The 72,089-nt window shown below is 44.2% G+C and overlaps 1 protein-coding gene across 1 annotated transcript; it reads right to left on the reverse strand.

The window, feature by feature from the left end:
• Positions 1 to 33,279: 33,279 nt before the first annotated feature.
• LOC144501962 (urotensin-2 receptor) lies at positions 33,280 to 34,305 on the reverse strand. Its single transcript, XM_078225990.1, has one exon. It carries the CDS (start codon positions 34,303 to 34,305, stop codon positions 33,280 to 33,282), a length of 1,026 nt encoding a protein of 341 aa, XP_078082116.1.
• Between the last annotated feature and the right edge of the window lie 37,784 nt (positions 34,306 to 72,089).

Below are 72,089 nucleotides of genomic sequence, written 5' to 3' on the forward strand. Positions count from 1 at the left end.
GGCCATAGAGAGAAAGTTTGACTTCTGGTCCCAGCTCAAGCTAACTGATCTCTCCAAGATACTCAGACATGTTGGCCGGAATTTTACCGCCCCACCCGCCATGGGAATCGGAGTGGGCAAAGGGCGGATAATGGAAAGGTCCGTTGACCTCGGGCGGGATTTTAAGGTTTTAGGACAAGCGAGGCCATAAAATCCCACTTGTTGACTTCGGTCCTTGGGATGTAGTGGAGGCACAAAGATCACAAAAAGTTTATACTTCTATTTTCTGCACACTGACACCTATTGTGTATCTAGACTTTGAATGACGGGCATTGAAGGGCTTGCATTGAATGCGGATTACAGGGTCAACGGCAGGGTTCTGAGGGATGTGGAGGAACAGCAAGATCTTGGGGTTCATATCCACAGATCTCTGAAGGTTGCCACTCAAGTGGATAGAGCCGTGAAGAAGGCCTATAGTGTGTTAGCGTTTATTAACAGGGGGTTTGAGTTTAAGAGCCGTGGGGTTATGCTGCAACTGTACAGAACCTTGGTGAGACCACATTTGGAATATTGTGTGCAGTTCTGGTCACCTCACTATAAGAAGGATGTGGAAGCATTGGAAAGAGTGCAAAGGAGATTTACCAGGATGCTGCCTGGTTTGGAGGGTAGGTCTCATGAGGAAAGGCTGAGGGAACTAGGGCTTTTCTCTTTAGAGCAGAGGAGGCTGAGAGGCGACTTAATAGAGGTTTATAAGATGATGAGGTGGATCGATAGAGTGGACGTTCAGAGACTATTTCCTCGGGTAGATATAGCTGTTACTAGGGGGCATAACTATAAGGTTCATGGTGGGAGATATAGGAGGGATGTCCGAGGTAGGTTCTTTACTCAGAGAGTGGTTGGGCTGTGGAATGGACTGCCTGCTGTGATAGTGGAGTCGGACACTTTAGGAACTTTCAAGCGGTTATTGGATAGGCACATGGAGCACATCAGAATGATAGGGAGTGGAATAGCTTGATCTTGGTTTCGGACAAAGCTTGGCACAACATCGAGGGCCGAAGGGCCTGTACTGTGCTGTACTGTTCTATGTTCTTTGCATGAACTCACTCTTCTAGGATCACACTTTGTCTCAATAGCCACTCTGGGTGAAGAATAAAAAGGCTGATGATTTGATTTGATTTATTACTGTCACATGTATTAGTTTAGAGTGAAAAGTATTGTTCTTGCGAGCTATATAGACGAGCATACTGTTCATAGAGAAAGAAAGGAGAAGGTGCAGAATGTGGTGTTACAGTCATAGCTAGAGTGGAAAGATCAACTTAATATAAGGTAGGTCCATTCAAAAGTGTGATGGCAGCAGGGAAGAAGCTGTTCTTTAGTCGGTTAGTCGGGACCTCTGCCTTTTGTATAATTTTCATAGAATCGTAGAATCCTACAGTGCAGAAGGAGGCCATTCGGCCCAATAGATTTCCCCCATCACAATCCCACCCAGGCCCTATCCCCATAACCCAATGCATTTACCTTAGCTAGTCCCACTGACATTAAGGGGACTTTAGCATGGCCAGTCCACCTAACCCGCACATCTTTGGACTGGGGGAAGAAACCGGAGCACCAGGAGGAAACCCACGCAGACACAGGGAGAACGTGTAGACTCCACACAGTGACCGAAGCTGGGAATCGAACCCGGGTCCCTGGCACTGTGAGGCAGCAGTGCTAAACACTGTGCCACCGTGCCGCCCCTTCTTTCCCGGCGGAAGAAGGTGGAAGAGAGTATGTTCGGGGTGCACGGTGTCCTTGATTATGCTGGCTGTTTTTCTGAGGTAGTGAGAAGGGTAGATTGAGATGCTCCAATGAAAATGAACTCAGCACCGGGAGAGAGGAATAAGTATTTGCTGAGAAATTAATCCTGCTTCTACATCATGCAATTCTTTCCCCGTGTCTTTCATTTTTAGGCGTGGGTTTGTGTATGGAGGGGGGCTGGCTGGGTGTGGTGTCGGTGAAATGGTGGGTCATGGATCCACTTCCATGAAAGAGAGAAGAAAAAGAAATGAAGTAAATTCCAAACAACGTGATCACACAAAAAAAATCAATTGAGAAATGAAAGGTTTTCTTTGGAATTGAGAAAGTGAATACAAATTTCTGAAGTAACTGATGATCTAATTTGTGAATTTAAGAATTCTGTACATTATAAAGAAAAGTGCAGGAAAAATCCTTTCAATGCAACATATCAGGCGCGATTTTTCCAGCTCGCTCGCTGCTCGAGTAGCACAGTGGGCCAGGAAATATAAGTGGGGTGGTAGGGGGTGGGTTGGGGTTGGGGGGGGGCGTCTGTAGCATGAATCGCGACCAGCGACCAGCCAATCGCGACTTTTCCAGTCCATTGTTTTACACCATTATCAGCTCCCCACTGGAAATCAACGAGAGGCTGATTACCATACGCAAATCTGAATTTCCATATCGTTCGCGAGGCCGGGACGCCATCAATGGGAATCGGGCATGATCACCTTGCTGGTGGGGGCAGAGGTCATTTAGGCTCCCCCTCGGGAGGTTGGAGGCATAGGAGGTGCCCTCGACTTCCTGATTGGCGGGGGGGGGGGGGGGGGCGGGGGCGGCGGGGTCAAGGAGGCCAGCGATCGGGGGGTGGGGCTGGGGAAGCAGTCAGGGAAGCAAGAGATCGGGAAGCCGGCGATGTGAGGGGGGGGGGGGCAGTAAGCATGCGCTGATCTCCCTACTGACAGATCAGCCCGTGCGCAATGGCCTGCTCAGTGCGCTGGTGCCAGCCTCTCATGCGGGATTAGGCCCCGCCCCTCCCTTACAGGCACAATTGCCCCGGCGGACTCTGTAAAGTGGCGTTTGCTACCAAGTAAACCTGTTGGACTTTAACCTGGTGTTGTTAGACTCCTTACGGACTCTGTAAAGCACAAGAGTGTCGGAAATTCATCCCACTAAGTACTCCTAAAAAACGGGTGGGAAATTCTCCCATTGGGTCTGCTCTGCCATTCGATCATGGCTGATATGCTCCTCATTCCCATTTTCCTGCCTTCTCCCCATAACCCTTCAACCCATTACCAATTAAAAATCTGTCTAACTCCTTCTTAAATTTATTTACTGTTCCAGCATCCACCGCACTTTAGGATAGTGAATTCCACAGATTCACAACCCTTTGAGAGAAGTAGGTTCTGCTCAACTCTATTGTAATTTTCTACCCCTTATCCTAAGACTATGACCTCTTGTCCTAGAATGTCCCACAAAAGGAAGCATCCGCTCCACGTCCACTCCATCCATACCTGTTATCATCTTGGATACCTCAATTTGATCTCCCCTCAATCTTCTAAATTCCAGAGAGTATAGGCCTAAACTGTTCAATCTCTCTTACAGTTCAGAGGGTCCTTTTTCTCAAAGTACTGAAGCAGTTTTGGAGATATGAAGGTCGCTGATAACAGCTCTGAGATCTTCGAACTTGAGGGGCTGAATTTTTTGACTGTCAGGCGCGTGCACTCGACAGGCCCGGAAACGGGCCGGAAACGCATTCCCGGCCACAGTCAGCCCCGGAGCACAATGTCATGCTGGCATCGCCATTCAAAAATGAAGTGCACTCTGTGATAGACATGAGTGCTGCCAGAGAGGGCGGGCACGGAGAAAAGGGAGTGTGTGGGGCTGATAATTCCAAGGTGCTCCCTCAGGGAGACAGCCATTGCGGAGCTGTCTCAGTGAGCTGCTGACCCCATGTGAAAAATAAATATTGGGCGAAATCTTACCAACAAATGGCAGCGTTGTTCCCAGTGTGAAAACGAGCTGGTTTTCTTTCCAAATGTTACGACATTCTGCCAAAAAAAAAATCAAGAGGGCGTGTTTCATGCTTTCATACATTGGGGTGGGGCCTCAGACTGCCTCAATGCTGAGTCGTCGAACACCATTACTCAACTGCACTGTCAGAAGGTGGTGAGTTCTGGAGCTTGCTGAGAACTTTGTGAACTGATTGGAGACAATCAGCAGTCCATTGTCTGCAGTCATTTTGTAAACTAACTTGCCGAGAATGAAGTGGTGGCAATGGAATTTACTGTAATGATTTTCTGCCACTTGCTGTGGACAGCGTGGAGAACAAGCAAAATCGATTGCTTAGAACTGTTTGCTCTTCTTCAAAAATATCAGGTTGGATTTATTGCCATGGTTTTGTTGGCCATGGGTTTGTAGAGATGCAGGACAAGATTGTTAACAGATTTTTCACAACGAATAAGCTACACAGTTGCTAATGATCTCTACAATGGAACAATCAATTGTTGGCTTGTAAACCGCTGCATGGGATCTTGTTTCATCCTAACAACACTCAGATGTCCTTCATGGCCAAGATTCAATACACATTGCTGTAGCACATTCGGGAAACTGCTTGAATTCCATGTGTGATCCAGCTATCATCAAACAATGCGAGCTCATTGTGTAATCTGTAGTACCAGAGCAGTTTTTGCTCTACTTCAATCGGCACTTGGTTTTTAGATACTGGCTTACTTTCTGCAACACGCTGTCTATCATTGATTCTGCCCTCAACTCCCCTCACATAACAAGATTTGTGATGGAGTGAGGAATCACTGCGATCACATAGTCTTCAATGCTGCAAGCCATTTCACTGTAACTAATGCTGTCTGTGACAGCAGTACATCTAAGTATGTCAGCCATGTAGTTGTATGAACCAGCAAGATACTCGAAGTTGTACTGATGAAGATGATCTAACCATCTATGGGTCTGTAGAGTTCAGATCCCACAGTGGCTAACAATGTAGTCAGCGCTTATTAATTGGCACGGTGGATGAATTTTCTACCACCAAGATATGCCAATGTTCACAAGCGTGGATGCAGGCAATGCTTCCCACACTCTAGTAGATTATTTGCATTCAGTTTCCAAAATAGGCATTGTTGGGAGGGTGCTGGTTCTAGAATGGTGCTTTTTCAATTCATTCGTGGGATGTGAGCATCACTGGCTAGACCAGCATTTATTGCTCACCCCTAATTATCCTTAAGAAGGTGGTGGTGAGCTGCCTTCTTGAAACGCTGCAGTCTGTGTGGTGTGCATGCATCCACAATGCTGTTAGAGAGAGGGATCCCGGATTTTAACTCAACGACAGTGAGGTGATATATTTCCAAGTCAGGATGGTGAGTAGCTTGCGATGCCGGAGGGAATACATACCAGCATGAAACACATTCATACAACGTGGCCTGCAGGTGTCGGGATCCATTTGACCAATGCCTGGGGCTGTATCTGGAAGTAAGGATGGAGACCACCCACAACCCTGGAACAGTACAGCAGTGGGTCAGGGGAACATCTGCAGGTGAGCCTTCCAGATTCAGTGTCCTGGAGAGGGTCCATCTTCCGGTCTCGGAGTGCTCCCCGAGATCCGTCTTCATTTTCAGGAGGCCCATTTTCTTTCTTTAATAGCAGGTCAACGATGTTGGGCGCCTTTGCAATATGGTGCCCAGACACAACGGCAGTCAATGTGCCTTCCAGACCTGCCTGCCAGTCGACACAGTATGAAACACCCGCGTGCATAATTAATGAGGTTGGGGCTGGATGATTTGGTGTGTTCCAACACCAGTCTCCACAGCGGGAAACATTCTATGGTCCCGCCCCACCATGGCACTTAGTCTCAGAATGGGAAAATTCCAGCCATAATATTTTTTCCAAGATTCCTTCCAAATGTGCAACTATTTCCTTCAGTGATACATGCTCTTTCTTGTCACTCTCTGCTTCCTCCCAGAATAGAACCATAGAATATAGAATATTCCTGAGTCTTCTCTGCCAACTTGCTCCTCAATTCATTCAGAGTGCCATTAAATTGATTTTGTTTTACTTTATAATGTTCCACAGGAACAAACTCTGACCTGAGGGATCCTTGTGTAAAGTTCTCCATCAGGTTTTCCTTTTTGTTGTCAAACTCAATTACATTGATTTGAGTTTTCTTGCAATTTACCAGAGTCTTATTGAGTTTGTCCTGCTGCTTTGCCATTCTGCTGTTCAAGATAGTCTTTATTCTGTCATGTTACTGAAGGGTGATGTATTGTTTTTTTGAATAGGATCCCGAAGGACAATTAGCTGTTCTTTCAATTGTTTATTTTAATATTCAACTCTTGTCGCCTCACTGCATTTCAGTATATTGCTTTGTCACTGATGATAACTCCCACTCCACTATTTTCTTAAGTAGCATTCAAAGTCTTTGGGTGGGATTCTCCCAAAGAAATTCGAAGTGTCGAATTCACGTAAAAACTGAAGTAAATCCCGCTGCTTTTTTCAGCGGGATTTTCAAAATGAATCTCCCACACTCCGTGCGCTGCAGAGTGCACGAGCATAAATCACTCCAAAAATCAGCGGTGGGGCCTAGTCCCACTGGAGAGGCTGATAGCACAGCACTGAGTGGGCCATGCACATGCATCGACCTGACAGCGCCGAGACCAGCGCATGCGCAGTAGCCCGCTCTGCCAGCCTCTCAATCACTAGCCAGCTTCGATCCCCCCCCCCCGCACCGGCAGTTCCGATCTCCCCCTCCATCACCGGCCGATCCGATCCCTCTCCACCACCGGCAGCTCCAACCACCCCCCCAAGCCCCGACACTGCTCCCCCTCCCCCCCCTCCCCCCCCCTGCAGCCCTGACCACCCCGGTAGGCCGGACCCAACCCAATATCCAGCTCTGATCGTGGCCTGTCAATTGTTTTAGATTGTGGGTCACCGCTACCCGTGAACCATTCATACACGTCACGACCAAGTATGTCTTGAACCCCGAAATCCATCAATCCCTTGGCATGGGGTGATCTTCTGGCAAAGAAAGGAAAGTTGCTGGAGCTGGTAAGTCCATTCTTTATCTGAGTTGCCACATTGTGGGCAGAATTTTCTGGCCATTCCCATTGGCGGGATCTTCCAGTCCCACCGACAGCGACCCACCGCAGCAAGTTCCCTGAGGGCGGTGGGTGCGAACAACAAGAAACTCCGCTGGCTCACGGCAGGACCAGAAGATCCTGCTGCTGGCCCACAATGAGCTGCCTCTGCAAAACACGCCGACGAGAGTTGGGGGGGGGGGGGGGGTGGGTGGGGACAGTGGTTAGCCTCACAGCGCCAGGGACCCGGGTTCAATTCCCAGCTTGGGTCACTGTCTGTGTGGAGTTTGCACATTCTCCCCATGTCTGCGTGGGTTTCCTCCGGGTGCTTCGGTTTCCCCCCACAGTCCAAAGATGTGCAGGTTGGGTTGATTGGTCATGCTAAATTGTCCCTTAGTGTCCCAAGGTTTTATGCCTTGGAGATATGCAGAGATGATATTATCACCAGGTTCTATGTGTGAACAGGCGATTTGTTAGAACGCTTTTAAAATATCTCCAGTCTCAGCTTGCAGCTTAATTTCTGTTTCTCTAACAATAGCCACAGGCTTGACTTCCAACGTACAGAACAGTGAGCATCAATGGACACACACAGTCAAACACTGAATAATTGAACACCACAACTCATACAACAAGAAATAAAACTTTACAATCTCATTGTTCTGGGCTGGCTTTAAACATAAACATCTTAACTTATTGACAATAAGATCTGTTGAATATATGTGCTGGCAAGCTGGATAAACAATATCTGTGACATCCAATGCGGTATGGCAAAAACACTAAACAAAATAGGTGGAGTACAATTTATGAGTGGGGTGCTGAAGTCCTCTTCAATATCATTTCTGCAGAAGCAACTTGAAAGCTTCAACTCAATGTAATATTTCTCAAACACAAACACCAAATTCACAGGACTAAAATGTGAAGCAATTGCCTGGTATGGAGGGCATTAGCTATGAGGAGAGGTTGAAAAAACTGGGATTGTTTTCCCTGGAAAGACAGAGACTGGGGGGGCGACCTGGTAGAAGTTTATAAAATTATGAGGGGTATAGATAGGGTGAACAGTTGGAAGCTTTTTCCCAGGGCAGAAATGACAATTACCAGGGGGCGCAAGTTCAAGGTAAGGGGGGAAAAGGTTCAGTGGAGATGTGCGGAGGAAGTTTTTTTGACACAGAAAGTGGTGGGGGCCTGGAATGCACTGCCAAGTGAGGTGGTTGAGGCAGTTACGTTAGCCACATTTAAGACTTATCTGGATAGACACATGAACAAACGGGGAATAGAGGGATACAGGCGGTTGGTCTGGATAGGACCAAATGATCGGCACAGGCTTGGAGGGCCGAAGGGCCTGTTCCTGTGCTGTACTGTTCTTTGTTCTTTTGTTGTTCAATGGTTTATCCAAAATTACCATCTTAAGTATCTTTTCTACTTTTGGTATTAAGCTGTTAAAACCATTTTTTCCCTCAGTCTAGAATTAGCATACTCATGTCACTTCCATAAAACTACTTTACATCCAATGTCACGTCTCAACAGCTATAACAAACCAGAAAATTTGTCACATTTGGTTAAAATGTTCAATTCAAATGACTTAATTGTTCTATTATTTTTAGGAAATGTAAATGCTGTGTTGAATATGAGAATTGTTTTTGTAAAAACTACTTATTTTAGTGTACTTGAGGCGTAAATGACAATGCGTTCTCTCCGACAAAATGCAGTGTCAGTGCCTCTGGTCATAAAGCACTATTCCAAAGGCGGAGTTGTCTAAACATGGTTCCCTGTATGTTTCAATTATATCGATAGACAAATGCGACACAATGTGATTACAAGCAACCTGGTGAGTGACATTGCTAATATGCTGATGTAAGTTGGAAGACAATGGGAGATCTAAATCCAGGGATTGCTGTTGGAACACCTCCCACGCCGTAAGGAAGGATATTCCTTCCCCTGGGGTGAGAGGGGAGCTGTCCGGAAAATTAGTGGGGAGCAATATCAGACCAGCTCCACCATGCAGGCCCGCTATTGGGGATGTTTCCCAGGAATCGAACATAGCTGGGATGTCTGCCATAGGTGGACAGTTAAATTGAATTATCGAAGTACCGATTAACTGTTACTTTACCGTGGTGGATTGACCCCAAATAAACAAAGAACAAAGAAAATTACCGCACAGGAACAGGCTCTTTTGCCTTCCAAGCCTGCACTGACCATGCTGCCCGACTGAACTAAAGCCCCCGACCCCTCCGGGGACCATATCCCTCTATTCCCATCCTATTCATGTATTTGTCAAGCCGTTCCTTAAATGTCACTATCGTAACTGCCACCACTACCTCCCCCGACAGCGTGTTCCAGGCACCCACCATCCTCTGTGTAAAAAACTTGCCTCGTACATCTCCTTTAAGCCTTGCCCCTCGCACCTTAAACCTATGCCCCCTAGTAATTGACTCTTCCACCCTGGGAAAAAGCTTCTGATTATCCACTCTGTCCATGCCCCTCATAATCTTATAGACTTCTGTCAGGTCGCCCCTCAACCTCCGTCGTTCCAGTGAGAACAAACCAAGTTTCTCCAACCTCTTCTCATAGCCAATGCGCTCCATACCAGGCAACATCCTGGTAAATCTTTTCTGTACCCTCTCCAAAGCCTCCACATTCTTCTGGTAGTGTGGCGACCAGAATTGAACACTATATTCCAAGTGCAGCCTCACTAAGATTCTATAAAGCTGCAAAATGACTTGCCAATTTTTAAACTCAATGCCCCGGCCAATGAAGGCAAGCATGCCATATGCCTTCTTGACTATCTTCTCCACCTGCGTTGCCACTTGTGTACTTGTACACCCAGATCCCTTTGTCTATCAATACTCTTAAAGGTTCTGCCATTTACTGTATATTTCCGATCTGTATTACACCTTCCAGAATGCATTACCTTACATTTGTCCGGATTAAACTCCATCTGCCATCTCTCCACCCAAGTCTCCAACCGATCTATGTCCTGCTGCATCCACTGATGGTCCTCATCGCTATCCGCAAATCCACCAACCTTTGTGTCATCCGCAAACTTACTAATCAAACCAGTTACATTTTCCTCCAAATCGTTTATATATATTACAAACAGCAAAGGTCCCAGCACTGATCCCAGAGGAACGCCACTTATCACAGCCCTCCATTCAAAAATGCACCCTTCCACTGCTACCCTCCGTCTTCTATGATCGAGTCAGTTCTGTATCCTCCTTGCCAGCTCACCTCTGATCCCAAGTGACTTCACCTTCTGCACCAGTCTGCCATGAGGGACCTTGTCAAAGGCCTTACTGAAGTCCATGTAGGCAACATTCCTACCCTCAACAATCAAATGCGTGAAGCAACTGCCAGCCACATGGAAACAGCTCTGTGAGTGTCCACAGAGGCCACTGGAGCATGAGGCTCCATCCGCCAAAGAGGGGGTGGTGGACTGGGAAGGCCTCCCCCCACTAACTCTGCCCCACCATCACCCCTCAGCCCCAATGGGACACGTAGAGACCTACCCAATTGGCCCCTCTGATTTGAAATGTTTCAATTAGCTGTCGGACAGCGCCTCTGTTCTGAGACACCATCTTGATCTCTGACCTGCCTCAACAGTGCTCACCTCTCTGTGTGGGTTTTGCTGAGTTTTCAGAGTTGCTGGTCCCCTGAGTTGGCAGCATTTACACTCAGCCCGCCATCTTGAATTTGGTAATGAGCCTGAAGATGGTCAAATAAGGGGCTGAAACCAGGAAAATTGCTAAACCTTACCCAATGCTGGCAAGTACAGGCTTCGGACCTCCTACTGGTCTTGGTGTTGGGGTCCTGGCCATTGTGTTAAAATCCTGCCCATTCTGGTTAACAGGCTGAGCTGGAGTTATAACATGTCCTGGAGAGTCTTTATACTTAATAAGATATCGTTTTCACAATGAATGAAAAGCTTTACTCCTATGAGGTGGCATAATAGCACAGTGGCTAGCAGTGCTGCCTCACAGCGTTAGGGACCTGGGTTCAATTCCCGGCTGGGGTCACTGTCTGTGGATTCTGCACATTCTCCCCGTGTCTGCATGTGTTTCCTGCGGGTGCTCCGGTTTCCTCCCACAGTCTGAAAGACTTGCTGGTTAGATGTATTGGCCACGCTAAATTCTCCCTCGGTGTACCCGAACAGGTGCCAGAGTGTGGCAACTTGGGGATTTTCACAGTAACCTCATTGCAGTGTTAATGTAAGCCTACTTGTGACACTAATAAATAAACTTTAAACCTGCTTTCCAATATTAATGTAAATTAGTGGATGTGTGAGCAACTTTCAGCTGAGCTCCTGTGATCTGACAACTTGAGTCTGTAAGGTGCACATCATAATTCGCAGACACTAGTTCCAGTGGATCACTATTGGATTTAAATTATTTCACGAAAATGATGAATATTAACAGTTAACCTTCATTCAATGGCTAACTAGCACCATCCTTATGTTGACTGCCCACTGTGACAAATTAGTTTTTCAACAGCTGCTACAGTTTACATCTATTGAGACACATCCTGAAATGGGTTGTGAATTTGTTTTGCTCTGGTTTGTTTTCTTCCTCGAATGCTTACATTTTGTCCTCTGTGTGTTTTAACCGAGCCTGCTGGTCATTTCCCTCCTGTGCCAATTTAATCATAACAGAAAAATGTTAAAAAGAACACATCTCGGCTGGTGTTCCTACCAGACCAAGACTCCAACTAGCACAAAGTAAGGAGAGTCTGTGGGATGTTTTTTTTCTTCAAAGCTCTCCCCTGGGGCTGTGTCTAAAAGATGATTTACAGTCTTTATTTACTTCGTTGTTTCACTTTCATCGAGGTTGACCTGTCAAGTGCTTCTCACCCCCCTGCCAAAGAACGGCAACTGCTTGAACCTTTTGTCCTGAGGAGCTGCTCAAAAATGTGTCCAGTGACTCTCAAATCTGCTTCAATTTTACTTAATCCTCACTTCTACATAGAGCTGGTTACAAAGGAGGCAGAGTACACAAGTTTGATTTTGTGCTGGGTCCAATGTCACCTCTGGCACAGCTCTTGAGCAATCAGTGGCAATCATTAAGTAATCTTGGAATTTAAGACGTATATAATACGTCTTAATACCTTGTAAGAACTATTAATCTCGGTCACGGTGGCACAGTGGTTAGCACTGCTGCCTCACAGCCCCAGGGACCCGGGTTCGATTCCTGGCTTGGGTCACTATCTATGCGGAGTCTGCACGTCCTCCCCGTGTCTTCATGGGTTTTCCTCCGGGTGCTCCGGTTTCCTCCCACAGTCCAAAAGACGTGCTGGTTAGGTGCATTGACCATGCTAAATTCTCCCTCAGTGTACCCGAACAGGTGCCAGAGTGTGGCGGCCAGGGGATTTTCACAGTAACTTCTTTGCTGTGTTAATGTAAGCCTACTTGTGACACTAATCAATAAACTAAACTAAATTTGGCAACTTTTGGTTTATTTGCAAATTTGGAACACGAGAAAAATCAAACCTTGAAAGTGAGCCAAATGATTGGGACTACATAGAGAGCGAGCATAGACGTGACAGGCTGGATGGCTTTTGTGCCATGGTCATTCTATGCTACTCCTGTAAGGAAGATTCGACACTGTCGGAAAGCACAGCTTCTGATCGACTATAGCATTGAATGAATTGCCTGAGTAAGGTACCGGAGGCGTGACCTTGGCATCAATTAAAACCACATCAATACACATCAACCACATCTCCACATCAATTAAAACAGCAGAAAGAACACGAGGATGCCTCTGAATTGATAAATCAATCTGGGCTGAATGATTGCCTTCACCTGAAACAGCCGTGCTGAAATCCATGGCACCACAATGCAGCTTTTGGAGCCCAGGCCTGCCGCCCACAACATTTCTGGCTTTTCTCCATCTTGGACAAAGGATCTGCTAAACTCTGCACCTTAACATTTACTAGCTATTCATCTTGAGAAATTTTTTTTTTTCAGAGTCAATACCATTGAGTGGAAAGGTACTGGCGTTTCTCATCTCTTCAAAGGGGCATTAATAATACCTGATAATTGATCTGCGCAGTCAACTAAGCAGCTGGTAAATAGCCTTCAATCTGGACTGTGTAATTCAATAGCAAGATTTAGGTGTTTCATGAACAATTACCAACAGAACATTATAATTAGGATAAAATTGGATGGACCCATTAACTGTGAAAGTGGGGAGTTTTGTGACATTTTTAGAAATGTAACAATGACACAAAAAGATATCATGTTGAATAAAATTAATTTGTACGTGGGCAATTACAGAGCTAATCTCAAAAAATCAACTTTATGGTAATGTGACTTAATACTTCTCTGTGCAAATTGCTATTGCTAGATTGGAAAATGGCAGGTTAAAGATCAGGATGCAGCAATGTGACAGCCTATTAGAAATTTATAATGTGAAACCCGAACTTAATGTCCAACCCAACCATTCTACAATGCAGGGTGGTCCAATGGTTAATTACCTGTCTGATTAGTACATTTAAAGAAAGGAGCAGTGGTCATAGTCATTGGGCACATGATCATCATACTCATCTGAATGGCCTATGGATGTCTATGTCAGTACTTATGCGTTTGTTATTGAGCTGTTAAAAGGAAAAGCACAGTCTCAAAGTACAGCACGTGTAATTGTTTTTTTATTGAATGCTTTATTTCCTTGGTTACTGAATGTTGTAGGCAAGTAAATATACATAGGGAGTACTTCAATGGACTCTGTTTGTTGGTAAGACATTCGTAACTATTATTAGTTCCTCTGGCTAAATCAGCATTGCCAAAGCCAGACCCCAAAATTTGAGTAAGGCTTTCCTCATTGCTGTGAGTTTATCCAGAGTGTGAAAGCCACACAAATGAGGAAGGAACGTGTTTCAAGTTCTAGTCGCTGCTGAATTTTCTACTTGCAGTCAGGTGGCAGCTTCAATGTTTCAGAACTGGCTTCATTTGTCCATGGCTCAGGGAGGAAAAAAAAAATCACAGGAACGCAAGAACATGGGAAATAGGAGCAGGAGTACACCATGGGCGGGATTTTACTGCCTCGCTCGGGCGAGACCAGGAATTCCCGCCCGAGGTGAACGGAGATTTCCGTTGTCGGACCCTCGCCCACGCTGATTCCGTGGCAGGCGAGGTGGTAGAGTTCCGGCTCATATGTCCCATTGAGCTTGCTCCACCATTGATTAAGATCATATGGCTGATCTTGGGCTTCAACTCCAATTCCTTGTCCATTTCCCATATCCTTTGATTCCCCAAGGGAGCAAAAGTCTGTCTATCCCAGCCTTGAGTGCATTCATCAATGGAGTATCTATAACACTCAAGGATAGAGAATTCTAAAGATTCACAACCCTTTGAATAAAGTAATTTCCCCTCATCTTAGTCCAAAATGATTGGCCTCTTATCCCGAAACTATGCCCCAGCTTTTTTGATTCCCTGATCAGTGGAAATAACCTCTCAGTGTCCACCCTATCAAGCCCCTTCAGAATCTTGTACGTTTCAATAAAATCACCTCTCTTTCTTCTAAACTCCAGAGAAAATAAATCCAGATTTCCCAGCCTCTCATTGGAAAACCCCCTCATCCCAGATACCGATTCAGTGAACCTTCGCGGTACAACCTCCAAAGCAAATGTATCTTTTCTTAAATGTAGGGACCAAAACTGCAGACAAAGCTTCAGATGTGATCTCACCAAAATCCTCTGCAACCTGTGTACAAAATTATGAGGGATTTAGATGGAACAGATATGAAAGATTCTTTCCCCTTAGTAGAGGGGCCAATAACCAAAGGACACAGATTTAAGGTAAGCAGCAGGAGAATTAGGATGGAATTTTCCCATCCCGCCCACTACAGGAATCGTGGTGAGCGGGGGCAGACCATGCAAAGGTTGACCACGGCGTGGGAATTCCCGTCTTGGGGCGAACACGGCTGGAAATTCCCACCCTAAGAGGGGATTTGAGGAAAAACTTTTTCACCCAGATGGTGATGGGAATCACTGCTTGAAAGGTCGAGGCGGGAACCCTCACAACACTTAAGAAGCATTTAGATGAGCACACGAAACACCATAGAATACAAGGCTACAGACCAAGTGCTGGAAAATGGGATTAGAATAGATAGGTGCTTGATGGCCGGCGCAGACATGATGGGCCGAAGGGTCTCTTTTTGTGCTGTAACACTCTATGACTAACTCCAATAGGACTTCATTATTCCTGCATTGCCACCTCCTTTGTAATAAAGGCTAACATGCCATTTGCCTTATTGAAGAGAAAATTACTTTATTGGTTGCTAACGCATTGTTAACAAATAAAGCAGCAAGACAAAGAGAACCCAAGTGACCAAAATCCTATTTTGTTTTCAGCAATGCACAATGCAAAGTATTTTTCTCTCCCTCTGTACCGCAAGTCTTCTGAGAAAGCCCAATACCTTGGTGAAGTGCAAAGTCAGACAATTTCTGTGCTACCCCAAACTGAGTGAGAGTTTGGTGTTCTGAGGGAAGCATAAATATCTTTCTAAAATTCTAATTTGTTTGTTTTTGATTTGATTTGATTTATTATTGTCACATGTATTGGGATACAGTGAAAAGTATTGTTTCTTGCACGCTATATAGACAAAACATACCGTTCATAGAGTACGTAGGGGAGAAGGAAAGGGCGCAGAATATAGTGTTGCTGTTACAGATTGGGTGAAGAGAGAGATCAGCTTAATATACGATAGGACCATTCAAAAATCTGATGACAGCAGGGAAGAAGCTGTTTTTGAGTCAGTTGGTATGCAATCTCAGAGCTTTGTATCTTTTTCCTGATGGAAGAAGGTGGAAGAGAGTTTGTCCAGGGTGCATGGGGTCCTTGATAATGCTGGCTGCTTTCCCGAGGCAGCGATAAGTGTAGACAGAGTCAATGGATGGGAGGTTGATTTGCGTGATGGACTGGGCTACGTTCACAACCCTTTGTAGTTTGTTGCTGTCTTGGTCAGAGCAGCAGCCATACCAAACTGTGATACATCTGGAAAGGATGCTTTCTATGGTGCATCTGTAAAAATTGGTGAGAGGCAGAGTGGACATGCTGAATTTGCTTAGCCTTCTGAGAAAGTAAAGGCATTGATGGGCTTTCTTGGCTATAGCGTTAGCATGGAGGGTCCAGGGCAGATTGTTGGTGATCTAGAAACTTGAAGCTCTTGGCCATCTCTGCTTTACCACCATTGATATAGACAGGGGCATGTCCTTCATAGAAGAAATCATAGAAACCCTACAGTGCAGAAGGAGGCCATTCGGCCCATCGAGTCTGCACCGACCACAATCCCACCCAGGCCCTACCCCCACATATTTACCCACTAATCCCCCCAACCTACGCATTTTAGGATTCTAAGGGGCAATTTTTAACCTGGCCAATCAACCTAACCCGCACATCTTTGGACTTCACTGCGTTTCCTGAAGTTTGTATTTAACATGTAAAATTTTCCTGCGTGTAATGCTTAAATTATAAGTCTCATCCAGGGGCTTAAACAAGGAGATAGAAGCTGTCCACCAGTGGCAGCTGCAACAGTTAATTAAGGAAACTGGCTTGAACTGGTCTTTGCTGTAGTGGAGCTCAGTGAATCCCCTTGTTCAGAACATATAAATTCAGACATTCTCAATGTGACCATCACTGGAGTGTGACCTCGATGTGTGTGAGAGTTTGGTGAGCTGAGGAAGGTTGGTGGTACTCTTTTGCTTTTTCTGACTTGTTCGCTCTGTAGGATTTGTTTCCTGCTCTGCTAAAGGGGAAGTGATCTCTTTGGTGCGTATTTGGTGAGTACCCAGTAAGTGGTCAAAGTCTATTCTGTTCCTAGAGGTTTAAAATAATACAGAAATTTGTGCCACCCTCAATGATTTATGCACATATAAACCCAGGTCCTGCCATTCTTACACCCACTTTAGAGTTGTCCCCTTCATTTTATATCGACTCCCCATGTTCCTGGAACCAAAAAGAATCACTTCACGTTTCTCTGCATCGAATTTCATCTGCCGTTGTCATTTTTGCAGTATTAAGCTATCAATCATAAACAAATAACTTGAACAGAATCTAGCACTATGAAAAATAGCCTCAGTTACGAGTCGATTATAAACCAAATCATCACACCACCTATTCTTTCCCAGGATCTCAAAACTAAGATATCCTTATTTGAATCTTGCTTTCTCCCTTTCAGCTTCAGGTTTTGAAACCCATGTTTGATGTCACCCAATCACTGCTTCCTGATTTCATATCTTTTTTACTGATTTCATTGTGGTCAATGCAGACTCAATGGGCCAAGTGGCCTCCTTTTGCACTGTAGGGATTCCATAATACTGTGATTCGATGAAAACAGTTACTTTGTAGCTGTTAGCATTAATTACTGTGGACGTTGACATATAATTCGATCTCTGAAGTCTCAAAAAGTTTCTACAAAACTAGAGTCAACATATATGCCAGGCATAAGGAGTGGATGTGGGGTGGATACCATTCTGAAACATCATCAGCATCCAATGCAAAGAGTGTGCGTGTCTTAAATTCCCAAGCACAGCTCATGTCACCTGCTTGATCCCTTGTGCCCAGTTATAAGTTGTCAATTAGTAAAACATGCATTTGTGTAGTGAAAAATTGAGGTTTACCAATGCGAGTACAGCATGCCTTGGCTGAACAGAGTGGGTCCCAAATAAATGCTAAGTGTATGCAAAAACATGATTTTCTGGGTCAGAAAAATGGCCTTATATGCTAGATTGACTTACTTACCATGATTGATGGTACATAAAGGAGGAGGGTGTTGTCACACTGGGTTACGATATTCTTTGGCTCCTGACAGGGCCAACAAACACATTTGAAATTCATGCATAAATGGATAGTCACCTGGACAAGAGGGGCTAGGAATGGGTGTAGGACAATGCCCCAGCAGGGAGTTAATACTGTGAGGAAAAAAACTTTGGACAGAGAAGAGGATTCTCAAACTGATTTAGAGTCTGCTCTATTTCTTGACCGGGATGTCAGAATTTCTGGAAATCTTTCTCTCTTAACCTGTTCAATGTGCAGAGATTCGAAGAGAAAGCCTTTATTTCGTAATCTTGAACTGAGCAGCTTAATCAATCAACAAAAATTAGAGTTTATGCTCCTTTCGCCTCAAACCTTACTTTGCTTTTCTCAAAAGAGAACATCCCAAGATATTGTATTAGAATCATAGAGTCCCTACAGTGCAGAAGGAGGCCATTTGGCCCATCGAGCCTGCGCCGACAACAATCCCACCTCAGCCTTATCCCCGTAACTCCACATATTTACCCTCTTATCCCTCTAACCTACGTTTCCCGGGACACTAAGTGGCAATTTAGCTAGGCCAATGCACCTAACCTGCACATCTTTGGACTGTCGGAGGAAACCAGAGCACCCGGAGGAAACCCATGCAGACACGGGGAGAATGTGCAAACTCCACCCAGACAGTGACCCAAGCCAGGGATCAAACCTTGGTTCCTGGTGCTGTGAGGCAGCAGTGTTAACCACTGTGCCGCCTTGTTTCCAGTGATCTAGCAGTGACTTGACCAATTAATTACTTTTGCTTGATTCTAAAAGACATAATCATAAACAGATAGTGGGACATTTTAAACATCTTTAAAACAAAACTTTACTGCAGGAATGGTTGGATATCTGGAGCATAAAAATTTTCTCGAGCTCCCGTGAGGAGGAAATTGCAAACACTGTGGAAGGAAAAGACATAAAGAAACAACTTTGAGTATGGACTCTTTGAAACATGAATATGGTTTATGAGAAGTCAGTGATACCTCAAGTCTCCTACATAACTTTTACACCATGTTTTCAAAAGACACATATTAAAGAGAGCCAAAGTAAAAATCTCTTTGAAATCGATCAAGCTATAAGTTAATTGACCTGAGGATATGTTAGGAATAGTTGACCTTTAATGAACCTGATGAGACAGAGCAAATGCATCTTGCACCCCCTTGTAGTGGCAGAATAACAGTTGTGTCTAACATGGGGAATCTGACCTACGACGATAGGTTATAAGGAAGCTGCTAGTTGCAGGTTTGAAAAATTAACACTTAATATTTTGTCTTTAATTTTGTTTCTTTGATTAGACCACACTTACAGTATTGCATTCAATTCTGGTCGCCACATTACAAGAAGGATAAAGTCATAGCGGTTTACAGCTTGGAAACAGGCCCTTTGGCCTAACTTGTCTATGCCGCCCAGTTTTTAACCATTAAGCTAGTCCCAATTGCCCACATTTGGCCCATATCCTTCTATACCAATCTTACCCATGTAACTGTGAAAATGCTTTTTAAAAGACACAATTGTAGCCGCCTCTGCTACTACCTCTAGCAGCTCATTCCAGACACTCACCATCCTGTGTGTGATAAAATTGCCCCTCTGGACCCTTTTGTATCTCTCCCCTTTCACCTTAAACCTATGCCGTCTAGTTTTAGACTCCCCTACCTTTGAAAAAAAATGTTGACTATTTACCTTATCTATGCCCCTCATTATTTTATAGACCTCTATTAGATCACCCCTAAGTGGAGGCTTTGGAGAGAGTGCAGAAGAGGTTTACCCAGGGTGCTGCCTGGATTAGAGGGGATAAGCTATAAGGAGAGGTTGGACAAACTAGGGTTGTTTTCTCTAGAGCAGTGAAGGCAGAGGGTAGACACAATTGAAGTCTATAAAATTATGAGAGACATAGATAGGATTGACGGTCAGAATCTTTTTCCCAGAGTTGAAATGTCTGGGAGTAGGGGGTACGCACTTAGGTGAGAGGGGGAAAGTTTAAAGGAGATGTGAGGGGTAACTTTTTTACACAGTGAGTGGTGGGCATCTGGAACGCACTGCCAGGGATGGTGGTGGAGGCAGATATGATAGGGGTGTTTAAGGGGCTTTTAGATAAGCGCATGAATATGCAAGAAATAATGGCACTTGGACCAAGGGCAGGCAGAAGGGATTAGTTTAATTTGGCATCATGTTCGACACAATATTGCGGGCCGAAGGGCCTGTTCCTGTACTGTTATGTTCTATGTTCTATGTTTCAAACCAATAATAATAATCTGTTTATGGACATATGTCATTCAAATTGAGATTGAATATGATAGCCTTGATATCACAACAACATTTGACCAAGTGTGGCATCAAGGAGCCTTTGCAAAATCAAAGTCAATGGGAATCAAGGGGTAAAGCTCTCCACTAGTTAGGATCATACTTAGCACAAAGGAAGATTGTTGTGGTTGTTGGAGGTTAATCATCTCAGCCACAGGACATCATTGTAGGAGTTCCTCAGGGTAGTATCCTTGGCCCAAACCTCTTCAGCTGATTCATCAGATGTTCACTGATGATTTTAAAATATTCAGCACCATTCACAGCTCTGCAGATATTGAAGCAGTCCATGTCCACATGTCGCAAGATCTGGAGAGTTTTCAGGCTTGGACTGATTAATGGCAATTAACATTCACACTACACAAGTGCCAGGCAATGACCATCTCCAACAAAAGGTGACCATGCAGCCTCCCGGTCCCCTCACAACGAGAGGGCAATTACAGAAAGTGTGTTGTAAAGTAGGGTAAGATCAGAGCAATAGCAACACAGCAATAAATAAGAAATGACACAATCATCTTCTTTTAACATTTAACGGCATTGCCATTGATGAATCCCCCATGATCAGGAAGAAAATTAACTGGACCAGCTGATAAATACTGTGGCTGCAAGGGCAGGTCAGATGCTGGGAAGTCCGTGGTGAATAACTCACTTTCTGACTCCCCAAAAGCTGTCCACCATCTACAAGAGACAAATCAGGAGTGTGATGGAATGCAGATGACTGGGTGAGTGCAGTTCCAAAAAGATCAACTTCAACCAGGACAAAGCAACAGCTTGACTGGCACTCATCCACCACCGTAAACATTCACTCCCTCCCCCATCAATACAATGTGGCAACTGCCTGTCCCATCTATAAGCAGCAAATTGTCAAGTCTCCTTTGACAACACCTTCCAAACCTGTATAAGGACAAGGACATTAGATGAATGGAAACAGCATCATCTGCAAGCTGCCCTCCAAGTCACAAACCATCCTGACTTGGATCTATATCACTGTTTCTTCACTGTTGCCAAATCACAATCTGGACCTCCCTTCCTAACAGCATTGTGAGTGTGCCTACACTATGTGGAGAACAGGGATGCAAAAAGGCAGCTCACTGCTACCTTTTCAAGGGCAATTAGGGTTGTGTAACAATGCTGGGGTGATACTCAAATCTCATGAAAGAATAAACTTGAATTCATACAAAAATCTACTGCCCAGATCCTAAATCACCATGTCCCATTCACCCATATCCTAACTAACCACGTCCCATTCACCCATATCCTAACTAACCATGTCCCATTCACCCATATCCTAACTAACCATGTCCCATTCACCCATATCCTAACTAACCATGTCCCATTCACCCATATCCTAACTAACCATGTCCCATTCTCTCAGATCCTAACTAACCATGTCCCATTCACCCATTTTCTAACTAACCATGTCCCATTCTCCCATATCCTAACTAATCATGCTCCATTCTCCCATATCTTAACTAATCATGTTCCATTCTCCCAGATCCTAACTTACCATGTCCCATTCAGCCATCACCCTTGTACTGTATGACCTACATCGGCTCCTGGTCTGGAAATGACATGATATTAAAACTCATGTCTTGTACCTTCACACACACTTTCTTCCCTTTGGGGAATACGGCAGAAGTATTGGAAAGATTAGCAGGCTGGTTATAAATCTGTTTGAACTGCATCACAACAGTTGTTCCCTGGTCATCCAGTCCTGCAGTGGGACTTGAGTTTGAAGCATCTAGCTACACACAGCGGTGCATTGCTACTACCCACTGAGATCTCCTAAATTCTCATCCTAGTTTTCAAATCCCTGCATAATATTGCATCGTTATTTCTAATTTCCTCCAGCCCTACACCATTCAGAGAATTCAACCCATTAACTTTGGTTCTCTCTCTCCAGACGCTGCCAAATCTGCTGAGCATTTCCAGCATTTTGTTTCATTTTATATACAAATGCAAGTTGTTTTGCCTTTGCATGACTTTGCACTGTGCTCATTCCCTGAATACAATGCTGTTAGGAAGGGAGGTCCAGGTTGTGATCTGGCAACAGTGAAGAAACAGTGATATAGATCCAAGTCATGATGGTTTGTGACTTGGAGGGCAGATTGCAGATGATGCTGTTTCCATTCATCTAACGCCCTGTCAGCTTCCCACCAGAGGTATTAGATTCCATGGTCAGGCAGGTTCAGGCTGTGTAAAGCCCTGAATCACATAGCACCATAGAAAGCATTCTTTCTGGTTGTATCACAGGTTGGTATGGCTCCTGCTCTATCCAAGACCACAAGAAACTGCAAAGGATCGTGAACGAAGTCCAATCCATCACATAAACCAGTTTCCCATCCATTGACACTGTCTACACTTCCCGCTGCTTCGGAAAAGCGGCCAGCATAATTAAAGACCCCACGCACCCCGGACATTCTCCCACTTCTTCTATCAGGAAAAAGATACAAATGTCTGAGGACACGTACCGACCGACTCAAGAACAGCTTCTTCCCTGCTGCCATCAGACTTTTGAACGGACCTACCTCACATTAAGTTGATCTTTCTCTACACCCCAGCTAGGACTGTAACACTACATTCTGCACTCGCTCCTTTCCTTCTCTATGAACGGTATGCTTTGTCTGTATAGTGTGCAAGAAACAGTACTTTTCACTGTATGCTAACACGTGACAATAATAAATCAAATCAAAGCAAAGAGTATGCAACACACTGAATTACATCCTCACATACAAGATACTACAAATATGACACTATAAAAATAGGAACATTATCATACACAAGCACTCAGAACCCTTCATGTAAATAGTCTAACGCTCCGTACCTGAATTAGGTAAACATTTGCGTAATTGAAATATTGTGCTGAATGGCAGGAGAGTTATTTGGACATATCTTAATTGCTTTGGATCAGGTTACCTTACGAACGCAAAATTACATTAAATTAATCTGACTATTCAAATCAGTTTCACAGGGATTCAAAGTGCACAATTGTGAAATGCTGCACTCTTTCTCAAGCTATGTTTAAGATTTTTTGAATTATATAAACAGAGTCAAATGTAATTGTTTTGAGTATATATTTTTGTATAAAATCAAATGGCCATGAACAAACTGCCTATGGTCCCCTTGGCTTCTGAGGGTTCATGTACACATGGAGCCTTTAAAAGTGTGTTTTGCTCCATAGAAATCATAGAAACCCTACAGTACAGAAAGAGGCCATTCGGCCCATCGAGTCTGCACCGACCACAATCCCACCCAGGCCCTAGCCCCATATCCCTACATATTTACCCACTAATCCCTCTAACCTACACATCTCAGGACACTAAGGGCAATTTAGAATGGCCAATCAACCTAACCCGCACATCAGTGGCCCACTCTATAGCTTTGGCATTCTAAGTTCAAGTGAGTGACTGTCCTTCACATTAGAAACCCTGGAACCACTGGTGGCCATTGGGTTGTAATGCCTATGCTGGCTCTGAAAGCACAGTCATGCTTAGTCCCAAACTCCGCTTTCTGTTTGTACGTTTCTCAGCCTCAACTCTCTTTGAAACGTATTTATAGAATTGGCTTCCACCATGTTTTCTGGTGCAGCGTCCCAGATCCTGACATCTTTGAAATAATTTCTCCTTATCTCCTCTCTAAATCTTATGGCAATTGTTGCCAATTATTAAGGGGCCTTGGGACATTTTATTGCATTAAAGACACTTTATAAATGCAAGTGTTATTTTAATTCAATGACATATGGTTATTCATTCAGTCAACAGAAGGAACTGTTTTTCCATCTAGCTTGTTAAAGCCTCTCAGTACTCCCTCCTCATTACAAAACTCCTCATCCTTGTTAATGTAGACCTATAACTCTATGGGAAGCATTTAAGTCAGAAGATTTTGGGATCAAGGACTCCACAGAACATAGAAATCTAGGCTGACACCCCAGTGTGGTGCTGAGGGGGTGCCGCACTGTGAGGTCATAGAGGTCATAGTCATAGAGGTTTACAGCATGGAAACAAGCCTTTCCGCCCAACTTGTCCATGCCGCCCTTTTTTTTAAAACCCCTAAGCTAATCCCAATTGCCCGCATTTGGCCCATATCCCTGGTGCTATCTTTCGTAAGGTATGCTAAACTGAGGCCCCATTTAATTAAAAGATCCCACGACACTATTTTGAAGAAGGGCAGGGGAGTTACCCTGGCTAATAGTTATCCATCCGTTAACATCACAGAAAAGGATTATCGGGCCAATTGTACTTTGCTGTTTGTCTGAGCTCGCTAAGTACAAGATAACAGCTGTCTTTCCTACATTGCTTCAATGAATGCACTTCAAGTGCTGTGAAGCACTTTAAGCTGTCCTGAAGTCACGGTGCTTTATAAATAACGGCAAGTCTTTTCTTTTTAAACCACCTCCATACCCTTTCTCAGGCTAGTACATCTTTCCGGAAATGTGGTGCCAGAATTGTCACCAAGGCTCTAGACGAGGCTAGCGAGATATAATCAATAATTTATGGAGTTCTTTATTATGGGAGCATCATGGCAAGGATAGCATTTGCTGCCCATCCTTAATTGTCTTGGAGAGTAATTAAGAGTCAAATACATTTCAGTGGGTCTGGAGTCATGTGTAAGCTAGGCCAGGTGAGGATGGCAGATTTCCTTTCCTGAAGGACATTGTTGAACCAGGTGGGGTTCATGGTCACCATGCATCACTTTCTACCACCATGTCAAAGGATATAGCTAGGTTAACTGGGCGGATAAAACTTTGGCAGATGGAATATGATGTCAGAAAATGTGAACCTGTCCACTTCAAAGAACAAAGAACAATACAGCACAGGAACAGGCCCTTTGGCCCTCCAAGTCCGTGCCGCTCCCTGGTCCAAACTAGACCATTCTTTTGTATCCCTCCATTCCCACTCCGTTCATATGGCTATCTAGATAAGTCTTAAACGTTCCCAGTGTGTCCTCCTCCACCACCGTGCCTGGCAGCGCATCCCAGGCCCCCACCACCCTCTGTGTAAAATATGCCCTTCTGATATCTGTGTTAAACCTCCCCCCCTTCACCTTGAACCTATGACCCCTCGTGAAGTCACCACCGACCTGGGGAAAAGCTTCCCACCGTTCACCCTATCTATGCCTTTCATAATTTTATACACCTCTATTAAGTCTCCCCTCATCCTCCGTCTTTCCAGGGAGAACAACCCCAGTTTACCCAATCTCTCCTCATAACTAAGCCCCTCCATATCAGGCAACATCCTGGTAAACCTCCTCTGTACTCTCTCCAAAACCTCCATGTCCTTCTGGTAGTGTGGCGACCAGAACTGGATGCAGATTCCAGATGCGGCCGAACCAACGTTCTATACATCTGCAACATCAGACCCCAACTTTTATACTCTATGCCCCGTCCTATAAAGGCAAGCATGCCATATGCCTTCTCCACCTGTGATGCCACCTTCAAGGATCTGTGGACTTGCACACCCAGGTCCCTCTGCGTCTCTACACCCTTTATGGTTCTGCCATTTATCGTATAGCTCCTCCCTACATTATTTCTACCAAAATGCATCACTTCACATTTATCAGGATTGGACTCCATCTGCCATTTCTTTGCCCAAATTTCCAGCCTATCTATATCCTTCTGTAGCTTCTGACAATGCTCCTCACTATCTGCAAGTCCTGCCAATTTTGTGTCGTCCGCAAACTTACTGACCACCCCAGTTACACCTTCTTCCAGATCGTTTATATAAATCACAAACAGCAGAGGTCCCAATACAGAGCCCTGCGGAACACCACTAGTCACAGGCCTCCAGCCGGAAAAAGACCCTTCCACTACCACCCTCTGTATTCTGTGACCAAGCCAGTTCTCCACCCATCTAGCCACCTCCCCCTTTATCCCATGAGATCCAACCTTTTTCACCATGAGAGACTTTGTCAAACGCTTTACTAAAGTCCATATAGACGACATCCATGGCCCTTCCCTCGTCAACCATTCTGGTCACTTCAAAAAACTCCACCAGGTTAGTGAGGCATGACCTCCCTCTCACAAAACCATGCTGACTATCGTTGATGAGTTTATTCCTTTCTAAATGCGCATACATCCTATCTCTAAGAATCTTCTCCAACAACTTCCCCACCACGGACGTCAAGCTCACCGGCCTATAATTACCCGGGTTATCCTTCCTACCCTTCTTAAATAACAGGACCACATTAGCTATCCTCCAATCCTCTGGGACCTCACCTGCGTCCAGTGACGAGACAAAGATTTGCATCAGAGGCCCAGCGATTTCATCTCTCGTCTCCCTGAGCAGCCTTGGATAGATTCCATCAGGCCCTGGGGCTTTGTCAGTCTTTATATTCTCTAACAAACCTAACACTTCCTCCCTTGTAATAGAGATTTTCTCCAACAGTTCAACACTCCCCTCCGAGACACTCCCAGTCAACACATCCCTCTCCTGAGGTCCCCAGCATCACTGATGCCAGTCTTCAGCCAATTTGATTCACTCCATGTTGTTACTCACAATTAGAGGCGATGGTGGAAGAATCAATCAAGTCAGGTCTCTAGATTCAAGCAGGTTTATTGAATAACATTTCCTCAGTGCTACGAACCTACAGGAAACTCTCCACCCAAAGTGTTCCAGCTGTCTCTATTTGTATATCACCATGTTTAATTATCAATTATCTTAACAAGGTAATTTCCACACACTGTGATTCGTAGTATATCGACATATGTGATAAGCCAAGAATTGGCTTAAGGCACTGGCTATAAACCCTGACAATATTCTGGCAATAGTACTGAGTACTTGTGCTCCAGAACTTGCTATGCCCCTAGCCAAGCTGTTCCATTAACTAAGAATCTACTAATGACCATGAAACCATTGTTGGTTGTCAGAAAACCCATCTGGTTCACTAATGTCCTTTAGGGAAGGAATTTTCCTTCCTTACCTGGTCTGGTCTACATGTGACTCCAGATCCACAGCAATGTGGTTGACTCTCAATTGCCCTCAGGCAATTAAGGATGGACAATAAATGCTGGCCAGCCAGAGATGCCCATGTTCCACAAATTTAAAAAAAAGCTACAATACGAAAATATGGAAACTTTCCCTGGTATGTCCTGTACACAAGAAACAGGCCTAATCCAACCCAGCCAATTACCATTCCATCAGTCTATTCTTGGTCATCAGTAAAGTGATGGAAGGGGTCATTGGCAGTGCTATCAAGTAGCACTCACTCTGCAATAACCTGTTCGCGGATGCTCAGTTTGTGAACCCCCAGGATCACTCAACTCCTGATCTCAATACGGCCTGGTTCAAACATGAAATAAAGAGCTGAGCTTAGGAAGTGAAGTGAGAGTGATTGCCCTTGACATCAAGGCAGCATTTGACTGAGTGTGACCTCAGGAAGCCCCTTGCAAAACTGGAGTCAATAACAATCAGGGTACAACTCTGCTGGTTGGAGTCATACCTGATACGAGGGAAGATGGTTGTGGTTGTTCGAGGTCAGTCATCTCAGTTCCTGGACATCTGCAGGAGTCCCTCAGGGATAGTGTCCTCGGCCCAACCATCAACAGCTGCTTCATCAATGACCTTCCTTCCATCATAAGGTCAGCTGTGGAGATGTTTGCTAATGATTGCACAATCTTCAGCACCATTTGCGACTCCTCAGATACTGAAGTAGTCTGTGTCCAAATGCAGCAAGACATGGACCATGTCCAGCTTAAGCTGACAAGTGACAAGTGACATTCATACCACACAAGGGCCAGGCAATGACCATCTCCAACAAGAGAGGATCTAACCATCGCTCCTTGACATTCAATTACATTACCATCGCTGAATCCCCCACTTTCAACATCTTGGCGTAAACAGCAGAAACTGAACTGGACTCGCCATGTAAATACTGTGGCGACAGGAGCAGGCTAGGAATCCTGTGGCAAGTATCTCACCTCCTGTGGCAAGTAACTCACCTCACCTCCTAAGCCCAGCATCAATAAGGCACAGGTCAGGAGTGTGATGGAATACTCTCCACTTGCTTAGATGAGTGCAGCTCCAACAACACTCAAAAGCTTAACACCATCCAAGACAAAGCAACCCACTTGATTGCTGCCCCTTCCAATAAATATTCAATCCATCCACCACTGATGCACTGTAGTGGCAGTGTGCACCATCTACAAGATGCACTGCAGGAACTCACCAAAGCCCTTTAGGCAAAACCTTCCAATCCCATGACCATTACCATCTAGAAGGACAAGAGCAGCAAGTATCTGGGAACACCACCACCTGGAGGTTCCCTCCAAGCCACTCACCATCCTGACTTGGAAGTATATCGATGTTCCTTCACTGTTGCTGGGTCAAAATCCTGGAACTCTCTCACTAACAGCACTGTGGGTGTACCTACAGCACTGGGACTGCAGTGGTTCAAGAAGGAAGCTCACCGCCACCTTCTCAAGGGCAATTAGGGATGGGCAATAAATGTTGGTCTAGCCAGTGATGCCCACATGCAGAAAAATTAATTAAAAGCCATGATTTTACTGAATGGCAGAACAGGCTCCAGGGGTTGAATGGCCTGAATAGGAGTATGATTTCTACTCCTAAATCATATGTTCATACTATTATTCCAGAACCATCTATTTGCTTTTATAGTCTGTCTCCGTATATAAACCCAATAAGTCCCATGTATGTTTAACCACTTTTATCCATCTGTCCTGCCACCTTTTATGGATCTGTGTTCATGAACACTAAGATTTTCCTGCTCATCTGCACTTTTAAAACTCATACAGTTTATAGTGTATTGTCTTTCCATGTCCGTCCTTGCAAAGTGTATTATTTCATACTTCTCTGCGTTAAACTCCAGCTGTCATGTTTCTGCCCAGTTCACCATTCTGCCTGTCATCCTGAAGTCTACAATTATCTTAATCACTATCTGCATGTTGGCAAGCGCTATATCATTTGCAGACTTGATAATTCTGCTCACAATACCCATCTATGTCGTTTGTGAAAAGATTTAAGATCTAGGAACACTGCTGCAAACCCTTGCCAAGTCTGAAAATCATTCATTCATTCATTCACTCACCACAAACTATCTCCCAGTCTGAAAAAATCACCCAGTACTTTCATAGAATCCCTCCAGTGCAGAAGGAGGCCATTCAGCCCATCCAGCCTGCACCAACAACAACCCCACCCTAATCCTGTAACCCCACATACTTACCCTGCTATTCCCCCTGACATTAGGGTCAATTTAGCATGGCCAATCATCCTAACCCACACATCCTTGGAGTGTGGGAGGAAACCAGAGCAGCCGGAGGAAATCCACGCAGACACGGGGAGAACATGCAAACTCCACACAGACACTGACCTGAGACCAGAATTGAACCCTGGTCCCTAGCGCTGTGAGGCAGAGGTGCTAACCACTGTGCCATCCTGCATCTTATCACTGAGCTGACTCTGTGACCACACTGCCATTTTCCCTTACATCCCATGGGTTTCCATCTTCTTAGCAAGCATCCGCTTTGTCAAATAGCTTTGCAAAGTCCACCTTTACACCATCTATTAGACTATTATTGATCAACCTTCTGTAACCTGATCAAATAATTCAATCATTTAGTCAGAAATGAAATATCTTTAGTAAATCATGATGCTTCTTGTTCATTAACCTATGTCTTTCCAAATGGAAGTTTATCTTGTCCAAAATAATGGTTTCCAATATCTTCCCGTATGACTGATATTAGGCTGAGGGGTCATCGGTTCCTGCCTTATCCCTCCCCCCTTTTTTCAATTGTAATATAACATTGGCAACGCTCCAGTCTTCCAGCTCAATTCCAACAAGGTGACCAACACTTCTGCTATTCCCACCATTTTGCTTTTTGCATTTCATCCATTCCCGGTGGCTTACCAATTTACAGCAAAGTTAATTCTGTTTTACTATCTGTTTTTATCCTGTCTGTAACTCGTTCTCCTTTTAGTAAAACGTTCACATCTCCTGCTTCCTTTAGGAAGACAGATGTGAAGTCTTCATTTAATACTTTAGCCATACCTTCTGCCTCTGTGTGAAGATTTTTCTTTGAGTATTTTATAGAATGAACTTTTCCACTAACTGTTGCTTACTTCAGATGATGTAAGAATTTTAAGGGTTGTATTTAAGATTTACTTCTAGTCTTTTTCTTGTAACCTCCCTTTGTTTCCCTTATTGGCTTTTTCAATTCCTTCCTGCACTGTCTGTAATCTTCCTGATCATTAGTTGGATCTTGCTCCTGGATTTTTATCCTCCAGTTTTATTTAAACTTTTTAATTTCTTTTGTCACCAAGAGCCCATTAGTTTTGAATACTCTACCTTTCCCTTCAAAAGGCCTACCTTGTTTGTCTTCAATTAGTGGAAAACGTGACAATTTGTCTCTTAGAAACCTGACCAGCCTCACGAGGGATAATACATTTCTTCTTCAACTGGTAGTTGAGTCTAATGTGCAAAAATTGCTTATTAGTGTTCTTTAGGGCAAGCCATGATTGTACTGAGTGGCAGGGCAGGCTTGAAGGGTCTGGTTGCCAACTCCTGCTTCTATTTCTTGTGTGTTCTTCTGTGTGGGTACCTTTAATGTTAGATATAAAGTTGGGATGACAGTAATAGTTTGCAAAAAATATATAATTCAAGGAATAGTTTTGCCACTTTTCCTACATGTCATTTCAATAGCAAATAGCACGTTATTTTGAAGTTAGCATGTATGCTAAGAAGCAAAAAGAACTATCTCAGTGATTCAGTAGTTCAGAAATATACCTCTTTACAGAAACTGTACATAGTAGCTCTCAATTGAACCACATTATTTAATTGCAGAATATCATGTTCATACCAAAAGGGGCGACATGGTGGCCCAGTGGTTAGCACTGCTGCCTCACAGCGCCAGGGACCCAGGTTCAATTCTCGGCTTGGGTCACTGCCTGTGTGGAGTTTGCACATTCTCTCTGTGTCTGTGTGGGTTTCCTAGGGGGGCTCTGGTTTCCTCCCACAGTCCAAAAGATGTGCAGGTTAGGTGAACTGGTCATGCTAAATTCTCCCTCAGTGTACCTGAATAGGTGCCAGAATGTGGCGACTAGTGGATTTTTCACAGTAACTTCATTGCAGTATGAATGTAAGCCTACTTGTGACCAATACATTAACTTAACTTAAAAACCTACATGTGGCACTTAAGCACTCCCTCCCATGCACATAGCATACATTTGATTATTCTACATTACACTTTTTCTTGCAGAACAAGCATCTGAATTTTAACATACAAGCTTTACTACAATGGCAGTGACCTTTCTGTAGTGTTGCTTATTGGAAGTTCTAACCCACTAAGCAGACTCATAAGAAGATGTCGGGCAAATTCCATTCAAAGCCTTTATTTACCAGACATCTTCCATTACTTCTTAGACTTTGTCCCCATGATGGAATGTGGAAAAGAAAATTGTATGCAGTTTACATACAGGACTTTCTTAGATTTACAGTCAAATTATTTGTGGAAATGTTTCTAAAATTGAATTATGATGGAAAATTCTTATGAAGCTAAATTTCTCGACTGTGATGGAAGTAAGTGTTCTGCGAATACATTATTCATGGACACTTCGAATGAAGGTATATTGTAATCATCTGGGGCAGTGAGGGAGGTCAGATGTGTACCAAACAATTTTCCAGACATTCCTTTGCAATCAAAATCTGCCTGCATTCTAACCATGTATGATCCCTACATACTTTTTAAATAGGTGGCTTCTCATTACTGCAGATTAGAACTAGTGAAAACATACTTTCAAGTTGAAAATCTCACTTGTTTTTGGCTGATTTATGGTTTCTTTGGCAGATAAAATATTGAAAAGTCCAAATGATGCATGTTTTCCTTTGATTCAAGAAATGTGATATTTTAATACTGAACTTTGATCATTTAAGGATATTGCACAGCAAGTAGGTGCATTAAAAGGTGAATTTCAAAGGAAGATACATACAGCCTGGGATTTTCTTTTTCCTTTGTACGACTGCTTTAATTTAAAAGATGTACTCACTTAAAGGAGCAGTGTGAGAATTATTTACCATTGCTTTAATCCAATAATTGGAGAGAAAATGTAGAGAAGTATTAACAAGCGTGTGTAACTGAGAAATATCCCTGGACAAGTCAGTGTAGTGTTCTGGGATTTTATACCAGCTGCAGTTTTAAAAATTCATTCTAACTCCAATTTGTTCATATTTTAATCCAGTAACACACAGCCTAGGTTAGTGAGTAGGCCGCAAGAGTGGCCCTCCTTCATCTCAAAGGGCTACAAGATTGAAATCAGGCTTGTTCACTAACCATGACCCCTTAGATGAGATTAAATACATTTACTACATGCCGAATATTTCATACTAAGTTATAGAATATACTTCATCATTAGATACTAATACAGCTATCATCAACTCCAAATGGTAAAATCAAAAGAAATATTTATACTTCGGACACCGAGAGAGCGCACGGCTCTCACAGTCGGTGTTGTGAGCAATCAACATGCACCTCACTTCACTTGCCCCTTGCTTTATGTATGTTCCACTTCAGTCATAACAGTAGGAAAATAACAATGTGGAAGGAAATCAGTGGAAAGTGGCAAGCCTAAGCTTGGGCAACAGTCGACCAAATGTCTAGTGGGCCGCACTCAGAACCTAGATGGGCCACATGTGGCTCCCAGGCCACAGGTTCCTACCAAAAGAGAAAATGCTGGAAAATCTCAGCAGGTCTGGCAGCATCTGTAAGGAGAGGAAAGAGCTGACGTTTTGAGTCCAGATGACCCTCTGTCAAAGCTACCATTGTTTTAATGTCAGATTTTAATTTTAAAAATCTGCTCAACCCATGTTACGAACCTCCCATTTGATCTTCTGACATAAGCTACAGAAATGCTTTGTAAAATCATCTTAAAAATTCCTCTGCTGCTTTTTTAAAAATGTATTTATTGTCTAAAGCTGCTCTATTCCTGGTTACTTTTCAAAGAGGACACAACAGAACCTGGAGTTCAATTAGAGCTGCTTACTTATGGGCAGCACTTTGGGTCTCCACAGTGACACGCTGGTTAGCACTGCTGCCTCATAGCGCCAGGGACCTGGGTTCGATTCCCAGCTTGGGGCACCGCCTGTGGGGAATCTGCACGTTCCCCCCGTGTCTGCGTGGGTTTCCTCCGGGTACTCTGATTTCCTCCCACAGTCCAAAAGACGTGCTGGTTAGGTGCATTGGCCATGCTAAATTCTCCCTCAGTGTCACCCAAACAGGCGCCGGAGTGTGGCGACTAGGGGATTTTCACAGCAACTTAATTGCATGGTGAATGTCAGCCGACTTGTGATAGGAATAAAATTATTTTAAAAAGACTCACCCAAACAGCCCAAACAAGCTTCCATCTGTAATCAGGAATTCTGTCATTTGGATCCTTTCAAATGAGCCATGGCCAGTGTTTCAGAAGAGTTGCTGTACTGGTTACAGGAGGAGATGGACTTAATGGATGGCCGGAGATTGGAGTTCCTCTTAAAGGAGGTGGAGCGAGACCTGTGCAAGTGTCTGTGCCTGTTTTTCAGGTACTCCTTGTAGTTCTTGGTGAGCAGGGTGTAGAGGAAAGGGTTGATGCAGCTGTTGCTGTAGGTCAGGCAGGTCATGAAGTAGTTGATGCAGGTCACAGTGTGGAGGCTGAGCTTCAGGGACTTGCAGTAGAGGCGGATCAGCTGCCAGACCCAGAAGGGCAGGAAGCAAGCCCAGAACAGCAGCACGATGCTGAAGATCATGAGGACCACCCGCTGCTTGCAGGAGCCCCTGTTGGCCCGGGGGGCCAGGCTGTGGCGCTGGGAGTGCAGGTAGGTGCGGGCCAGCTGGGTGTACAGGTAGCCGATGATGAGGCCGGGGGCCAGCATGCTGGTGCTGAACAGCACCGTCAGGTAGACGGTGTAAGACTGCCGGCTCCAGGTGGGGGCGCACATCCGCCGGAGGCTGCCGTTGTCCCGCCGGCTTTCCTGCAGCCTCACCATGCTCATGAGGGGCAGGCTGAGCAGCAGGCTGAGCAGCCAGACAGCTCCGGCCATCGCCTTCCTGTAGCCCTTGGAGCGCCTGGCCGTGTGCAGCGGCTTGGCCACGGCCAGGTAGCGCTCGGTGCACATGATGGTCAGGGTGAAGATGCTGGCGTGCATGGTGAGCAGGTCCAGGCTCAGCAGCAGGCGGCAGCCCAGGTCCCCGAAGTACCAGCTCTTGACAAAGTAGGTGCAGACGATGAAGGGGATGGTGGAGAGGTACAGCAGGTCAGCCAGCGCCAGGTTGACGATGGAGATGTACATGGAGGCGGCAGACCTCATGGACTGGCACATCAGCACCAGGGTGTACACATTGCCCGCCACCCCGGTCACCCACATGAAGGACAGCACCGTGCCGAAAGCCCAGCTGACCACCAGCTCCTCCATGGCCCTGGGGCTGGAGGTTCCCCCACCTTCCTCCTCCCCATGGGGGGCTGTCAGGTTCTCCGAGCTGTTGCGTTGCATCTCAGCACATGGTTCATTCAGAGAGGCTTCTTCTTTCCCTCCCCTCTCTGTGCAGCTCCAGAGAGCAAAGAAGTGAGAGGCAGCTGCAAGCTCCTGGCTGCGTCACCCACTCACAGTTCACTCCTCTTTAACTCTCTCATTGTATCCCCAAAAAACTTTCCAGCACAGCAGCCCACACCCCATCCCTACCCCAGCCCCGGACCCCCAGCTACCCCTCAGCATCTGCGTGGCTCACCAACAGTCTCCAAAATTAAACTGTCCGAGGCAAAATGCTACACGAATAGCAGTCAGCCGCTTCCACGCTGCAGTCAACTTGGTGTGCTGAGTTTAGAACAAATACATATTTGATGTCACTGCAAATGATCGCATCCGGACCGGTTAAATCAATACTGTAACAGATAAAGGAGGAAAAAAATGGTCAACATTTGTCATTCACATTTGCCATTTTTAAGTTTCAGAGATTCATTTTAATAACATCCATTGACAGAATATGGTTTGCCAAATAAAGCAATGTAATTTACCATAAAGTTTAAATTGGCCATTTCCATTGATTGAGAGGGGTTCTGCCTATTTAAAGTTAAAGTTTATTTTATTCGTGTCACAAGTAGGCTTACATTAACACTACAATGAAGTTACTGTGAAAATCCCCTCATTGTCACACTCCAGTGCCTGTTTGGGTACATTGAGGGAGAATTTAGCATGGCCAATGCACCTAACCAGCATCTCTTTCGGACTGTGAGATGAAAACGGAGCACCCGGAGGAAACCCACGCAGACACGGGGGGGAACGTGCAGACTCCGCACAGACAGTGACCCAACCAGGAAACGAACCAGGTCCCTGGCGCTGAGGCAGCAGCACTAACCATTGTGCCACTGTGCCGCCCACCATTTCCATTGATTGTGAGGGGCTCCTTCTATTAAGGGTTCCTGAGGTTTCCACTTGGCCATTTCATATGCCAGAGAAAGCTCATTCTCAGCCTGTGAAATGACTTCCTCTATCTGCCCACAGCTGATTTTGTCTTCTGGTTTTTGAACATCATGCTCCGATTTTACCAAGTGAAACCGTTCGTTGATGGTCTGCTCAGTGTACTTTCTATAGGCTGCACCTTGATGGATAGATTTCCAGGATAGTAAGAATTCTGGAGTACAAAACTCTCAACATCTCACGAGGATTCTGGGCCACAGCAAGACCCATCAACCCTGTCATTTTCTAAGGTTGAGAAAAAAAGAACCCCTAAAGACACTTCAATACAGGCGCAGTCAAACAGATTAGATGTTGAGCCAGAGAAACTGTGGGAAGGTGCCATGCAAACCTCCGGTAGAGGTGGATTTTAAGGAGACAAGGGTAAGAGAGGAGGTTTAGGAGATTTTCCAGTGTAGGTGGGATGAGGGGAGTCAGGAATGCACAAAGAGTTGGAGCAACTAAATATCCTGGCAGCAATAGCAGGACTGCAGGAAGCTACTGTGATAGGGAGGGAGGAGGCAAAGATATATTTAAAAATCAGGATATATATTGAGAAATTTAAGACTGTGAGGGAATTGGGCCATCATTGGTCAGCAAGGACAGATGTGCTTGGTGAGCAATCTGTCATCAGCTGCTCCTTGATTCGAGGATGGGGTCCACTCAGGGTCTCATGTTTCTGCCATGGGTCATCATGTGGCTGAACAGGCCAACTCTCGACCCATGAGCCTTTGTGCATGTGGGGCAGGATGCCTCACCAGGCACTGGGATCCGGAGCACAGGATTTGTTTCCTGTTCTTTCCTCCTCAGTTGCCGCTCTGCCCCATCATTAAGGAAGTGTAACTCAAAGCATGATGCAGCTTGATGGACAAGCTATCGCCATGTTTAACAGTTGGTAGTGTTACAATCCCAGTTGGAACTACTGGACAGGATGGTCCCAGAATGGAACCCTGGCTCAAAAGACCTTGGGGGTGATCTTACCGGCTTGTCATGCTGGTCGATTGGCATGGTGAACCGGTAAGATTGCATGAGAGGTGAAAAACCGGGTTCATGCCTGGTTTCTTGCCTCTTGTGATATTGCCGGCCCTGGTCTGCCAGCGTATCCCTGATTTTAATATTCATGATCTTACTTTAATATGATTAGCGAGCCTGGGACGCAATTGTCTGGGCTCACTTGCCTTAATGACCTCGCCGGTGGGGGTTCTCACCAGCTAGAATCATGTATGGTGCCCAGCAATGGCAACCTGATGTGATGGCCTCGCCTGGGAGCCTGGCAGTGCCCACCGGGCACCCATACTCTGCCAGCCTGGCATTGGGCAGTGCCAAGGAGCATGGTCTATGGGGATGGATGGGTTCTGAAGGGGCGGGGCCTAAGGGGGAGGCAGGGCCTGGGGAGCTCCACAGAGTCTGCGCACTCTGCATTGGGGATTATCGGGGCAGCAATCGGCTGGGGGCAGGGGTTGGTGGAGCAAATGGGTGGTGATTGGCTGGGGGGTGGAACGAGATGGTAATCGGCTGAGGGGGGGCGATTGGGGCCACGATTGGGGGTTGCAATCGGAGGTGGCGACAGGGGCCGTGAACGGGAGTGATGATCGAGGTGATCACGATCAATGGCAGCGATCAAGGAGTCGGAGGGAACATGATTGAGGGAGTAATTAGGGAGGGATGGGGGGCAGTGATAATCTTCCAGTGGACTGTGTACACTGGAAGATTACATAGTACACTAGGAGATCAGAGCGCATGCGCAATAGTACCCTCTAGCAGCCTGCAGCCGGCTTCCCAGCATGAATAGACTCCATCCACTCCCCCTACTGGTGAGAATCACACTTTGCCTCACTTTTTTCTAAGTGCCATCAGATAGCGTATGGGAGCTCAGCCAAAAAAATGGGTGTGATTCTCTCCCCATTTCACACTCGCTAGAATTCTTTGGTAAGATTGCCCCACTTAACTTCTACTTTTTTTTAGAAAACATGGATGACCAGAGCTGCATTAACTTTTAAAAACAGGAAAAGAAACATTTATTAAATATGAAAAGTTTGACTATAATATCATACTCCTTCACTCCCACTTACCTTCATAAGTGTACACAGATCTTAATAATAACACATTTCAAAATGTATCTTATGTTATAATGTTCTTAGTCAAGACACAGTACCTATAACTCAATAGATTAACAGTGGTCAGACAACAGCCCACTCTGAAACCCACCCAATCAAACTTTTGTGGATTCCTCCGCAAATTCCCCCCAGCTGATTATTACATGGTGAGCCAACTGATCTCACTGGACTCTGGTTTGCACATGAGTGTTTCCAAACTCCACTCTCAAGCCAACACGCCTAAGAACTTTCTTTCAAACAATGCTTTCCCTCAACTGTTTACAGCAGGGATCCGCTTCCAGGATTTCCAGCTCTCCTTTCAGTAATTCCTTTGTCTTGATTAGCCATATGCATTTGAGTTTTTCACACAATCGCTTAGGTGCTCACTCCCCAACTGAATACGATTGCTCCAAAGACTAGAATAAGGACACCAATCTTCAGATATCTGGCTTTTCCAGTTTGTCCTTTCCAATTCTGTTTTTAACTTCAGTTGAGCACCCTGCTCAAATTCCAGTTCCTGTTTTCCATTTTACTTCAGACTTCCTGGAAACTTCTCTTCATTCCATCGTCTCCAGAACTAACTGTCCTTTAGTTTCCGCTATTTGCCTCTTGCCCATTACTCCATTGTTCCAATTTTGCTTCTGGCAGAACTGAGAGAACTGTTCACTCTCTAGCTATTAAATTTCTTCTTCTAATGAGTTCAGTTAAATTAAAATTGCAAGACATTTTTCCCTATAGGTGACCCCTGGTTGCTAAGCAACAGTGCATTCTTGTCCAAGCTCTTGTTTACCTTTCACAACATAAACTCTCTGAGCGCGATAGAGACACAGATTGAAATGAAACCAAAATCCTTCATATATTGCAAACACCTTTGTTTAACCTGAATCTAACTAGCATTTTACCTTTGTTGAGCCTCTGATCATAGGACACCACCCCCCTTCATCCCAGGGACCAATTTAGTGAACCTTTACTGCCTCCAATGTAAGTATATTTTTTGTTAAATGTGGAGAATAAACCTGCACACAGTGCTCCAGGTGTAGTCTCACCAGAACCCTGCACAACTCGAGCAAGACTTATTTACTCCTCTACACCAATCCCTCTGCAATAAAGGCTAACGTGCCTTTATCCTTCCCTATTGCTTGCTGTATCTGTATGCTAGCTTTTATGCCTCATACGAGCTCACCCAAATCTCTCTGAACATCAACACATAGAAGTTTCTCATCTTTTAAAAATTATTCAGTTTTGCCAATAACTTCACATTTCCCTATACCATATATATTGCCTATATCATCCATCTGCCATTTGGTTGCCCACTAAATCTGTCTATATCACCTTGCAATCTTTCAGTGCTCTTTGTGCAGTTATGTCCTCAAAAAACTTTAATAAATTTGGTGAACAGGTCTTCCCTTCAGCAAAAGCATGTTGGCTTGTTCTAATCATACTATGATTTTCAAGGTGCATAGTTGGCACTTCATTAATCATAGATTCCAGTATTTTCCCAACAACTGATGTTAAACTAACTGGCCTGTCATTCCCTGTTTTCTCTTTTCCTCCTTTCCGAAAAGGCAGACCAACATTTTTTTTACTCCTTCATGGGACATCGGTGTCATTGGCTGGTCAGCATTTATTGCCCATTCCTAGTTTTTTTTAATACTTTTCCAATTCAATCAAATCAAATCCAATTCAGAGTCTCAACAAGTTGAGACATTTCAGATCCAGGCTGACAAGACAGGGCGAGTGACCAAATCACCCTGTCCTGGGCCTGATCTACATGAGCCAAGTTGATTGGAGGAGCAAAGCAACACCTCCTCCAAGACTTGAGCTCATTTGCATCTTAGCCAAAAGGCCGGGATGCAGCTTTTAAAAATTGCTTCATATGAAACATATGAAGCTTCAATGTAACCCAATGACCTCAACCAAGTGCAGCATCCAATCCATACTACACTTGATCTTAGCCAAAAGGCCGAGAAGCAGACCTTCCATTCCACCAACCTGTCTATGTCCTTTTGAAGTTTTACACTCCTCACAGTTCACAATACTTACAAGTTTTGAACCATTGGTACCATTTTGAAATTGTACCCGGTACACCAATGTCCAGGTCATTGATATGTATCAGGAAGAGCAGAAGTCTCAACACCAATTCCCTGTGGAACTCCACTAGAAATAGGAACATAGAAATAGGTGCAGAAGTGGGCCATTCAGCCCTTCGAGCCTGCTGCACCATTCAACTTGATCATGGTTCATCTTCTACATCAAAGCCATTTTCCTGCATTGACCTCGTATCCCTTGATATCAGTAATGTGTAGAAATCTATCAATCTTTCTCTCTTGGTGATAGAGCTTCCATCGCCTTCTGGGCTAGTGAATGTACACCCTCCAAATGAAAAGAATTCCTCCTTATCTCAGTCCTAAATGGCCTACTATTCCAAGAATGCACCCCTTGTTTCTAGATTGCTCCAAACAGGGGAAACATCCTGCATGTATGTTGAGCCCTGGAAGAATTTTTTATGTTTCAATGAGATCACCTCCCATTCTTCTGAACTCGAGAGAATACAGGCCTAGCCTCCTCAATCTGTCCTAAAAGGACAATCCCACCATACCAGGAATCAACCTGGTGAGCCTAGTTGCCCTTGAACTGAATGGCTTGCTAGGCCATTTCAGAGGGCAGTTGGGAGTCAACCACATTGCTGTGGCTTTGGAGTCACACATAGGTCAGACCAGGTAAAGACGGCAGCTTTCCTTCCCTAAAGGACATGAGCCAATTTGCAATCTTATGTCAATACTGTTCTGCTTGAAGAAGAAAGTCAGCGTGCCTTTGAAGCTTTCTCTTTGCCCTCCCCGGCAACGTTTTTAGTCAGCGTCCAGTTCACTGTAGTTGATTTTGCAGGAGTTTTGCCTGGATGCTCGTGGAGCTTCCTTTAGGAAGGATACTGGCATTCGTTCGACAGTCCTCCCTTTGAATCTAGAGGATGCGGCGGAGGGTATTGATGATGGAATTTCCCTGGCATTCTTACATGTCACTGATACACAGGCCGGGTCTCACTTGAAAGCAGGAGTGTGAGGACAACTGCTCTAGATAGTAAGACTTTTGTTGACTTGGGAAGGCCATTGTTGTCAAACACTTTGTGGTAAACGTTGTAGGGAGCTGAACTGGCACACTTGATCCGATGTTGGATCCCCTCATCAATGGTGTATTTTGATAGAGGTGGTTGCCAGGGTACGGGAAGTATTCAGCTTATTCCAGAGTTTCATTATTGGAGGTGGAATATTTGGCTGACAAGGCGTGGCTGAACAATGTTGATACACATTATTTTGGCAACAGTCACGGTCAGGCCAAGTAAGCAAAATTCACAGAACGGTTACAGCACAGAAACAGGCCATTCAGCCCATCCTGTCTTCACTGGGCCTCCGAAGGAGCGCTTCACCATTACCTCCACCTTCTGCATGTGACCCTGGACATTCTTCCTTTTCAGATAATAACCCAAATACCTTTTGAATGCCTTGATGCAATCTGCTTTCACTTCACTCTCAGGCAGCACAATCAACATCCTAATCACTTGCTGCGTGAAAAACATTTAGTTCATGTCACCATTACTTCTTTTGCCAATCACCTTGATTAACTCATCCAGCCACCATTAACCATTTATGCAAATATACACCCAGGTTTCTCTGCCCATCTGACCTTCCATTCCACCAACCTGTCTATGTCCTTTTGAAGTTTTACACTCCTCACAGTTCACAATACTTACAAGTTTTGAACCATTGGCACCATTTTGAAATTGTACCCGGTACTCCAAGGTCCAGGTCATTAATATGTATCAGGAAGAGCAGAAGTCTCAACACCAATTCCCTGTGGAACTCCACTAGAAATAGGAACATAGAAATAGGTGCAGAAGTGGGCCATTCAGCCCTTCGGGCCTGCTGCACCATTCAACTTGATCATGGTTCATCTTCTACATCAAAGCCATTTTCCTGCATTGACCTCATATCCCTTGATATCAGTAATGTGTAGAAATCTATCAATCTTTCTCTCTTGGTGATAGAGCTTCCACAGCCTTCTGGGCTAGTGAATGTACACCCTCCTTATCTCAGTCCTAAATGGCCTACCCCTTATTCCAAGAATGCACCCCTTGTTTCTAGATTGCTCCAAACAGGGGAAACATCCTGCATGTATGTTGAGCCCTGGAAGAATTTTTTATGTTTCAATGAGATCACCTCCCATTCCTTTGAACTCTAGAGAATACAGGCCTAGCCTCCTCAATCTGTCCTAAAAGGACAATCCCACCATACCAGGAATCAACCTGGTGAACCTTTGTTGCACTCCCTCCATGGCAAATATATCCTTCCTTAGGTAAGGAGACCAAAACTCTACACAGTACTCCAGGTGCGGTTTCACCAATACTCTCTACAATTGCAGCAAGACATACATATTTATGTACTTAGATCCTCTTTCAGTGATTCTTGAACAAGGATATCCAGCTTCCTTTGGCCATCATCGCTTCCCAATTTCTCACCATTTCAGAAATACTCTGCATTTCTTGTTTTCTTATCAAAGTGGATAGCTTCACAGTTTTCCACACTATATTTCTTCTTCTCACATAGCCTGTCTTGAAGCCTCTCTGTATCCTTCTCACAACTCACATTCCCACCTAGTTTTGTGTCATCCGCAAACTTGGAAAAATTACATTTAGTCCCCACATCCAAATCATTGATATAGTTTATGAATAGCTGGGGCTTGGACACTGATCCTTGTGATATCCAACCAGTCACAACCTGTCAGCCAGAGAATGACCCATTTATTCCTACTTTATGTTTTCTGTCCTTTAACCAATTTTCAGTCCAGTCCAGTATCTTGTTCCCAATCGAATCTGCTCCAAATTTGTTTACTAACATCTTGTGTGGGACTTTATCAAAAGCCTTCTGGAAATCCAAATACACCACATCCACTGGTTCCCCTTTATCTATTCAACTAGTTACATCCTCAATAAACTGAAATAGCTTTGTCAAACATGATTTCCCTTTCATAAATCTACGTTGCTACTGCCCAATCCTACCATTATTTTATAAGTGTCCCATTACCATATCCAATATAATAAATTATCAACTCTGTTTCCTGTCATTCGGCCAAATTTGTATCCATGTAACTATTCTCTCTTTTATTCCATGAGCTCTAACTTTGTTCACCAATGTGTTGTGCGGCACTTTATCCAAAACCTTCTTCACCATATCAACAGCATTCCCTTTATCAACTCTCTCTGTTACCTCATCAAAAATCTCCAGCAAGTTAGCTCAACACAATTTGCCCTGAACAAATCTGCACTGGTTTTCACTAATTAACCCACAATTGCCCAAGTGGCTATTAATTCTGCCCCAAATTATCATTTCAAGAGGCTTCCCCAGGTTAAACTCTCTGGCCTCTAGTTACTGAGTTTACATTTACATGCATTTTTTTTAACAAAGCTGTACCCATTTTCAATTCTCCAGGCCGCTGGCATGACTCCTGAGCCTGAGGAAAATTAGAAAATCATGACCAGTCTCTTTAATTTCCTTCAGTATCATTGGATGCGTCTCATCCAATCCTGCTGCCTTATCAACTTTAAGTACAGTGCAAATTTAAGCCAATCCAGTACCTCCTTCTTGTTAATTTTAAATCCTTCAAGTCTCTGAATTGCCTTCCTTTTCACCATGACCTGCATCACATCTTCTTCTTTGGTAAGGTAGAGGCAAAATGAGCAAGGTTAAAAAGCTTTTCACCTCCGCAGTATTTAACGCTCAAACCAGATGATAATTGATCTTTGATGAGGTGAATACTGCTGTGAGATAGATTGTAAATAGTGTGGGGACTATCAAACTGCCAGTCTCACTTTTATAAGAATCATAAGAACTAGGAGCAGGAGTAGGCAATTCAATACCTCAAGCCTGCTGCGCCATTTAATATGATCATGGCTGATCTCATCTCAGCCTCAACTCCACTTACCTGTCTGTTCACCCTTCAAACCCTTACTAATTAAAAATCTGTCCACCTCTTAACATAGAAACATAGAAGATAGGAGCAAGAGAAGGCCATTCGGCCCTTCGAGCCTGCTCCGCCATTCATCACAATCATGGCTGGTCGTCCAACTGAATAGCCTAATCCTGCTTTCTCCCCATAACCTTTGACCCCATTTGCCTCAAGTGCTATATCCAGCCACCTCTTGAATACATTCAATGTTTTGGCATCAAATACTTCCTGTGATAATGAATTCCACAGGCTCACCACTCTTTGGGTGAAGAAATGTCTCCTCATCTCTATCCTAAATGGTCTACCCTGAATCCTCAGACTGTGACCCCTGATTCTGGACTCCCCCACCATCAAGAATATCCTCCCTGCATCTACCCTGTCTAGTCCTGTTAGAATTTGATAAGTCTCTATGAGATCCCCCCTCATTCATCTGAACTCCAGCGAAAACAATCCTAACCTAGTTGACCTCTCCTCATACATCAGTCCCGCCATCCCTACAATTTTCCTTAAATTTACTCAAAGTCCTGGCATCCACCACACTTGAGGGAATGAATTCCACAGACTTACGACCCTTTGAAAGAAGTAATTTCCTCTCATCTCAGTTCTAAATCTGCCGCCTCTTATCCTAAAACTATACCTCTTGTTCTAGATTGTCCTACAAGAGGAACCGTCCTCTCAATATCTACTTTGTCAATCCCCCTTATCATCTTGCACACCGCAATTAGCTCTCCTCTGATTCTTATAAACTCCAGGGAATATAGGCCTAAACTGCCTAGGCTTCTGGTCCACTGAAGACAGCAGCGGTTATATCATCATGAAGCCAGACCCTTATATGACCCCTCCTCCCAATTCTTTATCCAATGTATTTACAATATATTGCTGTTTACCCAACAGGTGTACTTTACTTAAATTATCCCTTCTCCACCTCTTATCTACCTCCCACCCTCTAGTTTCTGTGTTTACAGGTTCAGGGGGTTTGGAGGCTTTGTAATGCTTCCAGATCCAGTCTTTTTAATAGTTGGAGGAGTGTTAGACACTGTTGGGTAATCCTTGGTGAAGAGGAGGTTACTTTGAATGTGATCATTCTGCTGTTTGGTTGAAATCATAGAAACCCTACAGTGCAGGAAGAGGCCATTCGGCCCATCGAGTCTGCACCGACCACAATCCCACCCAGGCCCTACCCCCATATCCTTACATATTTACCCGCTAATCCCTCTAACCTACGCATCTCAGGACACTAAGGGGCAATTTTAGCATGGCCAATCAACTTAACCCGCACATCTTTGGACTGTGGAAGGAAACCGGAGCACCCGGAGGAAACCCACGCAGACACGAGGAGAATGTGCAAACTCCACACAGACAGTGACCCGAGCCAGGAATCGAACCCAGGTCCCTGGAGCTGTGAAGCAGCAGTGCTAACCATTGTTCTACCGTGCCGCCCGCACGGTTGGTTGATTGATCCTAATTCTCTTTTTAAATTCTTTGGAGCTTAACAGCTCCTTCTCAACCCCCTAAGTCATAGAAATCATAGAAACCCTACAGTGCAGAAGGAGGCCATTCGGCCCATCGAGTCTGCACCGACCACAGTCCCACCCAGGCCCGACCCCCACATATTTACCCGCTAATCTACGCATCCCAGGACTCTAAGGGGCAATTTTTAACCTGGCCAATCAACCTAACCCGCACATCTTTGGACTGTGGGAGGAAACCGGAGCACCCGGAGGAAACCCACGCAGACACGAGGAGAATGTGCAAACTCCACACAGACAGTGACCCGAGCCGGGAATCGAACCCAGGACCCTGGAGCTGTGAAGCAGCAGTGCTAACCACTGTGCTACCGTGCCGCCCTAAGTGTTGTTATCAACCTCATTGGTTTCTCCTATTCCTTACAGGGAGAACAAACTCATGGCTGATTTATACAGCTCGTTGTTTTTCTTCCTATGCATGGTTTGCCATGATGCAGCTTGGGATGGAAGATGTCTCTTCCAGTTGTGTAGGTGTGACTTATCAATGGGCGCACCTTGCAGTTTAGTTTATGTACAACAATGTTCTCATAGGTTTGTTTCTTTGCCTCACTGATGGCTGCTTCTCTGTTCCAGCATCGTCTGGCTAACCCTTGTACTGATGATGTGGAGATGCCGGCGTTGGACTGGGGTAAACACAGTAAGAGGTCTCACAACACCAGGTTAAAGTCCAACAGGTTTACTTGGTAGCAAAAGCCACTAGCTTTCGAAGCGCTGCTTCTTCATCAGGTGACTGATGAAGAAACAGCACTTCGAAAGCTAGTGGCTTTTGCTACCAAGTAAACCTGTTGGACTTAACCTGGTGTTGTGAGGCTTCTTACTGTGTTAACCCTTGTACTGGCCAGAGGTTGCAGCATCTATGTTGTGATGTCTTGAGGTATCTAATCAACTAAAGTTGGAGCCAGAGGTTGAGGCTCATCTTGCTGCTGGTTCATCTCTTACCTGCCTTTCACTTGAGGCATCATGGTGACCACCTGAGTGGTTGGCTGATCTGATCAATGAGGAACCTCTGGCACCTGTAAAGAAAATGGACAAACCGCCCCTGCAAAGTGTGAAGACGATTCAGAACTGAAGTCCCAGTGGAGAACACCGTTTCCTGTTGGGGTTCTCAGGAACTTGCAGTTTTGTGTAACTCAAGCCAGAGGTTGTTTTGATATCTTCTGCCATTTTAAGAAGGTTTAGGGCAACACAGGCATCTCTGCTCAGAGGGAAAAGGACTGGTTATTGATGATGGATATGACTACAATGATTTGTTTGCCATCATACCTTAAGGGTTCCAGAATCATGCCTATAATCGGAAGTCGGATTCCTCTGGGCCTGTAGAGTGGTGCGTCTGTCGTTTGTAGCCAGCGATCTTTTAGCCTTGGTTCCTTGTCCAGGAGGACCATAACACTGTCTTCCTGTCCAATGTAAAGTTTGTGAGATGACTGTTAACCAATATGTCAGTTTTCTAGAATGAAAATCCCTTGCCATAGAATAATCTCTACAGTGCAGAAGGAGGCCATTCGGCCCAACGAGTCTGCACTGATACTTACCCAGGCTTACCCGTAACCCCATGTATTTACCACGCTAATCTTCCTAACCTATATACCTTGGGACATTAAGGGACAATCAACCTACCCTGCACATCTTCAGGCTATGGGAAGAAACCGGAGAAAACCCACGCAGACACGGGGAGAATGTGCCAACTCCACACAGACACCCAAGGCTGGAGTTGACTTGATTTGATTTATTATCGTCACATGTATTAACATACAGTGAAAAGTATTGTTTCTTGCGCGCTATACAGACAAAGCATACCGTTCATAGAGAAGGAAAGGAGAGAGTGCAGAATGTAGTGTTACAGTCATAGCTAGGGTGTAGAGAAAGATCAACTTAATGCAAGGTAAGTCCATTCAAAAGTCTGACAGCAGCAGGCAACAGAGCCGGTTGGTACGTGACCTCAGACTTTTATATATTTTTCCCGACGGAAGAAGGTGGAAGAGAGAATGTCCGGGGTGTGTGGGGTCCTTAATTATGCTGGCTGTTTTGCCGAGGCAGCGGGAAGTGTAGACAGAGTCAATGGATGGGAGGCTGGTTTGTGTGATGGATTGGGCAACATTCACGACCTTTTGTAGTTCCTTGCGGTCTTGGGCAGAGCAGGAGCCTTACCAAGCTGTGATACAACCAGAAAGAAAGAATTGAACGCGGGTCCCTGATGCTGTGAGGCAGCAGGGTTAACCACTGTGCCACCGTGCCTCTTATCTTTGACCTCACCTAAGAAGCATGGTTGTGTTTCTTCTTGATCTCATAAATCAACTGAGGACCATGTGGGGAGGTCCAAAACTAAGGGTCACAGACTAAGAATAAGGGGTAAGCCATTCAAGACTGAAATGAGGAAGAACCTCTTCACTCAGAGAGTTGTGAACCTGTGGAATTCTCTACCACAGAAAGCTGTTGGGGCCTGTTCATTAGATATGTTCAAGAGGGAGCTGGATGTGGACCTTGTGGCTAAAGGGATCAAGGGGTATAGAGAGAAAGCGGGAGTGGGATACTGAAAGTGCATGATCAGCTATGATCATATTGAATGGTGGTGCAGGCTTGAAGGGCTGAATGGCCTACTCCTGCCCCTATTTTCTATGTTTCTATTTTCAGCTGGGCATTTTATTGTGTAAGCTTTGTGTTGCAATTAAAACACTGTGCTAAGACTGCCGGACATTGATTATGCCTATGTGATTGCTTGGCTCCACAACGCTGGCATGCTTGCCGACCCTCTAGAAGTTGGTTAGGGTATTGCTTCTCTTGGCCTGGAGTGTTCCTGCTCCTCTGCTGTTTTACTCGTTGGACAGTTGGAGTGCTCTGTACCATGACTTGCCTTCACCCCTGAGGATGAGTCTGCACTCTAAATGGATTTCCAATGCCTGATGACTGAATGGCCTTTTCAAGGATCAGATCTTCTTAGCTTGAAGCATGCATTGTCCAGCACTCCGACAACATTTCTGTCCCAGATTAGCTCTAATCCTGGTCATCATGGGTGTAGCCTTCAGCCATTCTCTACAGCTCATTAATGAAGTAGTCAACAGGTTCTACTTGCTGTTCAACATGTTTGTTAAACTTTGCTCTTTCAAGGACCTTGTTACTGCTCAAATTAAAATATGTGTTAAATAATTTTTAAGCTTCATCAAATTTTGCTGAGGACTCATTGATTCCTTGTTTAGCTATTATATCATCGACAATTGGACCAACAGAATAAAGCAGCGTGTTAACCTGTTCAGAGTTTGTCCTTTTGTCTGGAATCATGTATCTGAAGAGCGTCTTTCTCTAATGTCCCCAATTTTGTGACTGGCTTGGGCCTTGGATGAGTCCAAACTGATCTGGTAAAGTAGATTTTAGATCCACAGTCATTTAAAATTAAAATTGTGCAAGCTTTAAATGCTGTTAGGGAATCAAAGATGGTGCTGCCTCAATGCTTCTTTTCAATGGGATTTCCCAGAAGTGTTCATTTTCATGGGCTCCTGTGGTAATGGCATTTGCAATTTCTGAGTTTTTAAGTTTTCAGCAGCGATTCGCTGAATTGTCCTTTATGAGACCTCCCTGCTCTATCGAAGTACTTTCATGCCATGAGACTGCCGATTCCCAGCTTTAGCTAGGTTTTTTAACTGCCAATTAATATTAGAGTTATATGAATTTTTTGATTGGAGCGAGCTCGGCTACCGTGTGGCCAGGCACCGACCTGGGCTGTTTGCGATGCATTTTAAAATGGAAATTCTTACTGCGTAGTTTTAAAATTTGTTTTGGACAAGAACTTAAGTTCTTTAACTCACCCCTGCTAGTTCTTCTGACTCTGCAACCTTTGGGTATTGAAACCGGACTCACACAGAGTCTTCTGCTACAGTGTAGTGTTTTATTTTTGCCTCCAGTGCAGCTTTGGAACTTTATGCTGGTGATCTCATTCGGCACCTTTACTTCTGGTGCTTCCCGTCTTGTGGGAATGTTGCTTTTCCATGTTCCAGGTTCAAATTTCTTCTTCAGCTTCTGTGAGGTTCGGGATTGTTTTGATAGCTGCCACCATGTTGTATGATGTTGTGTGCGGTTCTGTAAATCAGATTAAGAGTTTCCGAGTCTTGTATAGTGTAACAATAAGTGTTTATCAACTACTTGTAGTAGTTGGCACGGTCGGCACAGTGGTTAGCACTGCTGCCTCACAGCACCAGGGACCCGGGTTCGATTCCCGGCTTCGGTCACTGTCTGCGCGGAGTCTGCACGTTCTCCCTGTGTCTGCATGGGTTTCCTCCAGGTGCTCCGGTTTCCTCCCACCATCCAAAGGTGTGCAGTTTAGGTACATTGGCCATGCTAAATCTCTCTCAGTGTACCTAAACAGGCATTGGAGTGTGGCGACAAGGGGATGTTCACAGTAACTTCATTAATGTTAATGTAAACCTACTTGTGACTAATAAATAAACTTTTGTAACTATGTGCACAGCATAAGGTCTAGACTAGGTGCCGCCTTCATGCTTGCCTCTACACATGTCTGTGTCCACTGCAAGACTGCCCTCTAGATTCAGTTCACGTATTCTTTTATATCACATTGTGGGTAGTACTGTACCCAGTTCCACATTAACCCTTTCTATGCCAGAACCTTACATGACAGAAGCAACTCACCCTCGATCTCAAAGGACTACCTAAGAAGAAGACGTATTCCTATATCATGTATCAAACAATGCCAACATTTGTTTGTCCTTCACCCTTGAGCCTGCTAGCAACGAACCAAACTGAACCAGACTGTTGGCAAGTTTGTGTCATATTTGACTCTAAGATGTGCCTCTGATCATTATCTACTTCATCGCTAAGGCTGCCTACTTCATCTCTGTAACATTCCTCAGCTGATCTGCTGCAGAAACCTTCCTCCATGCCTTTGTAAGCTCTAATCTTGACCGTTCCAATGCTCACCTGGCTGGCCTCCATCTTTCTCCCTCGATAAACTTGAATTTATCTAAAACCATACTGCCTGATCCTGAATCGCACAAAGCTTTCTTCAACAGCACCTTCCAACCTCGCTACCATCTACAAGGACAAGGGCAGCAGGCATACAGGAACGCATTAAGTTTCTATGTTCTTCAAGCTCTCCTCCAAGCCACGTGACACCCTGATTTAGAAAGTTATGGTTATTTATTGTAACTGGATCAAAATCCTGAAACTCTATTCCTATCAAAATTGCGGACGTACTTTGACAATATAGTGCTTCAAGAAGATGGCCCAGTGCTGCTTTCCCTTGGGCAATAACTGCTGACCTTGCCAGTTACCACGTCCCATGGATGAATATTAGAAGTACTGTCACGCATCACTGTTACTGATCTACAACAGTTCTCGGGTCTGACCTTCCTTTCTCTGTAAGCTTTTCCAGCCTTCCTTCCCTCTGAGAGCCATGTGTTGCTCCGTCCATGTCCCCTTATGTCCCACTCCATTTGCTTCACCATTGCTCACTGTAGTAGCAGGCGGCAACTCGATGTGGCTCCAACAACAAAGGGTTTATTAAACTATTATAACTATATACAAGATAATACCTGACAGGTCTATTCTCTTTTCCTCCCTGGCTCCAACTGAAGGTCGTCCTGTCCCAGGACATGTGCCCTCACTCCCGATAGGTCCGTCTTCCCGTGCGGCTGCTCCATAGGGTCCAGCCCGATCACGTGCCCTACAAAGGATTACTCCTTAAAGGGGCCACAATAACCAAGATTATGGCCATTTGCTGTAAGTCCCTTCCCAACATCTCCTCTTTGGAGCAATATCTACTTTTGTTTGATGACACAGTCCAAGATTTTGAGATCTTTTTTCTATGCCAAAAGTACAACATAGAAACATAAAAGATAAGAGCAGGAGGAAGCAATTCGGGCCTTTGAGCCTGCTCTGCCATTCATCATGATCGTCTGACTCAATAGCCTAATCCTGCTTTCTCCCCATAACCTTTGATCCCATTCACCCCAAGTGCTTTATCTAGCCATCTCTTGAATACATTCAATGTTTTGGCATCAACTACTTCCTGTGGTAATGAATTCCACAGGCTCACCACTCTTTTGGTGAAGAAATGTCTCCTCACTTCCGTCCTAAATGGTCTACCCTGAATCCACAGACTGTGACCCCTGGTTCTGGACTCCCCCACCATCGGGAACATCCTCCCTGCATCTATCCTGTCTAATCCTGTCAGAGTTTTATAAGTCTCTATGAGATCCCCCCTCATTCGTCTGATCTTCAATGAAAACAATCCTGAACTAGTCAATCTCTCCCCATACATCAGTCCCGCCATACCCAGAATCAGCCTGTAATCAACGTAAATGCATGTTGCCATCTTACGCTGAACATTTCACATTCCACATCACCTACTTGCCACATAATACAGATGATTGAATGTCTTAGTTGATCCATACAATGAGTTGAATTTCTTTGATCGATAGTCTATTACAATGCTTCCATCATCTCGGTTTGAATGGTAATACAGAATACCTTTGACTCTTGCTCTTGTTTACACGAGAAGGCTGTACATTTTATCCTTGAGCAATCACATAATTCAGAAGACATTTTTGCCAGAAGACCTTTTGGCAGCTGTTGTTCTGTAAAGGACTATAATGCTGACAGACTCATTTCATTTGAGTATCAGGGAAATTACCAGTGCAACAAAATTAATTCTGACTCTTTTCTGAGCACAAGGCTTGTCATGGTTCAAAACTTCTGTAAGCAGCAGAGGAAATCATATATCATTGCAGAACTTATAAAAAAACGTTTGGCTGAACACCAAGTCACAGTAGGTTGCGAATAACAAGGCCACCCAAGTCCACCAATTGTGAAACAGAGTTTAAAACTCTGGTAGTGCTTAAAATATGAATTATTGAAGTACCGTGCTGTTTCGGGCGATAATTGCTGGTAATATTTTCAGTATCGAAACTCATCACAATTCAAATCTTGTTGAAGGTTATTAACCAGAGAATGTCAGAGGTGGCAAACCAACTAGATGAGAGATTAATTGGGTTATCAATGACAGTGAAACATTAACTGTGTTGCCACAATTAACAGAATATAACCTTGAAGGTGGTTTATTCAGCATTTCACATTTGGAAATAAAGACAAGGATGTGAATGTTCTCAGGACGTTAATTCTGAATAGGTATGGCCATGCTAAACCACAAGCACCATCGACATATATCTACCAATATTTAAATGAAAATGTCAGAGATATCAATTTGGATTGTACCACAGCATTTCTTTTATCTGATTAATCAATCCAATTTGATTTTCAAGTTTGCTGACGTCACCACCGTAATGGGTCGGATCTCAAACAATTACGAACATGTACCTGTCTATATCAACGGAGACGAAGTAGAAAGGGTCGAGAGCTTCAAGTTTTTAGGTACCCAGATCACCAACAACCTGTCCTGGTCCCCCCATGCTGACACTATAGTTAAGAAAGCCCACCAATGCCTCGACTTTCTCAGAAGACTAAGGAAATTTGGCATGTCACCTACGACTCTCACCAACTTTTACAAATGCACCATAGAAAGCATTCTTGTATCACAGTTTGGTATGGCTCTTGCTCTGCCCAAGACCGCAAGAAACTACCAAAGACCGTGAATGTAGCCCAATCCATCACGCAAACCAGCCTCCCATCTATTGACTCTGTCTACACTTCCCGCTGCCTCGGCAAAGCAACCAGCATAATTAAGGACTCCACACACTCTGGACATTCTCCCTTCCACCTTCTTCCGTCGAGAAAAAGATACAAAAGTCTAAGGTTGCGTACCAATCGACTCAAGAACAGCTTCTTCCCTGCTGCTGTCAGACTTTCGAAAGGACTTACCTTGCATTAAGTTGATCTTTCTCTACACCCTAGCTATGACTGTAACACTACATTCTGCACTCTCTCGTTTCCTTCTCTATGAACGGTATGTTTTGTCTGTATAGTGTGCAAGAACAATACTTTTCATTGTATGCTAATACATGTTAAATAATAAATCAAAACAAATCAAATACTTCAGGTGTTGGAGCTGATCATTTGGGGGTGATCTTGAGCCCACGTTCGCCACCTGCCAGGTTGCCTACAAGAGCTCAAGATCCAGAAGTTGCAGTTCTCGCTAGTGAGACCATGAATGGGCATGAACCTGCTTTGCATTGATTTGAATGCATTTAAATATTATTAACCCAACCCCCTGGCCAGATATTGGCTCACCAACAATTTACATTGCACTTGCATGACGTCATGCCTTCGTGGTTTACAACAGGTTCATACCGCCTTGCACCTGTCGTGGGGGTCTCCTCGGGTGAGCAAAGGTAAGTATACCCCCCAGGGGTGAGGGACATGGCCAGACAATGGCCTGGCAATGCCCCTGGCACTGCCCCAGGCACAGGTTGGCACTTCCAGGCTGGCACAGCAAGGGTGGCACCATGCTGTGAAACACACCCCCTTGATTTTTTTGACAGAGTGTCGTAAGATCAGGAGAGGAAAGTGACCAGTTTCTCTGAAAGCAACATGCCGTTTTTCTCACTGGTAACCACACTGCGATGTTTTGGTAAGATTTAATCCAGTGACACAGCTCTATTGAAATGTCCAACTTTTCAGATCTCATCCTTTGGAAAGAATTCATTAATGTTCGCAACAAATCTCCACATGTGGATATTATTTCTTGCATCGTTGTATTAGAGTATAATACGGCAAGGTCAGACATCATTTCAGAAAAAGGTGAATTGTCGGATAGTGGTTCGTACTTCTGCTCATATTTGGGTTGCAATTCAGCCACTCATTAGAAATTGATCCATTTATTTGATTGCACAAATTACAAATTAAAAGAATTGAGATGATTTCAGAATCTGCCCATCTTGCAAAATGAAACCAGTCTGTGCTTGGAGGGACCTGTATTAACGTCATCAACAATAAAATCAAACTTTATAAAAGCATTAACTACCATTGCTGATGTTGAAGATTCACCTGATGCTGAGAAATAGTTACAAAGATAGACCATTGCATAAGATCGTACAAAATGATAAAAGACCACCTGACAAGCCCAAATGCATTGATGTTCATGTACAATATACCTCGAGACTGGATAATCCCATATATTTAACCTTCTGAGGAAAAATTATGCATCATTGGCTCCAAGCTGTGAAAACCTAACTAAATCTAATTGACTCAAAACCTAACCAAAAGGGGGTGAATTTTATGCCCTACTTATATTGGAAGGTGGGCTGCATGTAAAATGAAGTGTGTGGTCAGCCCACTGCCTTCCAGTTCATCCCCAATCTAACCGCCATATTATGGGGGCGGCTGAGACATCAAACAGTCCCTTGCCCACCCTTAGGCCAATGAGGGCTTTAAGTGGCCAATTAATGGCCACATAAGGCCCTCATTCTGCCTCTGATGTAATAATATGGGCGGCATGGTGACACACTGGTTAGCACTGCTGCCTCACAGCGCCAGGGTTCAATTCCAGCCTCAGGTCACTGTCTGTGTGGAGTTTGCACGTTCTCCCCGTGTCTGCGTGGGTTTCCTCCCATAGTCCAAAGGTGTGTGGGTTAGGTTGATTGGCCATGCTAAATTGACCCTAGTGTCAGGGGGATTAGCAGGGTAAATGCATGGGGTTATGGGGATAGGGCCTGGGTGGGATTATGGTCGGTGCAGACTCGATGGGTTGAATGGCCTCCTTCTGCACTTAGGATTGTATGATTCCATGAATATATGCAACTGGGGAAAGCGGAAGGAAGGCAGAATGCCTGGCAGCTTTGACGGCATTGGGCTGCTGTCGGAAAGGAAAGGGGAGTGGAAATGTTACCTCCTTTGAGAGGCCCCTGTGACCATCAATGGCACTAACCCTAACATAGCATCCAACCCTTCATACTGCCTTGTCACCCTCACTAGGATCTCCAATCCGTGCCTGACTAATATGCCCCGGCTTTCCTTCAAATCCAGGAGACATCTTCCTCACAGCCTGTACTCCCAGTGGTGGCTACTTATCTCTTCCAGTGCGACAGAGACTACAGTTTGGTCAGGAGCTCTCTCAGGTGGGATTTCCTGTCCCCGAAGGGCTGAAGTCCTACTCTCAAGCTGGATGTCTGGTTGGCACGGTGCTGGCAGACATTTTGCTCAGAGGGTGGGGACAGGTAATCTGTCCCCATGCTAAAATCCACCTGAATGTTTATCCATCTCCATTAATCAATTATGGTTTACTGCCCTCTACAGACAAGGCGACCCCCTAACCCACACATGTATGTCCTATATTGTGTTTAACCCATAACTGTTCCTACAACCTCGAACCACATTTTTAAGCAGATATTTATATACTTTTGAGAAAGTTAATCTGTGCCATATCAATTATTTTTGTTGGGATAGTGTTTGACTGACATATCTACCATTGCTCTGGCACCAATTCTTACTTCTCATTTTGCTTAGGACTAAGCTATGTAACACCTTAGTCCTCTATTTAAAGTAAGTAATCAATTATTTTCATAGAATCATAGAATCCCTACAGTACAGAAGGAGGCCATTCAGCCCATCAAGTCTGTACCAACCACAATCTCACCAGGCCCTGTTCCCATTACCTGATACATTTACCCTGCTAATCCTCCTGACACAAAAGTCAATTTAGCATGGCCAATCAACCTAACCCACACATCTTTGGACTGTGGGAGGAAACCAGAGCACCCAGAGGAAACCCACGCAGACACGGGGAGAAAGTACAAACTTCACACAGACAGTGACCCAAGGCCGGAATTGAAACTAGGTGCCTGGTGCTGTGAGGCAGCAGTGCTAACCACTGAAGTGGGAAAAACATAAAGATGGATATCTAACACATAAAATGGCTGCCTGGCACATAAAAAGGTTACCTGGGAAAGCGACGTTAAGCAGGCACTGAGTTTTAGCGCAGACAGCTACTTGAAATTAAAACATGCAGGACAGACAGTTATTTACAGTTAAACATGCAGGAATCAGATACTTCAGGAAACCAGTAAGGGCTTGAGGCACTTTTGAGATAAGGACAGACCTAGGACAATAAGGACGGATAAAGAGATTAGCCACAAATGGGAACGGGAATACATAAATGCAGGAAAACCAATTACTGTATGTACAGACCGAAACTAAGTAATTGATAAGTCACTGAAAGAGGAAATATATCCATTCTATGAAACAATGCGATGTTAAAAGCCAATGTCTGTATATGTCTGGCTGTAACGATGTGTTAACTATTGATCCTACTCAGCTATAACGATGTGTTAAATGGCTAATGTCCGGACTATCCATAGTCTGAAAAGTATAAAAATGAACCACTCCTATTGTATCATTGAGAGAAGGTAGCTGCCTAAAGTACTGCAGAGTGCCAGTGCCTTTTCTCCACAAAGCTTCGTTAAATAAAACTGTATTGTTGAAACCTCCAGTCTGACTCCGGTGGTTTTCCCACAACACCACTGTGCCACCATGCCGCCCCTTTTTATCACTTCTTTTCAGCCTGTATTTCTCTCAGTTAAATATTTCTTTTTTCTCTTTTTCTAATTTGTCTCCAATTCACCTTGTTTCCTTTCAGTTTGTCCTTTGGATTTATGAATCTGATTGTTGAAGGGGTTGATCAAGAGTGAGCAACCTGCAGCCCTGGGGCCCATCTGGGTTCCGAGTGCGGCCCACATGACATTTTGTTGACCGTTGCCCATGCGCAGGGTTGCCACATTCCGGTGATTTCTGCCCTGATAGTTATTTTTCTGATGTGGAGATGCCGGCGTTGGACTGGGGTAAACACAGTAAGGAGTCTAACAACACCAGGTTAAAGTCCAACAGGTTTATTTGGTAGCTAGTGGCGTTTGCTACCAAATAAACCTGTTGGACTTTAACCTGGTGTTGTTAGACTCCTTACAGTTATTTTTCTACCACTGTGGCTGAAGCGATACGCACGGACAAGTGAGATGCATGCTGATTCCTCACAGCATTGATTGTGGGAGCCGTGCTCTCCCTCTACATCCAATTCTTCTATTCTTTGCCATTTGAAGTTGATAATAGCTCTATTAATATATAAATTATTAAGCATTTTCTATAATTCATTATGAAATATTCGGCGTGTATTAAATGTATTCAATCTTATTCCTGGGATCATAGTTAGCGAACAAGCCTGATTTCAAACTTGCGACCCTCTGAGATGAAGGTGAGCCGCTGATGCAGCCCACTCACGAGCTAGGTTGCCCATCACTGGGATAGTGGTTGGTCATCAATTGTTCATCCACATTCCAGATGCCCCATTATCTCTGACAAAGGGTCACCGTGACTCAAAACGTTGGCTCTATTCTCTCTCCACAGATGCTGTCTGACCTGCTGAGGTTTTTCAGCATTTTGTTTCAGATTCCAGCATCCACAGTATTTTGCCTTTACCCCATTAACCTGGTTGCGCTGTAATCATTCACACTTACAGCAGTTGCATTACAAAGATTTTTCGAGCTGAAGTGGTGAAGGAAAAAGAATCCAAACGCTGGTGCTGCCACAAAGTGCCTCCTCCAGCACATTCTAGGCCCTCATTTTCTGCTTACCCACATTAAAGTCCATCTGCCTTTCTGTTTCATCGGTGAAGGTCTTTTCAAATGTTGTCTACTTCCCTTAAGTTAAACAACTGGTTTCCTCATTCTGCCACAATGAGGAAGGAATTTAATAAATTTAACTTTACCAGGTTTCCTTCAATATCCCACCACCTTTGTGAGTCCTTATTGCTCTTGAAAAAATCTTGAACTTATTCATTCTTATCTTCTTCCTACTGACTTCTTGAAGTCTTGTGTGTTTGGTGTTATTATTGGCATTACGTCTTAATTATGAATTCAGCAGTAAATATGTTCCGTTGGGAATACAGGATTCCAAACCCAATTTGGCAATAGGAATCTAGCTGAAGAATCAAAGTTCTACATCTCCAGACAGATCTGTGTATATTGGCCTGGAGTTTGTGCAGCGGGACATTGTCATTAGAATTCTCCCGGCATTAATATCAAATTCCTTGGTATTTTAATGGAAATATTGATCTGTATGGAGAAAATAAGATTAGTGTGCCTATTAAAATAGCAGACACCGGTTTAACAACGTGACATATATTTATATGAGCTTATCAGTATAATTTACGGGCTGCAGTGTCCGTGTATCAAGATGGGTTTCCCGAGAACATGTGTATTTTGTTTAAAACTATACCGTTGTTTCAGTTAATTATATTATGATATGCCAACTTGACTTCAAATGAGCAATTCATTCTTTTATTAAGTAACTACAAGTAAAGATTAAATTGAATTTTTTTCACCACTAGACTCTCAAGTCAGTATTGCAGAAACTTGGGGGAACCTCAGTTGTTTTTCTCTGGGCCACAATGAGCACAGACGCCTGATCCACGAAGCATTTCTGCCCAGCAGTTATTTTGTACCCCTGACCCAGACTAGTTACTGGGTCACGGGTCACCTGTATATTGCACAAGGGCACCAGTGCTACTTATCTTGCAATTGAAACATCTGCCTCGGGCAGTGGGTGGCGATTACTTGTGCTAAGTTGCAGAAGTATATGTGGGCTAGCTTGCCCATCTGGTAAATGGTAAAAACCTGTCTTTTTTATATTTTGAGTTTCACCAATTTGTTCTGCTTCCTTTGCAGCCAACATTGCTAAGGCACGAATGGGGTCATGATAAGTCATTTGCAGCTGAGGGCATTATGTCCCAATCTCTACTTTGACCTCGATTTACGATTGGGGCAAAATAAGAATTAGCATCTTGGCAAAATCAGTTTCATCTCCCGTGCATCCAGCAATCATTTGTTCTGTAGCCCCAGCACTGCAGGATTTCAGCTGTTGGATGAGCGTTTGAATGTAATTCCCATGAATATTTATTCATATTTACTGGCCCAGTGTTCCATTACACTCAATTCCGTTCTCCGAGTGGTGCACAAGCATTGCTGTAGCCTTCCAAATCAACCATGATTTGGAACACTGGGCCAGATTCCTGATGCACTCAGAAATAAAAGATAGCCTTTTCCCTTAGGTTGTTGGAGGCCCACTGTCATTAATTTGAGATTAAGACTGAAAGAAACCATCCAGGTTGGCAACGCGGGAATAGTAGGAGTAGCTTAGTCCTAGCACAGACCGGCGAAATGCATTTTAATCACGAGGGTTTCTTTTCAATGAGCGGTAATTAGAAATATTATCAAAGAAATTTGGATGAAGCTTTAAAACTAGCTTTAAGCTACAAACTGCATTGGAAAGCGGCTTTGAAAGGACATTCTATTTATTTATTTTAAGAGCCGTCCCAATTTTCTGCTTTCATCAGTTCTCCCTCTCATTTTTTCTGTCTCTCCCTCTCCCATTCCTCTTTTCTTTTCCACTTTTCTGTTTCTCTTGGCATAACAATGGCACTAGGTAGGGAACGAGGTTTCAGGAGGACATAGACTGATTCATTGATTTACCAGATGGAGAGATGAATTGTTACCTGGAGAATTGTAAAGTGGTATATTTGAGTAAGTAAGGAAGTATATAGCCTAAATCAGGAGTGTCCAACCTTTTTTTAAGTGAGGGGCTGCATTTCAATTTTTTTCTCACTCACGAAGCGGGTGAGCAACTTTAGGAAAGATAAGGCATTAGACATTTATCTGGCCAGCAATCAAAACAACAAAAATGTGCAATCCTATAAGTAAGCTTCATAGAAACATCGAAACATTCTAGATAGGAGCAGGAGGAGGCCATTTGGCCCTTCGCGCCTGCTCCGCCATTCATCACGATCGTCCAACTCAATAGTCTAATCCTGCTTTTTCCCCATAACCTTTGATCCCATTCGCCCAAGTGCTATATCTAGCCACCTTTTGAATACATTCAATGTTTTGGTATCAACTACTTCCTGTGGTAATGAATTCCACAGGCTCACCATTCCTTGGGTGAAGAAATGTCTCTTCACCTCCGTCCTAAATGGTGTACCCTGAATCCTCCGACTGTGACCCCTGGTTCTGGACTCCCCCACCATCGGGAACATCCTCCCTGCATCTACCCCGTATAGTCCTGTTAGAATTTTACAAGGCTCTATGACATCCGCCCTCATTCATCTGAACTCCCAGCATAAACAACCCTAACCTAGTCAACCTCTCCTCATACATCCCGCCATCTCTTTAAATAAGAAGACTAAGTTATGAGCTGACTTTCTCATCTCTATATTAAACACAGATTTAGGGAGATAGTTGGCATTGTTTTGCTTGCACAAGTAGTCAATGTTTGCCTACATGTATGATGTAGTAATGCTGTGTATTCCAGCTCGGTGTCCCTCTGTCGGGACTGATCTTGATTGTGTTCTGATATTTTCCATTCTTATTGTTGTCCACGTGGCTCGAAAAGCTTGCCTTCAATGAAAGAGTGAAGATGCAAAGAGATTTGGAGATTCAGATGCACAGGTTTTTGAAACTGGGAAATCAAATTGCTGAAGCTGTGGCATAAAGAATTTTAGATCTTAGGTTCTATAAACATGGATGTGAAACACAAATATAAAGAGGAAATGCTGTTTGGTAGTTCAGTGGGAAAATTGTATCCAGTTTGGACACCTCGCTTCAGGAATGATATTAAGACCATTGAGAGGGAGTAGAAAAGATTCACAGGCTTGAATTTTACACGTGACGTGTGTGGACGACGGGTGCAACCAGAAGCAGCTGCATTTCCCAACCCCACCCAAGATCAATTAATGTTCACAATATTAGAGTTCATAAAATCCCTACAGTGCAGAGGAGGCTATTTGGCCCATCGAGTCTGCACCAACTCTCTGACAGAGCATCTTGTTCAGGCCCATCCCCCTGCCCTGTCCCCATAACCCTGCACATTTACCCCACTAATCCCCCTAACCTACGCATCTTGGGATACTAAGGGGCAATTTAGCATGGCCAATTCACCTAACCTGCACATCTTTTGAATTGTGGGAGGAAACCGGAGCACCCGGAGGAAACCCATACAGACACAGAAAGAATGTGCAAACTCCACACAGGCAGTGAGCCAAGGCTGGAATCGAACCCGGGTCCCTGGCACTGTGGGGCAGCAGTGCTAACCACTGTGCCACCGTGTCTCTGGCTGGTCATGTAAGTGCCGGCCAGAGTGAATCACATCCCCATTGGATCAGTGGGGCCAGCGGGGGTGGGTGCTCGGTCAAGTGATGGCCTGGCACAAAGTTTAAAGGCAGCTACCAGAAACTGCTGAAGAAAATAGAGGAGCCGGAGAGAGCTACCGGTGGTGGCAGGAAGGCACACCAGGTAGGAGGATGGGTAGCAAGACCCCTGTTTCACCGAAGAGTATCTGTGCACTCTTGTGGAGGGTGCCAGCCAGGAGAGGCTTCCTCATGCCGAGCGATGGAAGGAGGAGACCACCCCACCTCACCAAGAAGGTCTGAGCAGAGATAGCAGCTCAGGTTAGTGGGCATGACCTGGTCCAGTGCAGGTGGATACAGTGTTGGAAAAGTTGGGGGTTAGTTATTACACAGTGTTTGGGTTCAGAGGGGCTGAATGGGGGTTATTACACAGTGTTTGGGTTCAGAGGGGCTGAGTGGGGGTTAGTTATTACACAGTGTTTGGGTTCAGAAGGGTTGAGTGGGGGTTATTACACAGTGTTTGGGTTCAGAGGGGCTGAGTGGGGGTTAGTTATTACGCAGTGTGTGGGTTCAGAAGGGTTGAGTGGGGGTTAGTTATTACGCAGTGTGTGGGTTCAGAAGGGTTGAGTGGGGGTTAGTTATTCCGCAGTGTGTGGGTTCAGAAGGGCTGAGTGGGGGTTAGTTATTACGCAGTGTGTGGGTTCAGAGGGGCTGAGTGGGGATTAGATATTACGCAGTGTGTGGGTTCAGAAGGGTTGAGTGGGGGTTAGTTATTACGCAGTGTGTGGGTTCAGAGGGGCTGAGTGGGGATTAGTTATTACGCAGTGTGTGGGTTCAGAAGGGTTGAGTGGGGGTTAGTTATTACGCAGTGTGTGGGTTCAGAGGGGCTGAGTGGGGATTAGTTATTACGCAGTGTGTGGGTTCAGAAGGGTTGAGTGGGGGTTAGTTATTCCGCAGTGTGTGGGTTCAGAAGGGCTGAGTGGGGGTTAGTTATTACGTAGTGTGTGGGTTCAGAGGGGCTGAGTGGGGATTAGATATTACGCAGTGTGTGGGTTCAGAAGGGTTGAGTGGGGGTTAGTTATTACGCAGTGTGTGGGTTCAGAGGGGCTGAGTGGGGATTAGTTATTACGCAGTGTGTGGGTTCAGAAGGGTTGAGTGGGGGTTAGTTATTACGCAGTGTGTGGGTTCAGAGGGGCTGAGTGGGGGTTAGTTATTACGCAGTGTCTGTGTTCAGAGGGGCTGAGTGGGGATTAGTTATTACACAGTGTGTGGGTTCAGAGGGGCTGAGTGGGGATTAGTTAGTACAAAGTGTGTGGGTTCAGAACCATATTCAGAAAAGAAATAAATGTGTGATATGAAGAAGTCGTAGCTTGATTGACTGGTAAGTATTGTGCTGTGGCGTTGAGTCTAAAGAACGAGTAGGTTAAAAATTATTGAAAATATTAAGTGTAATAAGTGACATGTATGTAGCTGGTGAGTTGTAGATTTTCTTTTTAAGTAAGGTTTACTAATATTAAGAAGGTGCATTAATTATCAATATAATTTATTAGTAAGGTTTCTTAACAGTAGTAAAGTTTATTTGTACTGGTAAGGTTTATTCGTATTGGAAAAGGTGTATTAGCAGTAGCAAGGTTAACTAATAAATCAAAAAATGCCTTGGCTGCTCTGACCTCTAGATTGCACATCCTGTGCTATGTGGGAACTCCAGCATACCTCCCATATCCTGGATAACCGTTCGTGCAGGTGGTATTGTCAGATGCAGCAGCTTGAGCTCCAGGTTTCAGAACTTGAAAGGCAGCTTGCATCACTGTGGCACTTCCATGAGGTTGTGAGATTTATGGAGAGCATGCTTATAGATATAGACACCCCACAGAATATGCAGGGAGAGAGGAAATAGGTGACCACCAGGTCGTCAAAAAGGAACAGACATACAGTGCTGGAGTCCCCTGAGTGCATCCCACTCTCCAACCAGCATTCAGTTCTAATACTGATAAGAATGATGATTCATCAGGGGAGTACAGTCAGTGCTAAGTCCTTGATAGTGGCATACAAGATCATGAGGGGCGTAGGCTGAGTCGAGAGGGAGAAACTGTCCCCACTCATGAAATGATTGAGAACAAGAGGGCAAGATGCAAAGTAATTGGCAGAAGAGGCAAAAGCAATATGAGAAAGAAACTTTTTCATGCAGCATGTGGTTAAGGTCTAGCATGCACTGTCTGAGAGTGTGGTGGCGGCAAGTTCAATCGAAGCATTCAGAAGGGAACAAGACTGTTATTTGGAAAGGCACAATGTGAAGGGTTATGAGGAGAAGATGGTGGAGAATGGTACTAAACGAATTGCGCATTCAGAGAGCCAGTGCAGATATGATGGGCCGAATGGTCTTCTTGTGCTGTAAAAATTCTGAGATTTTGTGGCTACTAATGAAATGAGCTGCTTTATCCTGGATAGTGCCAATCTTCTTGAGTGTTGTAATTACACCGGTGCAGGCAAAAGGAAATATTGTACCATGCTCCTAACTTGTTCCTTGTAGGTTGTGGGGTGGCTTTAAGGAGTTGGGGAAGGGTGCCACAAAATATCCTAACTCCGATTTGCTTTAGTAGCTATGGCATTTACGGGCCTATTCCAGTTGATTTTTCTAGTGACCCCAAAATGTTGATCGGGTCTCATAGATGGCAATGTTGTGCTGCAGGGATATGTTTAGATGCTGTCTTGGCGGAGATGGCCATTGCCTAGCAATTGTGTGTTGCAAATGTTACTTGTCACTTAATCAATATCTGAGAAATTGTGAGCGGTGCTAACCACTATTTAATCATCTGTGAATAGCTCCACTGCTGACCTTGTTATGGAAGGAAAGTCCCTGAAGTCGGTGAAGATAATTTGACCAAGGACACTGCCTCCACTTCTTCAGTCCAACCCCATAATATTCAGCAGAGATCAAGAAAGTTGTACTGCAACTGCGCAACACGGTGGCACAGTGGTTAGCACTGCAGATTCACAGCGTCAAGGACCCGGGTTTGGTTCCCAGCTTGGGTCACTGTCTGTGCGGAGTTTGCACGTTCTCCCAGTGTCTGTGTGGGTTTCCTCCGGGTGCTCCGGTTTCCTCCCACAATCTGAAAGACATGCTGGTTAGGTGCATTGGTCATGCTAAATTCTCCCTCAGTGTACCCGAACAGGTGCCAGAATGTGGCGACTAGGGGGTTTTCACAATAACTTCATTGCAGTGTTAATGTAAGCCTACCAGTGACTAATAAATAAATAAACTTTATAAACTTATGAAAGTTAAGATGTGCATGCTCCAAGTGCATAACAGATCTTTCAGTATCAGCAGAATGACACAGCAAAAGAACCATAGAACCATAGAAAATTACAGCTCAGAAACAGGCCTTTTGGCCCTTCTTGTCTGTGCCGAACCATTTTATGCCTAGTCCCACTGACCTGCACTTGGACCATATCCCTCCACACCCCTCTCATCCATGAAGAGTACTGCACTCATTCCAAATATCAGTGGATTTAAATCATCATCTGCTGGTGCCTGTGAAATGAAACTAGCCAGGATCAAATATGCAAGGAACTTCAGAAAATTATCTTCAAAGACTGAGAAATGTTTCAGTCTTGTCTTTTTCAAATTTCTAAGCTGATTATTCATTGTTACTGGTCGGCACAACACTCTGAGAAGTCACAATAAAGCTATTACATCTGTTCTTATTGAAGGGCTAAGCTCAACGGGGTCAAGAACCATTTCTCATACTTTAAACATGTTTGCCCAAAAGGTGAATCGTTCGCAGAGTTCTTCAACATAGGCACAAGAAGGCAGACTCATGTTTTCGAGCCAGTGATATAACAGGAATGTGTACATGTATTAGTAAACATGCCTAATTTGTAATCTGATCTGGGACACCTGTTGGGGGTCCGAGATCTTGGAATAAAGAAGAAATGAAGCAAGTGGGATTGATTGCTATCCAATAACCTCTGTGTGGGAAATGCATGTGTGCAGATTATTGGGGTCCCAGACCAGAATGCCAAGGTATATTATGGAGCCAGTCTAGACCCCAACAATCTTTCTATTTTGGCATTCGTGAGGAAAGAATGCTTCGCTCCAGGAGTAGAGATCGTTTTTCAAAACAAGATTTATTCATAACACAGATTAAATATAACTCCAACAAAATGAAACAGTTTAACTCTTAACTGTTGAACAATCTTTAAACTTGAAAAGAAACAACTCTAATTTCTAACTGATCATTATTTCAATTCCAGATAAGCAACTTTCTTCCTATAGATGTACATGCCACTTTAAATATAGTGAGCAAATCCAGGCATTCTTGCTATAAATTAGTGAAGAAAGCCTTGATAACGCTGTCAGAGAGACTTTGCAGAAAGTGGAAGAGAGAGAGAAATTTCTGTCTTTAAAGCAGCTCCAGTCTGCAACTGAAGTCTAAACTGAAACAGAAAGCTGTTTCTCTGTTACAAATCTAGCTCCTCCCATTAGCTATCTCAGCATATGACCCTGTATTCCTAAATGAAACTTTCCATTCCTTTAAGTAAAAACAGCCAGGGGAAATTTCCATTTATAAAAACAGTCCATTAGCCTTTTCTTAGTAAACATTACATGGCTAAAATGAGTAATTATCCTGCTCTCCCAGCATCTGAGCTGCATATTTTCCAGACACACTGACTCCCTTTAAAAAAAATTTGATCTTTAAAACACTCTACAGAAACATAAAATATTAATAGCACAGAATCACTACAAAATAGATGCCAAATGAAAACTAGTTTCCTCCATTATCCATGTCAGGTAGCACAGTGGTTAGCACTGCTGCCTCGCAGTGCCAAGGATTCAGGTTCAATTTTGGCCTTGGGTCACTGTCTGTGTGGAGCTTGCATGTTCTCCCCGTGTCTGCATGGGTTTCCTCCAAATGCTCCAGTTTCCTCCTACAGTCCAAAGATGTTCAGATTAGGTGGATTGACCATACTAAACTGCCTGTTAGTGTCTCAAGATGTGTAGGTTAGGAAGATTAGCGGGGTAAATAGTTGGAGTTATGGGAATAGGGGTTGGGTGGGATGCTCTGTCAGAGAGTCGGTGCATACTTGATGGGTTGAATGATCTTCTCATTCGACCCATCGAATGTAGGGATTCTATGATTAGTAAATTGACTGCTGACACTTGCTGTCTAAAGCTCTGATGTACACATGAATGCCACTTGGCAAGGTACCAGACAGGTGGCAAGGTCAGTAGACATGAACACCCCAATGACTGAGCGAATCACCAGTGTTAGACACTAAGAAATTGTGAAACGATTAGAAAAGAGCATGACACAGATCGCAGTCCTCTGAAACAGAGAAGTTATTGTAACACATCTCTATCACTATAAGTGGCAACCCTCAAAGCTGCTGTAAGCCTGACTGAACAATATTGTCCTGTTTGGCACGTGTCTGGTTAATATTTGTCGGATTGCCTGCATGAATGTTGCAGATGTGTTCAGTCTGATTGATGTGGATGATGAAAGATAGTTCGGTTTTTGATTGTGTGTTGATGTTTTCTGAGGAATTTTGTCAGGACACCAATTGATCTATGCTAAACAGACATTATTTTAGATTGTTATTAATATAGTCAGCGGAGTTCAATAATACAGATAATAACATGGCAAGGTACCAGGGAAAATGTGTTACCTTATTCAGTGAAATTCTGGTGATCTTTACTAGATTCTTTCACTTCTGATGATGTACTTGAATCTTAGCTAACAGATGGTGGATGGGAAACCACTCGATCACACAATCTACCAATCACAGGTTCTCTTGGTACAACAATCAATCCAATTATAAATACCAATCTTGAAATATACCGGCCATAGTTCAGCATCCATGATGGTAGCTGTGGCATTTTACTGAAATATACTTAATTTTCTGTATCATAATATTGTACATGAAACCACAGCAAGTTGACTTCATATCACAGCTTTATCATAGAAGAGAACCATGCAATCATAGAATCCCTACAGTGCAGAAAGAGGCCATTTGGCCCATCGAGCCTGCACCAACAATAATCCCACTGAGGCCCATTCCCCGTAACCCCACATATTTACCTTGACACTGAGTGCCTATTTAGCATGGCCAGTCAACCTAACCCGCACATCTTTGGACTGTGGGAGGAAACTGGAGCACCCGGAGGAAACCCACGCAGACACAGGGAGAATGTGCAAACTCCACACAGACAGTGACCCGAGGCTGGAATTGAACCTGGTCCCTCACGCTGTGGGGCAGCAGCACTAACCACCGTGCCACAGTGCTGGCCCTTGGACATCATGAAATAGTTCACAGGTTTGAAAAAATTCATTCTTCCACAGGATGGCGAGATAAGCACTTGTTTGTCCATCTTTAATTGCCAATGAGAGGTGGCTGTGAACCATTTTCTTGAACCACTGTAGTCCATGTGGTGTAAGAAATCCACAGTGCTGTTAGGGAGGGAGTTGCAGGGTTTTGATCCAGTGACGGTGTAATAATTCTGTCAAGGCCAATGTTCCATCACCAAAAACCTTTTAATGATAACACAAGATAACATGCTTACAGCATGCAAATCAATATGTGGGAGCCTAGAGAATCCTGGTCCAGGTTGAAGCAATGGATTTTAACCCCGTACTGCTCACCTCCCATTGGGCCAGCCTCCCCTTGCTCAATAAAGGGGTTCGTACTCCACCAAACTCTTGGGGAGGTCTGTTGACGACCCCCTCATGCCCTTCGTGGCCATCATTACAGAGGCGAATGAAAGTCAGAATGGTGTGTGGCTTGGAGGGGAACTTGCCGATGGTGGTGGTGTTCCCATGTGTCTGCTGCCCCTGGCCTTCTAGGTGGTAGAGGTTGCGGATTTGGAAGGTGCTGCCAATAAAGGCCTCACAAATCACTGCAATGCATCACATATCGGGTAAACGCTGCTGGGTGCTCCGGTTTCCTCCCATAGTCCAAAGATGTGCAGGGTAGGTTGATTAGCCTTGTTGAATCGCCCTTTAGTGTCCCAAGATGTGTAGGTTAGGAGGACTAGCAGGATAAATACATGGAGTTACGTGGAGAAGGCCTGGGTGGGACGCTCCATCTGAGAGTCGGTGCAGACTCGACGAGTCAAAAGGCCTGCTTCTGCACTGCAGGGATTCTATGAGCCTGGGCTAAAAGATTATCTCCTGATTCATGTATTAAGACGTCAACTTAAAAATGAAAGGGACCGGTCGTGACTCAGTGATGACACTTTTTCTTATGCGACAGAGAGAAAGTCGTGGCTTATGTGTTGTAATATCTTTGTTGCACACTCAATGGGCTGAAGGGCCTCTTCTGCACTGTATGATTCTATAAATCATGGAATCTTCCTTCTATCTCAAGTCTTTACACATAACAGCATCTGCGGAGTTCATGCTTTGGTTCCTGATACATTTTGATCATTCTTAATCACAGTAGGTTTCAAATAATTTTTGTCTCTCTTTCTATATTGCTTTGTACTTGCTAATTTGATTTGGGCTCCTACTTCCTTTTTCAGCATGGTACAGCTGGCAGTCCTTGTCTCTGTGTTACAAGGTTGTGGCTTCACCCTCACTCCAGGATCCAAGCACATAATATGGGCTGACACTTCACTGCTACATTGAGAGATGCTGCAGATGCGTTCTTTACAAGAACACAAACATGCTGATGTAGAAAGTGCTAGGATATATGAAGGCAAAAAGTTCATGGTGCATGACTTCGTTATAACCCAAGCAGCAGGTATACCATGCAACTGGCATTTTAGTGTCTGCTGTATTCCAAAATATAAATGTCAGCTAATTTAACTGAAGGACAATTGCTCCAATCCTGCTCACTATAATAAACCTGGCAGTTCTGTGAGTATAATGTTATGGTTCAGGTCAGAAACTCCAAAGTGTTTTATGGAGCCCACCCGGATCATAAGTTTTGAATCTTGAATTTGGCTAGGATAAGTATGATATGGTTCACCTCGGGTATGATTCAAATAACCCACGAGGGAGCTTTTATCAAAGTGCATTTAAGAATATAGTTAACATGTATGGAAAGAAAATTAGCAATAACTTTTATCAATTCCAATAACCCATAGCAAATATATCTAATGTGTTCCAATCAAAACCAAGCTTCCTTTAGACAAAACCCTTTAAACAGGTTCAACACAGCAAAGACTAATGCTCACGCGATACTGAATTTGAGTCCTTTGGATGCATTCTGCAGGTTCTCTTGATTTGAAGTTGGAACAGCTTCTTAGACCAGGGAGACTCTCTGGTCAAGCCACCAACAACAGATTTTCTACTGCAGGAAGGCAAGAAGCCTTGCTTTCAGCGAATCAGCAGAACTTCCAAAACCCAGGGAGAGAGAGTGAGACATTGCTTTCAGTCTGATGTCCACTTCCTTCTAAACTAAACACTTTTGCTAGCCAAAAACAAAGTATAAAACCTTGAATTCCCTAGGAAGGGAAAAAAAATCTGACCAGAACCCATGACCTTCCTCCTAACAATGCAGATTCATAAACGTTCAAGTAAAAGGAAACAAACCCCAGTTAAGCAGCAATAAAAGGACTTTCGTAGACAGCCCAGCAACAATAACATCAACTAAGGCTGTGAGCTGCAGAGAACATGATTTAACAAAAAATTTTAACGGTACACTAATGTCACAATAACACCAAGAATTGTCCAAGTTGGTTCATGCCTTTACATTAGGAAATATCTACCTTATCTGAAAGAAACTAAAACCATTGAAAAATAAAGTGTCAGTTTAGAATGGTATTCATAAATAAACAGGTACTCTTGCTTCAAATGCTCCCTTTTTTTATTCATTTGTGGGACATGTGCATCGCTGGCTGGCCAACATTTATTGCCCATCCCGAGTTGTCCTTGAACTGAGTGGCTCGCTTGGCCATTTCAGAGGGCAGTTGAGAGTCAGCCACATTGCTGTGGTTCTAGACTCGTGTAGGCCAGACAGATAAGGGCGACAGATTTCCTTCCCTAAAGGACATTAGTGAACCAGAAGGGTTTTTCCAACAATCGACAATGGTTTCAAGGTCATCAGTAGATTCTTAATTCCAGATATTTTTATTGAATTCAAATTCCACCATCTGCAGTGACGGGATTTGAACCCGGGTCCCCAGAACATAAGCTGAGTTTTTGGATTAATGGGTGGAATTCTCCAGCTCCACTGGTCTAAAAGCCAGAAATTCCTGCCCAACTGTCAATGGGGTTTCATATTGTCTGCAACCCGCCCGCTAAAAGTCCAGTGGTGGGCGGGATGGGAGAATTCTGCCCAATAGTCCAGCGATAGTATCACTGGGTCATCACCTCCCCTTATGGAGAGGCTGTTTTCAAAAGTTGTATTCTAACAGCTTTTTAAAAATTAATTCCGGGGTTATGGGTGTCACTGGCAAGTCCAACCTTTCTGACACATTTTTAGTCACCTTGAGGAGGTGCTGCTTGTAGTTATTTCAGACAGCAGAATGCCACAACAGAGGGCAGTTAAAAATCAACAATGCTGACATGGTCTGGAGTCACATATCAGACTGATTGATTGGGGATAGCAAATCTCCTTGCCTAAACTGAAAAACAACAGTGAAGCAATTTTGGTCACTCCTGATACCAACATTTTATTTACAGATTTAAAATATTCCAATGTTCAAAATGATGAAGTGTCTTGACACAGTCGATGGAGAGAAACAGTTTTCATTGGAAGGGTGGATATAACCAGAGGATACAACTTTGAGGCAAAAACAGAAAGTGTTGGAAAATCTCAGCAGGTCTGACAGCATCTGTGGAGAGAGAATAGAGCCAGTCTGGATGACCCTTCCATTTTGTTTCAGATTCCACCATCTGCAATAATTTGCTTTTATCTTAGATACGAATTTGAGGTTATTTTTTTTACACACAGCGAGTCGTTACGATCTGGAATGAACTGCTTGAAAGGGTAATGGAAGAAGGTTTGATGGTAACTTTCAAAACAGCACTGGGAATTTCTTTGTAAAAGAACCGGGACTATGGCGAATAAACAGCAAGGTAGGACGGATTGGATTGCACTTCCAGAGAGATGGCACAGGCATGGTCAGTCAAACTTCCTTCTTCTATACTTTTAAACTCAAACACTTGAGCTGGCTTGGCCCACCGTCTAGATGGACATTCTTTCTTCTAAGGTCCTCATCCCATGTTATAAAATTATACAGACTCCCATAACTCAATGCAAGTACTTCTCCTTTATAACATTATAGAATGTCATACAGTTGTCATATGTTGTACAGTTAAATGTTAAAAAATAAGCAGTTTTGTTTTATCGATTGTGAAACTTGTTGCCATTGCTGAGCAACAATTCTGCCACGATGTGAATCTATTTCCAACAAAATTGACTATAAAGTGGAAGATGATTAACCGATTTGTCAAAATAAATGCATTCGGACGGGAGAGCGGTAAACTGAAAAACAGGAACAGGGAACTAAAAGCACTAAAAATTAATAAATGGTGAGAAATCTTTAACTGAAAGTGTAAGAAGTACCAACAGAGACCAAATCCAAAATGGTATGCCAAAAACGACAAACCAGACATGCAGAAATCAGTCAAGGAGGGAAATGGTTCACCAGAATTGGAAAATAGTTTTCAGAGACCAGGGACAGGATTTTTTCGCAGTGCTCGGGAACCGAAAGCCGAGCTCGGGAATGTTAAGTCCAGATGGGGATCCCAAGTTCGGGAGCCACACTCCAAGTGACTGTAGTAACTCAATTAAGTGGATAACTAAGGAACCACCACCTGGCTTCCCAATATTTAAGGCCTTTTACCCTGACCAGTCAAATGATGCATCTGAGATGGCCAGGTCATGGGCCCACAGAATCATCAGTCAGAAAGCAATCCTCCACTTTACTGCTCTCACTGTATCCGGTGAAGTTGCAACCACACCGGTTGGCTACTGTCCTCGTAGCTCTGCAAAGCCCTTTCACCTGACATTGATCTGGAGGAGACCCAAAGTTATCAGGATTATCAGGTCAGCACACTTGTTCCGACAGTGGATTTGGCATTTCTCTTAGCCGGAGAATTAAGTTCA

The sequence above is a fragment of the Mustelus asterias genome, chromosome 12 (assembly GCF_964213995.1).
Source record: "Mustelus asterias chromosome 12, sMusAst1.hap1.1, whole genome shotgun sequence".
NCBI lineage: Eukaryota > Metazoa > Chordata > Chondrichthyes > Carcharhiniformes > Triakidae > Mustelus > Mustelus asterias.

Coding starts and splice junctions, on each gene's coding strand:
- LOC144501962 (XM_078225990.1), bottom strand. CDS start 34,305: ATGGAGGAGCTGGTGGTCAGCTGGGCTTTCGGCACGGTGCTGTCCTTC.